Source organism: Periplaneta americana, chromosome 14 (genome assembly GCF_040183065.1).
Source record: "Periplaneta americana isolate PAMFEO1 chromosome 14, P.americana_PAMFEO1_priV1, whole genome shotgun sequence".
Lineage (NCBI taxonomy): Eukaryota > Metazoa > Arthropoda > Insecta > Blattodea > Blattidae > Periplaneta > Periplaneta americana.
Window position 1 is genome coordinate 75,860,536 of NC_091130.1, and position 72,089 is coordinate 75,932,624.

At 35.4% G+C, this 72,089-nt stretch overlaps 1 protein-coding gene across 2 annotated transcripts; it reads right to left on the bottom strand.

Moving 5' to 3' along the window:
- Positions 1-9,895: 9,895 nt before the first annotated feature.
- LOC138713464 (chymotrypsin-1-like) lies at positions 9,896-52,396 on the bottom strand. 2 transcript variants are annotated; one of them, XM_069845589.1, is made up of 7 exons: positions 52,209-52,396; positions 49,482-49,549; positions 49,145-49,234; positions 34,365-34,505; positions 26,831-26,944; positions 23,415-23,558; positions 9,896-14,478 (listed from the first exon to the last, which is right to left on the bottom strand). In XM_069845589.1, the coding sequence occupies exons 1-7, from the start codon at positions 52,255-52,257 to the stop codon at positions 14,314-14,316; spliced, it is 771 nt and encodes a 256-aa protein (XP_069701690.1). In that variant the 5' UTR covers positions 52,258-52,396; the 3' UTR covers positions 9,896-14,313. The 2 variants fall into 2 exon arrangements, with proteins under 2 accessions (XP_069701690.1, XP_069701689.1); XM_069845588.1 differs by having other exon boundaries at positions 34,365-34,512; positions 49,146-49,234; positions 52,209-52,394.
- Positions 52,397-72,089: the final 19,693 nt, after the last annotated feature.

Below are 72,089 nucleotides of genomic sequence, written 5' to 3' on the forward strand. Positions count from 1 at the left end.
AGTGAAATTTTAAGATTTCTGCGATTTGACGAGAAAGCCACACGATCTCAAAGATTACAAACAGACCGCTTTGCAGCTGCCACTCCCATATGGAATACCTTCATTGCCAATTGCTTACTATGTTACAAACCAAGTGAAAACATCACTATGGATGAATAGTTGTTTCCTTTCAAGGCTCGCTGCCCATTCATACAGTACATGAATAGCAAACCAGACAAGTTTGGAATAAAGTTTTGGCTGGCTCTTGATACAAGCTCTAAATACTTGGTGAACGGTTTTTCTTACCTTGGTAGAGATAAGGAGCGTCCTGCAGGTGTACCGTTAGCAGAGCATGTTGTAATGCGTGTGGCAGAGCCCTACCTTTCTAAGGGAAGAAATATTACATGCGACAATTTCTTCACGGCCAAATCTCTTGGAGAAAATTTGAAACGCAAGAGTACTAGCATAGTCGGTACACTGAAAAAGTCTAGACGGGAAGTTCCTCCATCAGCAAAATCACCTACAGTGCCCTTGCACAGTATCACTATTTACAAGTCGGGTGACATGACCCCAACCTCCTATCAGTGTAAAAAGAACAAGAATGTGCTCCTGTTGAGCACAATACACAACACAGTTACCATCAACAAGCAGCATCAAAAAAAGCTACCTGAAACAGTGATGTTCTATAATGAAACTAAGTGTGGTGTTGACATCATAGATCAAATGGCTCGACTTTACACTGTGAAATACGGATGCCGTAGATGGCCTATGCATGTGTTTTTCAATGTGTTGGACCTGGCCGCAATCAACGCATGGATTCTGTACAAGGAGGTAACAGGTGACAATGTTTCCCGGCGCCAGTTCATATTCAAGTTGGGAGAAGAACTAGCAGCCAGATATGTAACCACTAGACCACCAGCCCCTCTTCCTGAAATAATTCCTCAGCAGCGGAACGTCCGCAAGACATGTCAGATTGGAGGATGCAGAGGGAAGAACAGAAGTAAAAATCAGTGTGAAAAGTGCTTCAAGTACGTGTGTGGACCATGCTTAGCAAGTTCCGAGTATACCTGTGTAAGGTGTTATGATGCAGCCGGTGGCTTTGAATAAACAATCATGAAAGTATGCTTATTTTTGTGTTTCTTGTTAATAGTTTTTTTTTGTTTATAGTGTAATGCATAGTGTTTAAATATGGAAATTATTCCTTTCATTTTTGTACTTAGATTTCTTAAGATAAACTCAATAGTTATTGAAATTTAAAAAATATCATATTCTAGAGAAAATCATACATATTCATTAAAACATTATATAAATAAACATTCCTATTCAAAAGTATTAAATATTTGGAAAGAAAGCCTATTAAACCTGCACCCGTCAAAATGACGGGTCCGGTCCTTGTAGGTAGACAGAATCTCTGGTCCTCCTAGTGTTAAAATCTAACCGTTGCAATGAACGAAAACATATATTCTGAGGTTATGAAATGCAGACCTTTTTACGAACATCACATCATATTTCTTTAAACTAAGAGAATGTTCTTTCTACGTTATATGACTTACAGGGTCATATTTATAATAGACTTATAATAATTATTACATCATTATTATTTAATGGCCCCAAGCGTATCTGCTTGCAGTTCGACCTTGCTTACGTATCCACGTGACGTAACAGATGTAGCTACCAGACGAAACTACTCGATCCTCTGTATGTTTGGGAACGAAAATGCGCTGCCTACTGATCATGTCAGTCAGTAGCAAAGATTACAACGTGTTCGTAATTCTTATGTTCGCTTCGTCTGAGATGTCCGTCGCGCTGACCACATTATCCCATTCTTCGAAACTCTAAACTGGCCACGACTTAATAAACGTAGAAATTTTCATTCCCCTATCTCCTTTTCCAAGTCCTTCACAACTCTACACCAACTATCTTGCTTCCCTGTAATCGCATCACAATCTCGACATACGCACGCAAAATAGCCGCTTACTAGCCATACCAACACATAAGACACAGATCTGAATGAAGGGGAGGCGAGCAACGGTGAATAGTTTAATGGTTGAGTTGTTTGGACTTTTTCCATTGCTAATTTTCAAAAATTGTAGCAGAACGTTTCGAAGAGTGGAGTCAGGTTTTCACCTGACCACGAAGAGAGATCCACTCTTCGAAACGTTGTGCTACATTTTTTTTTTAAATTAGCAACTCAACCAATAAACATAAAATATCATCGTATTCATTATCATTCATCACACACAATCTCGCTAATTGCGCTTGTGGAATACCCTAATCCAAAGACATCAGAGATTGTCGGAATTTAACAATATTCAAAAATAAACTTATTAAGCATTTTCTTATTACGTAGAGTGACATAGTAAACTGAGTAGTCTTACTTGTTGCAAATGTTACGGTTTTGTTTCTCTTGATATTTGCACAGTCAGTTACTTATTTCTAGATATTTGATATTTAATCATTTTCATTAATCACTAAGGGCCATATTCATAGACATATTTAGCGCGGGTTTCCGGTGGATGATTAGCGAACTAACGTTTTTCTTATTCATAAACCAGTGTTAGCGATATGTTATGATATGAATCCTGTACAAGTAATCACTCGATAACCGGGGCTAGTTTAGCACTCTCGTAGCCTGGGCTAGCGAAATGTCTATGCATAGCACCCTACTATATTAGGCAGCCAGTATATTGTATTAGTAATTTTTGTACCCATTGTGATTTTATCATTCTACTTGTCTATACATACATATTTTATATATATAGAGTCTACATACATATTTTATATATATATATCATTATTCCCCTATTTTTTTTTTCATTTTTGCACTTGCGCTTTTTGTATTAGTATTTGTAATTTTATTTCTATTTCTTATTTGCTTCTTCTCTCTGCATTTGTTTTTCGTATATGTCTATTTGTATTCTGATGATGTCGTAGATAATGCCTGATGACCTTAACTCCGCCAGATGAAATAAATATATAAAATAGATTCTCCATATTCTCTTAAGAGAACAGATAATGTTGTAGCTGCAGAGCCATTCAATGAAAACGTTAATTGGAAATACTGTATTCATTTACAGGGTAACTGCAAGAATTGTTGCCATCATCGTAAAATTTATAAAAATCTAGTGCAACTACATCCAATTTAGTATAATATTATTCAAAATATAAGTAATTTCAGCAATATTAAAGCTTTCCGAAATTAGATTTATCTTTTAGGAAATGATTTTCCTTTTCTAAAATTAACTTTACATTTTCAGAACTTTTCTTATTACTATTTATGAAACTGAAATTACTAGCCTATTTACGAAATTATATACACTTTTTCCGAATAGGCCTGTGATTGAACATTTCCAGAAATTGAGATTGAAAAGGTATAGTTATGGTTCAAACTATCCAGTCTCCTTAAAAAATTCAAAATGAAATTAAAGGAGAATGATTACTAAAAAAAAAAATATATATATATATGTAATACACCGTACTTATATACTTATACGTTTTTTCTTTTCTTCTTTTTTTTTTCGCAAAATTCTTTCTAAGCCATCGACGTACTTTAGGCGACAGCGCGTTTACCTGCTGATCAGGAACTGCGTGAGTTCGATTCGAGCTTGGTATAGTTACCTGGTTGGGTTTTTAAGAGGTTTTCCCCTACTATAAGGCTTATGACAGGTGAATCCGCGGCCTCATGTCGCCAAATATCATTTCGCTGTCACCAATTCCATCGACAGTAAATGTCAGTAGTTGATACAGCACCGTTAAATAAGAACTTAAAAAGGCTTTCTACTCCTTTGATCACTCTAGCCCAGCTGTGGCGAAAATGCGATCATACGCCGAGCCAATGTGTGACCTGCAACGTGCATAGCATCTATGGAGGGAGGCGGACACCCGAAGGAGAAGTGAAGCAACTGTCTGACTTATTAACGGATTTTCATTTTCCTTACATCAAGCACTTAAATGTAATTTTATACACTACAAGGTTACAAACTAATGTTTAGTTCGTATAACGAAGAAAGAAATAAACAAGAAAACATAGGACACATTATTACAACCTGAAATTAATTGTCTTTAGAATGTCTCTGCGACAGAGTTTCAAAATCAGGAATTATGTCACTTAGTGCCAGTCGTAGTTGATCACGAATGTATTTTTCTGTTAGTCGTGATCTAAATTTGGTTTTTACTATTTTCATTGTTGAAAATATTTTTTCACAAACGTAAGTTGTAGCGAACATGGCTTCAACAGAGAAAGCGAAAGAACGAAGCTTCGGATATTCATTTTTTGGCAAAGGTTTGAAAGTTCAACATTTGTCAAGTCCTTACATCTAGCTTTCATTTAACAACACATTGTAAATCTGTGAGTTTAAATTGAAAATCTAACCGCATTATTCGTACATCTGCTGAAAAAGGATCGACGTACGGAGATGATGATGATGATGATGATGATGATGATGATGATGATGATGATGATGATGATGATGATACTTAAGCTTTTAATGTTTCATGAGTCACATGTAGTATAATGCTGTTTTATGTTATACAACCGTTTTCCTCGTAATACTTGTGAAGAAATCATACATTTAATATTCTCATCATATCGGCAGCAAAAAAATGCGTCCTCCTATCCTATTTGAAACTTTTGTTTTTGTAGACGTACATGGTTTCGTGAGAGACATTGCGACGATACGCCACTCGCAGGTCAGAGATAAATACAAATGGAACAGAGTTTGACTTCGGTGAGTGAGGGGATGGATGTTGGGGGAGGTAGGAAGCAAGAGAAACGCATAGCTATCAATGCGAGCCACAATGTGCTCATGAGTCACATTTTCGCCACGGCTGCGTCTAGCCAAAGTCAAATATTCTGTTCGGGACGTTATTGTTAATAAAAAGAACAGGGTTGATATACCAGAGCCTGGCTTATCAATTCTCTTGGGCCAGTTTTTAATTCACCTGTAATTAATCAGATTATACCAAGGCCCAAACATTAGCATATGGTATCTACTGTATATACTGGATAAATGATCTTTTCACTCCTTGTTTTTGACGTGATAAGAGCCCTTAGTAACATTAACCTACTATGATAATATGACAGTAGGGGATCGATATTGTAGGCCTATACTGCTTTATATCTACAGAAGAAACAGAACTGGTGTTTCATTTTGCACTCCACAAAACTCAGAGACTTTGTTACGAAACCCTTTTTTATATCTGTGAGAAGCGAGTCCTAGCGTGTCTAAATAGAAGAGTAGGGGACGGAAGTGAACCAATCAGAAACAATTATTTTGTCTAGTGAGGTGATCTCTGCCTGGTTTTGTAGTCCAGTGTTCTCGTTACGTGTTCGCGTTGTGTTGTGATTTTATTAGCGCTTGAAATTATAATAATTCCGCCTTCATTGAATGACTGCAAATTTACCGGTGAGTTAATTAATACAAACGCTTCTTTTACAGTATTACGTAGTAGTAGGCAACGCTCAGATTTTGTTGGAGATGAAAGACGGTGCGTAATTTGTTCTTAATTGAAATGTTTCATTACGCCAATATACGTATTACTCTAAATGGCGGACATTTTTGTTTTACAATAAATAGATGCTTATCTTTATTTTGCAAAGGAATAATGAAGAACTCGATTATTTTTTAATTTGCAGTCGCACTATTGTTTTCTTTGCTAACGCTACGTAGTGTATGCTTAACCTACAAATATAGAGACGTATTAAATATATTTCTAGAGATATTCTTTTAACGTTTATGATTTGTCATTAAAAATTAATTGTTAAATTGAGTTCATATTTTGTACGAAGTATGGAATTGTCAAAGAGTTGAAAACTGTAAGAGAACAGCAGACTTGAGAATTGTAAATTTATTGACAGTTTTCCATTCAACTGAACCAAACCTTTCTGTTACGTATGGTTATTTTTAATCTACTTCGATTCGTAAGGTGATGTTTTATCAAGCGCATATTTATGTAGCCTATTAGTAAAGTAGATTTAGGACAATATTTTATTGATATATTGATCTAATTAAATTTCTGTTTAAAATGTCTTAAATTTCTGACGTTAGTTACTTTAAGGAAAGAGACTAGGTTTATTAAACTTTAAGCGATTTCATAACCACAATATGTACAATATAAACCATTTGATTAGCATTGCCCACTTACCAGCAATGGAGAATTCCGATCATTCAGTAGGACCTATATTTTTATGGCTATAAGCTCTGTTCTAAACTATAAACAGGATTTGACATATTCTGAATAACTTTTTTTTGACAATTTGATTCATATTTAAATTTGCAAATTTTATACAGAATAGCAAAAAAGGTCAAGGTAGAGTATACACCGGAAACTGAACGAATATTTCACACTTTTATCACTGCCAATGTGACGCTGTAAATCAAATTTCAACACTTTTATCACAACCACAACACATTTAAATTTTTACTGCACTTGTATATGGAATTATCACTGCATTAACGCATTGATTCATTTACACGCTTAACGAACTAAATGTAATTATGAAGAATGGAGACGAAAGACGTTCGCCATCACGTTCCACTTCTTCCACTAGGTTTCGACATGTACACCAAGGCGAGCAACATTTGCAAACGAAATTATACTATTATAGTAGTATAGGTGTAGTATTATGTGTCAGGTTATGTTGGTTTGATTAGATGTGTTTATGTGACAGGTTAGGTTGGGTTTGATGAGATGTATAGTATTATTACTATGTTGACGACACATTAAGGGAATATGGCCGTATTCTTCATTCACGGACGACGTTGTTTGTATATAAGTAAGGTACGTATTTAGGGCAGGTTCAGTAGGCATATAGCTCTCCCAGTAATCACATCAATTTCTAATAATCAATAGTATCAATCCAAGGCATTTTCAGGGTATTTTAGGAAGTTTCCTATAGTGGCCGGGACATAAGTAACCTTCACCAAAGTGATTCCATACAAATGATTTCTGAAAATTGCACACAAAGTGTTGAAATCCTGACACTTATTGTTTGTTTATTTATATATTTTTGTTTGTCTGTTATTTATTTATTTATTTACTAAATTAATAATAATTCAGATATTCATTCATATATTATGTTTCCCGTTAAAACACGTATTAATGTTCTTCTTTAATTTTCTACACATTTTCCTCGTTAAAATATATTCGTTTCGGTAATTACAGTATCTATAAGTATTGCTTTTGTTTTTTTTAACGAAATTACTATTTTAATACCACTGATTATAATTCTTAATGTGAAAACACTTAGAAATCGTAGTTTATATTTCAAATATTCATTATGTATAAGGTCTCGCCCACCTCACATATTTATGTATTTACGGATATCGGCCAATTGGAAGTGGTCCTCAGCCATGTTGCGGAGTTTGATGTGTAACTGAATTTATTTCCGCGTGTACATTCCAGATCAAATCAAGAAGTTCGCTTCGTGCTCCGGTTACACGTCTTGCATATTATACGAAGGTTAGGTTTGGTTAGTTTAACTTTTTATTAACCAAGTCCGCGCATGCGCAGACAGCCAAGATAATCCTGTCGCGAATCGCACGTGTTTAAGTCGTTGTTTGATGAAGTGACCTTAATTCGATATTAGATTTTGTCTTTATCACTTTGACATTAGTTCTGGTGATGGAAGAAGCGTGTAGTTATGCGTCTCGTGATGATGTGTATAAGTCGTACTTACGTATTTACGGATGTCGGATATTTAACAGGGTTGATGTTCAAGAAGACATATCCAGATCATCATGACCGCATGCATTATTTTTTCATGGAAGTGGGAGAAATGTATCCCCCTCTTCATTCATTACTGTATGGCAAGTGATCGTAGTTATTTAATGAAGTGTTTCGTTGTTGACATAGGTTAGGTTATGTTAGACTATATTAACTTAGGAATGTCGAGTTGATCGTTATTATAAATGGAAATATAATTTTCAAGTTGTCTGTATCTAAACTTTTTTCATTTTTGATTTTACGAATTTTTTGAGTTTTCAATTTACTTGCGAAAGTTTGGAGTTTTTGGATATTTTTTCAAACTTACTCCAAATTTTAACGTTTTCCGCTTATTTATTCATAGTGTTTTCATTTTTTTGACAAGCATGGGGGGTTTTTAGAAAATATTTTCCTCGAAAGGACAGAAGCAGTTGTTCTGAATATTTACATAATCGACACGAAAACCATATTTTTTCTGTTTCTTTGCTGAATAATCTGTATATTTTTGTCGTTAAAACCATATTTTTTTCTATTTCTTTATTGTACTCGTATGATCTATAAATTTTTGTCCATAAACCATATTTGTGTTCTGTTTGTTTATATAATTTATTATTCGTTTATTCATAATGTTCTGCCCAAGGGCAGGTTTTTCATTGCAAACCCAACATTCTCCAGTCTTTCCAATTTGCTGCCTTCCCCTTAGTCTCCGCATATGATCCACATATCTTAATGTCATCTATCGTCTGGTTTCTTCTTCTGCCCCGAATTTTTCCCTTTCACCATTCTTTCCAGTGCATCATTCAGAAGGCGTTTCTTCTCAACCAGTGACCCAGACAATTCCTTTTCCTCTTCCTGATCAGTTTCACCATCATTCTTTTTTCACCCACTCCTTTCAACACAGCTTCGTTTCTTATTCTGTCTGTTCATTTCACACGCTCCGTCCTTCCCCTTATCCACATTTCAAATACTTCTAGTCGCTTCTCTTCATTTCGTCGCAAAGTCCATGTTTCTGTACCATACAAAGCCACACTTTACACAAAGCACTTCACTAGTCTCTTCCTTAGTTCTTTCTCCAGAGATCCGCAGAAAATGCTACATTTTCTATTAAAAGCTTCCTTTGCCATTTCTAAACTCCTTTTGACTCCTTGGCTGCAGCTCATGTTGCTGCATATAGTACAACCCAAGTATTTGAAGCTGTCCACTTGCTCTACTGCCTCATTTAGAATTCGGAAGTTTACATTGTTTACTTTTCTTCCTATGACTATTATTATTATTATTATTATTATTATTATTATTATTATTATTACAAGAACTACTACTTCGAATATAAATTATTATTATTATTATTATTATTATTATTATTATTATTATTATTATTATTATTATTATTATGTTCTTCGTCTTCTTTGCATTTATCTTCATTTCATACTGCTCACAGTTGTCATTTACCTTCACTAGCATATTCCTTAGTATCATCTCCTCTTCTTCTAACAACGCCATATCATCAGCAAATCTTATTCTTCCTCCTACTATCACTCCTCGCGTATTCTGAAAATAGTTCTTCACTATATCCTCCAAGTAGATATTGAAAAGAGTAGGTGATTAAGGGCTTCCTTGTTGTACTCCTCTCCCTATTTGTCTTCCTCTGACATTTCGTCGGCCTGGATAGCGGAGTCTGCATAACGCTGGCCTTCTGTGCTCGGGGTTGCGGGTTCGATCTCGTCCCAGGTCGATGGCATTTAACTGTGATGGCATTTAAGTGTTCTTAAATGCGACAGGCTCCTGTCAGTAGATTTACTGGCATGTAAAAGAACTCCTGCAGGACAAAATTCCGGTAGACCGGCGACGCTGATACAACCTCGGCAGTTGCGAGCGTCGTTAAATAAAGCATAAATTAATTTCTTCTGACATTTCTTTTCCTATCCTGACTTTGACTCGTTTGATGTAAAGGTTACTGAACAGTCATGGTCGACACTGCTGTTCGTTCACATTTCAGAATCTTCGGATGTACTCTGTCATCTATTACAGTAGAGAGGGGAGCGATTGGTAGGATTTTTACTACTTATATATAGAATTGTTTATTTTAGGCCATTTTTTCAGCATTTCAAGTCATTTTCTAACATGGGTTATTTATAAGGTTTTTTAGGTCATCAAGATCAGCGCTCTATTTGTCATAGTTCAATACTAACGGCTCTCCAGCAAACCAATTCAGTGAAACACAGTAATTCATTCTATTGAAAATATTTGCACAAATACATATACAATACAATAAAGATATAAAGCGAAAATAATTTCTAATAGTGCAACATATTAATTGCATTCAGTTTATTTCTCTGTCAATCTTGCACACAATCCTTTTACATAGGCTAAGGACAAATTCCTTAAAATTCTAAGTATCACAAGAACATTCAACCTAGATCATAAACATTTCATGCAATTGCAGGAAATCTATGAATTCCCCATCACTTTCTTTGCAACACTGTACAGTAACATACATTTTTAATCTTCGAGCGTAAGTAAAATTGAAATATAACAATAAATTCCTTAATCAAAAATTCCAAAGTTACTAGAAAATTTCGGAACTATTGGTAAATGAAATTTTTATGAACTTGCAGTAGCAGTGTATAGAAAACGCTTCATTTCAATTACTATATTGTGTTGAGAAGTGAGAAACCATGGAGCTTTACTGGGTTTGTTACTAGGAAGAATGTGACGTGGAAGTTGTGGAGAATTTAGAAATTAAGACATACATTAATGTATAAGAAATTATTCAACGAACTATCAGCAACTGCTAGCTTTACGTTCAGCGCTGCAATCTGAAAATTAACGGCGTTCTAGGTTCATAGGTCCAAACTCAACTGAAGGCGATATACAGAGTGAATCTTCTCATCCTGCGGATTGGTAATTAGGCAAATCTTCATTTTACAAACGATGCGAAATGCAGGTGCTCACAAGTGACCCACCACATTCACCAGCCAATCCGATAAGGCTACGATGCTATCTTCTGTTAATATGATCATTCAATGCCTTATGTCTGTCATTTCATGTAGGCTACTGTAATGTTATTCGCATTTATTTGTTATGTTCAATAAAGGAATTCTAATAGCGACTTGTGGTTTAATTGAACTTACATAATTAATACCAACTTGTGATTTAATTGAAATTGACATAATTAATCGTTTTACATTAACCCATATCAGAGAAATATTATTATTTATCTCTTCCGTGCCAAACTATCAGCTTCCGTTACATGACCCTACAAAAAATATCTTCAGATGCCAGGAACCTCAGACCTTCACCTCTAAAGCCCAGCGCGTACACAGCTGCGCTAGTGGAATATGAGTCGTGCCACACCGGGGCACATAGTAGCTAAATTGGCCGAAATCGATACGACGCAGGGGACGGTGTTTACGGCATAGACAGTAAAATCGCGGGATTGTATAACTTACAAATCCGCAGAATAAAATGATTCACCCTGTATTTTTAACAGCGATAAACTTTTTATGGTTTCCTTTAGAAATAAAATGACGCTGTTCTATCCCTGAAGTAGATTACTGTAATCTTACATGTTTATTAAAATTTGATTTTGATTTTATTTCGATAAGTTGTTACAAATTTTTACAAATTTTAGGAAACTGTACTTTAAATCCCCAAATAATACAGAAACATAACAGACTAAAATTATGTTGTACTCTTGCTGTTCCAACTCTTATGTACCGAAGTGAAATTTGGGTCCTTAAACGAAGAAACATCAGCAGATTACGAGGTACAGAAATTATATACATATGATGCGAACTGTCGGATTTACTATGCTCGACGACCGGAGAAACGAAGATATTTTAGAAGAACTCCATATGCAGCCACTGGAAGACAAACTATCTTAAGGGGTTAGGTACAGTTTATAGCAGTAAAAATTTGGAAATATTCAACATGTTTTTCCTCCATTACTGTATCTTCTACAATAATGAAAATTGGTATGTGTAAAACACAGTCCTTCTGCTATATGAAAAAAAAAATATTTTCACTATTTAAAAAAAAATTTACATTTTTTTTCCTTTCAAAATTCAGTTCACTGTGCAGTGATGAAACGTTTCCCACATAACTAAAAAACTATCCAACATTCTGTGATTAAATTTTTTGTGTGCATTTATGTATGTCATATCTACAATATGATGCAAGATCACTTCTCTACCTTTGATAGATTGTCTGATAAAAATAAATTAATTTAAAAAAATGGTCAAATATCAGCATTTTCTTCTAACACAAAATAAAAAAAAATATTATTTATTAACGAATGTAGTTGAAAGATCACGACATTGTAAACATGAGTTTCAGCAATAAAATAAAAGAGAGAGAACATGAAAAAGTTAACAAGTTTATGAGTTATGAGGAAACGCTTCATCACTGCACAGTAAACTGCGACAATTTTGAATTTTGAAAAAAAAAATAAAATAAAATAAACGTCAAACTATATTTTTTTCATATAGCAGAAGGACAAGTGTTTTACGCCTCCCAATTTTCATTATTGTAGAAGATACGGTATTGGAGGAAAAAAAATGTTGAATATTTCCAAACATTTTACTGCTGTAAGCTGTACCTAACCCCTTAATATCGAGAAAGATGGCTTCAGCATGTATCCAGAATGTCACCAAATAGGATACCAAAATACTCTTACAGTATAAGCCACAAGGACTGCGAAGACCAGGACATTCAAAGAAAATACTTCTAGTCCCTGTATAACTGGAAGAGGTCAAACTGGCCTAATTTTACGAATGGTGTAGATTGATGATGATATAGAAATTTTATTTTAAGTAGTCATTTGTTGTTTTTAATTATGCTGTTTGCGAGGGTTCTTTGCTATATTTCTCGGCAACGTAAAAATTAAATTCACGAGGTTGCTCATTGTGACCTGAAAACACTTGGATTTGACCAACCCTCCACTTGTAAGAAGTGAAGAACTCAATGTGATTGGAGTTGAACAGGAAAGTGAATACTTAATATTTGGAAAAATGTTTCATGGAGGACTGTATCTATATTAGGGTGAAGTGAAAACATGAAGTTTATGGAATCAAAATGTAATACCACGGAAAAGTTGTGGGGTGATAGAAAGAACAATGCAAAATATATTTTCTTTAGATTAATATTTAGATGTGCCCTAAGAGCATCATATTTTGAAATTTTCACAAAATTTTGAGGTTCAGACTTTTAAGCGAGAGAACATTCTACAGAGATTTAATGTGCACAGGATACCAGGAACATGTAAAAAAATAACATGTTACAAGACTCTGCATATTTTTGGTCGCCTGTTGTTTCATCTTGAAGTGTCACAAAAATCTCAATTTATAAGAAAATTGGGAATAATTTCACAACTCTTAGGTATGATATAATTAATATAATAAAATTAATGGAAATTCATTCTTATGTCGCAGGGTATTTAAATCGGAATATCTCTAATATTACTACAAGAAATCAAACCTTCTACCCTGTATTCGAAATGCCAGAGGGGCTGAACCCATCACAATTACCTATCTACCATGACGTAATGAAATATTATCTATGGGTCAAAAATGAGTTATAATCTAACTTCAAATCAAAAGAATCTACTGTTGGAGAGATTTCAGGAAACTGTCAAAACTAAGGAAATTCTGGTAAAGGCATACATTCCGAAAGTTAATCATACAAGAATATTACAACTGATTCGTGCTTACCATGATCAATGCACAAACTTAATGAAGTATTTTAAGAAACGACATAGTGACGACAACTAAAATGACAACATTATATAATTCAAAGAAGAAAAACAAACAAACTATTTGATATATGCAGTTGCAAATGCAAAAAACATTAATACTGTAGGCCTAATTTTGATAAAGACCGCCTTGTCCCAAAATAAGAAAATGTTCTACTAGAGCAAAGAACAGGCAGAAGGATGATAATTGGACCCGTTGATTTAGTTACCACTCAGAAAGAAATGAAAAGGAAATCAAGAATAAATTCTAACTAAAAAAAATGAATTGAGTGAAATGGAATTTTTTAAATATTTTATGTAAAATATTGTATACTTTGTTGCATTGGATTTCCTAAAAAATACCGTTTACTGAAACTCCAATTTAGTCTTCCAAATAAAGTTTAAATATGCGATTTTACAGCAATTAATTAGCTATGTAATGAAAAACAAAATAATAGAACAAATATACAAAGAGGAAAAAAAATTGTAATTTTAAGAAACTTCAAAGCCCTCGGGTCACCTCAAAAATTAAATATAGAAATTCCATATTTTTCACATTCCTAAGTTAAGTGAAAATACAGATTTTTGCAATTATTACATTTAGAAAGCAGATAAACAACTTCATGTATAGATTCACTCCACCCTAATTTATATGTTCTATTTGATGTATCCTGGTATTGAAGACTCGATGAAACCAAGGAACAGCGCTCGACGACACCACGCTTGCAATTTGACAGATATAATGAGTCTTCTTTCACAGAAACAAGCATTCGATAGGTCAGTAAAGGCATGTTGTCTGTTTTTCCATGTCTAACTATCCGTACATAACTTAACCTAATCTCTGTGTGTTTACGATGAGTAAATTCATGGTGATAGGCTAGATAACTGTTGCGTATGCATTCTTAACTCTCCACGCATGTTCCATTGGATTTCTCGCTGATCCAGTCGACATAATACGAGACTTCTGTAAATACTCCAGGATACGGAGCAGCTGCGCAGGGCTTCATGGACCAGGAAGCTATTCCCACCTGCGTGCCGTTAACAAGGAGTGGGCCGCCAGCATCTCCCTAGAAATAAGCATTGCAATGTACTTTAAGGCCATGAAACTTTCCCATTTATAAACTTTAAAGTGCTAAATGTAAATCTTTTCAACAATCTAATATTTAGCCTTCCATGATATAATAAATATCATTATGAAAAAGTATATTTGATGACTAGCAATTTCTTAAAACCGACATTTCGAAACTGTCCTCAGGATCCTACTACTGTACTTACGAACTGCCGGTCATCCAGTCACTCTAGTCTGTGTCATTCATTTTATCTCACTTGACAGTATGTGTAATATCAGTATCATAACAGTCGGATCTGGATGAAGTGAAGTAGCTTATAATGAACATTCGACTGTGTTTCAGTGAGCTCTCATGCTCGGCTTACAAGGAGAGGACACGATCTGTATATCACCGAATTAAATCAGATTTTGTGACATGAAAATACAAGAGGTACTGTTTAAAGTCATGCCTGGTATGGGTGGCCAATGACCCCTCGTTTTTGGTGTTTGTGACATACTTCCGTTAGGTGAATAATAGGAAAATGTTAGACTGTGTAAGGCGTAGCTCATGTGGTTGGATGCAGAGTTGTCATCCAGGCAACCCGACTTCGAATCCTAATGCCTTCTCATTTTTGAAGCTTGATATTATTATTATTATTATTATTATTATTATTATTATTATTATTACTATTACTATTATTATTATTACTATTATCATTATTTATTTATAATTATTATTTATTATTATTATTATTATTATTATTATTATTATTATTATTTTGGGCGACCGGGTAGCTCAGTTGGTAGAGCAGCTGGCTACGGACTGAAAGGTCCGGGGTTCGATCCCAGGTGGTGACAGGATTTTTTTCTCGTTGCCAAACTTTCAGAACGGCCCCAAGGTTCACTTAGCCTTCTATAAAATTGAGTACTGGGTCTTTCCCGGGGGTAAAAGGCGGTCAGAGCGTGGTGCCGACCACACCACCTCATTCTAGTGCCGAGGTCATGGAAAGCATGGGGCTCTACCTCCATGCCCCCCAAGTGCCTTCATGGCATTTGACGGGGATACCTTTACCTTTTACCTTTTATTATTATTTTAATTCACTTTCAGTTGTCAGTTCCTATATTCAAAGCCATGTTGAAATATGCGTGGTATGCATCAAAATTAATAAACGAACTAGAAGTGTTTGTGAATGTGAAGGATGTCTGTTTCGCAGTAGAAGTGCGCAAAAATGTGTGTGTCTGTGGACAACCTTCTTTCATTTGCTGTGCATGGTGCAGGAAATATGTATGTTTGTGTGTTTTTATGACATCATAATGAATCGGGTACAAAATGAAATGGAATAGCTGCTACAGAAATAGAACAAACACCAGTGACGCATCTTACCTTCCTACGTGAGGAGTATTTCATTGTTTATCTATCCTTAATAATACAATGTTAGTTAATTAGTAATTTTTTTAATCATGATGAAGCATTCAATACATTGAGAAATGTGATATAGGTATTTAAATAGGTAACTGTGATCACAATGTTAATCATTATTAAAAGAAAAAAACATAGGATCAGTTGAGATTCGAACTCAGGTTGCCTGGATAACAACTCAGCATCCATCCATATGGGCTACACTGTTACACAGTCTAATGCTTCCCTATTGAGCACCTAACGGGAGTATATCACAAACAATAGCCAATATTTTCAAAACGAGGGGTCATTGGCCACCCATACCAGGTATGACTTTAAACAGTACCTCTTGTACTTTCAGGTCACAAAATCTGATTTAATTCGGTAATATACAAAGCGTGTTCTCTCTTTGTTAGTGAACCTAAGAAGAATAACTTTAGGAAAAAAAAAATTAACGCTAACGTCACAAAAATATTTTCAAACAACCCCTTCTGCATGAGCGTCACGATACTGGTTCTGTAACCGAGCGAGGTGGCTAATGCGTTAAACACGGAACTCGCATTCGGGAGATCCGCGGTTCAAATCCCCGGACAGATCAACTTGATAGTCCACACCTGTGGAGCAACGATCAGCGAGTCTGGCTGCGAAACCAGGTGGCCCGGGTTCGAATACCGGTTGGGGCAAGTTACCTGGGTGAGGTTTTTTCCTGAATTTTCCCTCAATCCCATACGAGCAAATGCTGGGTAACTGGATCCTGGGCTCATTTCACCGACATTATCACCTTCATTTCATTCAGACGCTAAATAACCTGAGAAGTTGGTACAGCGTCGTCAAATAACCCAATAAAAATCAACTTGACTGTGGTTTTTCTGTGGTTTTTAACGGTTACTTAGGGAAATGCCGGGTTGGAAATTTAATTGCGATGGTCCACTTGCCTTCCTCTTCCCTGTAGAAAAATAATTTAGATTTTATATCATATCATTCATCATCGTCTCATTCCATAAGCATATTCAGGTCATGATGCATGTCTTCGTCCGCTTACAGGAGGGGCGTCCTCTCCGAAACTCTCTCTGGGTTCCGAGCCTTTCGCAATATCTCCGCCAGGATTCATTCCTTAAGAGTATTTCCGAGGGCGCTTCAACACCTTAGAAGGGATGTCGGAATGGATCCTGTGCTGTTTGGTCACCTTGGCGGTATGAAATTAAGGCGAGAGGTATAGGGTGCCCATTGGGTGTGCGAGTGAGTGTTTTCATGAGGCCGGTGGGTTGGTACACCTCATTCTCATTCATCCCATAATTCTAGGTGCACACTAGGCCACTGTCGAGCCGATGTGCTGAAGGGTCGTCCCTAACTCGCCTCTAGCGCTGAATACTACTACTACTACTACTACTACTAGTTCTGTAACAGTTATTTTGGTCGCATTTACGCCTTGGTAAAGGTGAATGAGTATCCAGGGAAAGTCATTGACCAAGCCCAGCCCAGCCCAGCCCACAACAACTTCCAACTCGCATATTAAGGGGGAGGGGGGAATAGAAAGAGAGCACAAGGAAAGTCCTTGGACTTCAGCAACCTCTGCTGCGAACCCATAAGATAAATGAGAGGGGAAATGTTGGGAAGGGGAATAACAGATGAGTAGCAGTGCTATAATTGTCAGTTTAGTTAAAAGATTTAAACCGCTAACATTATGTCGAAAAAAGTCCAACTCAACCATTGAATTATTCACCGTTGCATTCAGTCAAAGCTTAAAGTGTTTTCTTTGCAAGATAAGGCAAACATTATAGGTGACATTAAACTAGCACGCCTTTCTCAAGCGGACATGTGGGAACACAGACTCTGAAAATATATCTAGAAACATTGCAATTGCATATCACTGATTATTTTAGTGTAAATGGAATATAAAATTGAAAAGAAAATGTGTTTATATTTATTGTTTATCAATAGATTCCACAACAATAAAATCAGTTCTATTTTAGATATTCTATTTTGTCTGTTATCAGTAGAGATCAAACAATTCCTTCGTGAACACGAAACCAGCGTATATTTGACTCGAGTATTGTACATGGCGTCAGAGGGAAGGGCGTTAGAATTATTTTTTTGGTTACAGCAACAGTGCTGAACTGTGGTGCTACGTGTCCAGTGCGTTAGTAAGTGAGCGAGTCGATTTCTAACCTGTAGCACTATATTAACCTTCCTATTATGTTCGAAACTTTGTCACACATGTTGTGAATGGGTCAATTTGACCCAGGATTTGAAAAATGGATATAATAGTAAAACATCTTCTTTTATTTAAGCCTTGGTTCAAAAACAGCATATAATATCCTATTTTCCAATGTGTGAACACAAAATAATTACCAGTTTATTCTATGCATATGTTGCAATAGGCCTAAAATGTTTGCATGATCTTGGCTTTGCACCTATCTTTCTTCGGTCTACATTTATTTTTGTTGCACTTTCTTCCGAACTCGTTCCTGGAACATTTTCCAAACTTAGTTTAATCTTCTGAGGCAGGCTTCTTGTCATCTTTTTTTTTTCTCGCATTACTTGTGTTAATTGTAGGCCTAGTCCATTTCCTTCAGGAACAATCTTCATCTGTACAATTTATTTGGATTTTACTCTCATGAACATATAATACATAAGCATTTATTCCTGCAATATCGAGTAGACTACATTATAAAACACACAATCAGACCATCTTTTGGTACTCCTTTTGCAAGAGTAGGTACTGGCACGTTTATCCTTGGTGTCAATTCCTTCCTTCGTTTTGTTGTAATGTAGTATGATTTCAGGCTTTCTGTGTTCTTCTGAAGATAGACTGCAGTCGTGATGCACTGTGGACAGCAAAATCACTGATTTATTCTTCTAAGACACATACGACACCATAGTTACGTCGGACTGAAACCCGAAAATGGTTGGACACCCTGGTCTCGTGCAGTTCAGCTGCATATCTTATGGTTTGTTTTTTCTCAGAGTTCTGACTAACGTTAGATTCCTCTTGAGAAGTTTCTCGGCCAAAATATAATGATCTGTGATGCTACAGCCCACGAAGAGCCAAAACCGACCAGCCGGCTGCTGGCCTCACGCCCACATGCCGAAGCAGAGGTGAACGATCATCCAACCGGAATGGAGGTATCGTGTGGTTAGCATGATGAGCCCCCCAGCCGTTATAGCTGGTTTGCGTAACCGGATTTCGCTGCCTATCATAGCTCCCCAACTGCATCACGATGCTGAGTGGGCACCAGTCCCATATATTGGCCGAAATTTCATGAGAAAATTTCTTCCCTCAAGAGGACTCGAACCAGCGCGCATTCCGTAACGCGAGTCCTAGGCAGGATGCCTTAGACCACGATGCCACGGCGTGGGACCGGCCAAAATACATCCGGTAAAAAAATTGTTCGTGGTGATGTTTTGATCAGTCTTTTCAATTCTACCAACATTTCTGCCTTGGTTTGTTTCTCGTGGTCCACTTTCTGGCTTTGCTTTGCACACTTCTGCTGCGCAAACATATTATGCTGTTTTTATATCACAATTTTATACCATACTTCCCTATGGATTTTGAAAGTGTGTACTGGCGGAAGGGACATTTGTCTCGAAATGGCACCAACTGCTCTTATACTGCGACATCTTGGTAGGGTAAGAACATTTTTGATATGTAGAAAAAATATATAATAGCAGCCAATTTATCATGAAGTCACCTATCTGGTCGGACTGATTTGTTGTCAAACCTGAGAAACCTGCTAGTAGTATGAAAAAATTGAAGTGATAATGTTGCACAGAAAACAGGTCTACTATACATACTGTCCCATAGTTCTTGAAGTGATTATCCAGCAGATCTGTACACACCGGCTAATATCAGTGTGAGTGAGTGAGTGAGTGAGTGAGTGAGAGAGATTGTGAGAGTGTGTAAGAGTGTGAGAGTGTGTGTGTAAGAGTGAGTGTGTGAGACTGAGTATGTGTGAGAATGAGTGTGTGTGAGAGTGAGTGTGAGAGAGTGTGAGTGTGTGTGAGTGTGTATCGGAACACAACAACAGTACGTAACTCATAATTAAAATCAAAATCTGTGACTGGGTCTAAATGACCCAAACACAATAAATGTGTCAAATTGAAAAATATGACGAAGTACTATATTTTTGTGGCTAAAAGTAATAGCAAGTATTCCTAATGATGTTTTTTTAGGATTACTCAAAGTCCTGTGATATTACCGCTGTTTTTGTAGGTTTTGTGTTAATTTTGGTAAATGCAATGGGTCATTTAGACCCATTCACAATAGGAAGGTTAAGTCATTCTAAAATATTTAGGCTTTAATTAAATTTTACACGCCATAGAGGACTACCAAGAGTAAGTTAACAATATTACAATGGTTATATTTCACTCCAAATGTTTCGAACAGGAAGTGTGCAACATTTATATTCCACCGAACTATATTTTGTATTTGTGTCTAAAACCTGCTCTTGTTTACATCTGACCGCTGTGCAGAATTCAGACACACCCACACTGTATGGTTGAAGCGTAGGCAACCGCGTGCCCATGGAAGGAGAGGTTTCAACATTAGTTATCACTATCCTCAATTCAAACTAAGGGAAGACATTTCGGTTAAAGTGAACTTCGGATATGATGAGCCAAATAGCAAAGTCCCTCCCTAAAGATTCGCTATAAACGGAGTTGACTGTAATATCATAATAGTACATTATGCAACGAGCCTATAATGATAGTAATTAAGAAGCGAGTATGGATGTTTTCATACGAGCTTCTTAATTACCATTATAGGCGAGTTTCATACGACTTTTTATGCCCGACCATATTTCTAACTTGAAATTATTCAGATGTATACATTTTATTTGTATCTGACAAGATCGGAAGTGACTTGTTCTAGGTAGTGAATTGTGAGATGTGCGCAGACGCGAAAGTAATGATTTTTTTTCCGAGGAACAATAATGTCATTGACCTTGATGTAATCCCGTTAAACTTGGTATAACCTTGATTATTGAATTCGACATTGAAAAACGAGATGACAAATTGAATTTATTTGAATATTATTCACAATTAACGCTAATTATTATAGTAACAGAACATAACCTTCTGCGACAGTATTGGATTTCCAGCTTCCGTGATTTTTCGCTAATTCTCTTTCGATTGCATATCCGAGAATAATCGATACTTGCGGTTTTATAACGGTACAAAGCTGACTTGTCATTGGCTGAACACCTGTAAGCTGAGTTGTCATTGGCTGAAAACATCTGTACTTTAATGAGTAGGTGTACTTTAAATGACATGCATTAAAGGACTGCTACCAGGTGTATAATTACTACATTTCGGCATGGTCGAGCATAAAATAAAATACTTGCCTTGTCGTTGGTATTATCATCTAGATTATAGCTGTTACATTCGAGGGTAGCTGGTTCAAATCTTGCAGAGGGTGCTGTATTTTAGAGGACTTTCTTTTGGAGGGAAGTCAAGTGTGTATTTTTGTCGATTCTCTTAGGCGGAACGAATTCGAGTCCCGGTCTGGCCTGCAATTTTTCATTGTGGCACACAAGGTCGCAGTTGGGATTTTTCCGAGTTCCTCCGATTTCCCATATTAGACATTACAAAATTTCCTTCTGATCTGTTGCTGCCTTCGAGCGTGGGTTCGATTCCCACTTGAGTTGATTAGCTGGTTGGGATTTTTCCGAGGTTTCCTCCAGCTATAAGGTGAATGTATCTATGGCAAAACTCGCACTCATGTCGCCAAATAGTATCTCGCGATCACAAATTGAATTGAATTTATGTAACGTAATATTTGACACAGCATCGTCAGATAATCTAGTAAAAATAAACATTGTCACTTTTGAATGCCGATATTTGTATGCGTATAATTTGTGCGTAATTATTTTTATGTTCGACCATGCCGAAATGTAGTAATTATACACCTGGTAGCAATCCTTTAATGCATTTCATTAAAGTACACCTATTCATTAAAGTTCAGGTTTTCGATTATTCTCGGATATGCAATCGAAAGACAACGAGGGAAACGTCACGGAGGCTGGAAATCCAATACTGTCGCAGAAGGTCATGTTCTGTTACTATAATAATTAGCATTAATTGTAAATAATATTCAAATCAATTCAATTTGTCATCTCGTTCTTCAATTCTAAATCAATTTCCAGCTTATATCAAAATTAGTTCATGTTATTCTCAGATTATATCAAGGTCAATGACATTATTGTTCCTCGGAAAAAATCAATACTTTCGCGTCTGCGCACATCTCACAATTTACGACCTATGCACAAGGTCACTTCCTCTCTTCAATTAGATACGAATGAAATGAATACTTCTGAATAATTTCAAGTTAGAAATATGGTCGAGCATAAAAAGTCGTATGAAACTTGCCTATAATGGTAATTAAGACGCTCGTATGAAAATGATGGAACGAGCGCAAGCGAGTTTCATAAACAAACATACTCGCGTCTTAATTACTGTCATTATAGGCTCGTTGCATAATGTACTATTGATTGTCTATATCCACTAAAACGAACAGTTTATAAACGAAGTCAAATCTTAATTGTGGGATTGTTGAGAATGCATTTTGTATGTGAATGGGTTATTTATGAAAGGGCCTAAGCCTTGAATACTAAATTGTTAGCAGTTTAAAAAAACTGCTTACTGGCCGAAATTTTGAAATTAAGGCTGAAATAAAAATTGCATCATAAATTCTACTAAGAATTATAGAGTGTGAAACTTAGTCCTCTTCATATTTAAATCAATGTATCTACACCCAAAGAGCAGTATTACATTACAAACTCATTTTCACAAAATTAGCGACTTAGGCCCTTTCATAAATAACCCATTCATGTAATCCAGAAAAGTGTATGTTTTTAGTTGGATCGATATTACATCATTTCACTTCTTTTCGTTAATTTAAACTACAATATCATTATCAACATGCCAAAAAATTAATTAGTTTGTTGCAAATGCATTAAACGTAACCTACATTGGAAAACTACGTGTCACATGCCTGATATTTACTTTTATTTAGATTGTATGTTTTTGACGTAACTACATCTTTATGCCTGGTTAACGTAACCTTTCTTTCTCGTTAGCCACTGTCTTTATGGAGGATAGGCCTACAAGTGCAGAAAAAAATTATGTTTAAGGGAAAGCAGTGACGTTGTGTAATGACAACGGACCGTCGACAAAACACCATCTTAAATGTTACACTTAAAGCATAGAACGAGTCCATTTATATTATTTGGAAGGTGGATATTGTAAAAATGAAATAGATTTCAACCAGTATTGCGACGAAATCAAAGGAATGTAAAAATCACTTTTTGTCACAATTTTAAATGGTTGTATTGAGTTGTATATTAATAGTTTACGTGGTGGTGGTGGTGGTGGTGTTGTAGTAGTAGTCCCATAGATACAGGCCTAAGTTGCGTAAGTATATATTGAGTTTAGAACTTTTGTGTGAATAACTAATTTGATGATTTTATACGAATATGCGTTGTTCAAACCGAAATAGTTCACCAAATCTTGTTTCGTATCACCTATAACGACAGTCCATAATTCTAACGTGTACTCACAGTGCATTGTCCTTTGCCTCCTTCGGATACGCCTGCGCAAATGTTGGTCTCGTGAATAGTGTTGGTATGGAGGTTCTGACACATCTCGTCGCTGTACACCATCAATTCAACCTGCTGTAGTGTGTCTAGTAAATCGCCCCCTGTCTGACAACACATGGAAATAATAATAATAATAATAATAATAATAATAATAATAATAATAATAATAATAATAATAATAACAAAAGTTTTTCCAAAAGATCTAAACAAAATGATGGCTTATTTCTTGTCCACGAAAATATAAGTTTTTTTTTTTTTTTTGTATTTTGTTTTATGTTTTTTTTTTTTTATAAATTTGATTTTTGACATAAAAACCAATGTAAACTAGCTATTCATTAAGAATTAGATACAGCAGTCTTTTCTTGAATACGAAGTTGCAGTAAGGAAGGACAGAAGAAGTGTCTTGAAGAACACAAAAAGCTCTACTCGGAGGGACACAATTTGTCTCATTTCATATTTATTACTAGGGACCGCATTTTTATGTAATATGAAGGTGTGAAATATGTACATATTTATGTAAGAAAAATAGGCTGAATATGTACCAAAATATGTAAAATCATGAACATAATTAATATCAATACCTGGTAGGTATAGAATAGGTAAGAATCTCCAGTTGTGATTTCATAGAAGTACCCGACTTTTTTACCGCACACTTGACACATTACTATTTTTCCATAATTATGTAGTGAAAGCTTCGTCCATCGCAATCCATGATTTTATTTTTGTTGTTAGGTTTGAAGATACAGGGGCCATTTCAGTTAGTTAAAGGCAGGAGATAAACTCACTTGCACTTCATACTGTAAGTACTAAAACTAGAGAACTGAGTGAAATGAATGACACAACAGTACTGCAAGAACTGTTTCGCTTTACTGGATTAGAAGAAAATAAGAGGAGATGTGAGACATATGCATTTTAGCTGCTCCCTGTTAGAAACAAAGTACCTACTAAAACCTAAAACTATAGGCATTTACAAACTCTTCTCGTCGCACTCCACCTCATGAAGGCAACGCTACTTTCCGAGTGATTTTTACAGTACAAGAAAGTTGTATGAGAAAGGTTATCTTTTGTTCACTCATATTTACAGTGGGCGGTATGGGGTGAGTGCCTCTATTACTTCCTGGAACTAAGGACGTTATGTTTCTTCCCGAAATATATCCTTTCTTGGGTAGGTAAAACGGCTTTTTAAATCTGTGTATTTCAAATTGTAACCTTCCCCACCAGAATTTTTTCCCCCTTTTAGAGAAGTAAAAATGAATAAAATCCCTAAATATGTAGATTTATGTAATACCAAGCCGTAATATGTAATGTGGGGTAAATATGTAAAAATATGTAGTATAAAATTTTAATATATTAATGGTAATTACAAGATTCGCAAAGATTTGTTATTTATATACGGTTAGGTTGAAAGGAATATAATATGTAATTACATACAAGTCCGATCCCTATTTACTACCCACTCTTTCACAAATTCCTTTTTCTTTTTTTCAAAGAGAATCTTCAAGAAAAGAAAATACTGTAGTACACACGGTACGTATGCCGGGCTTTGTTACACATTTACGCATGAAAGAAATGCTGCTAATTAACAGAACTATGGACTTAAATTCATAAATTATCTGAAATATGATATATCAGTTGTCTTTTTACTTCTGATATTGCAGTTATATGCAGCACACATAGCAGGCATGATTTTTGTTTGTTTTTTTTTTTTTTCGTAGCTCTTACCTCCGCATACACAACGTTGTAAGCAGACGAATTTCTACAACGGTAGACGCTTATTTCATACCTGCCTTGTTTCGCGGTGGCACCGCAAAGAGAGCTGTACAGGACAACATGCCACTCTATAATCTCTTTCTAACTCGTTGAGTGAAATAGACAGAGCGACGGAGAGAGGTAGTGATTGTGTGGCAGCACAGTCTAGTAATACAGTCACGAAGCTTGAGTTGTGAGGGTGCTAGAAACAATAGACTGTGCCGGTACTATTTCGCTTTGTCTGTAATGAGGTGATATTAGCGATCCTAGTGGTTAGTAACTATCTAAGGATGCATATTTACTACGTATTGAGCTTCGTAACTGTATATACTAGACCAGTGATGTCAAAGCAAGCGCATTTTTCTGACCTTGACGTCGTGCGGGGGCAGCAAGCGCTAAGTATGGAAGGAGGAAGGGTTGTGTATATGAATAAGCAACCTGTTGGATTAAGAAAACAGTGGTGCACAAACTTCAAACGGAACCTGAAATTTTATGTCGTTATTTTTATATGGCTTCTTTCCGTTTAATATTATCTATATTGTCTGTAAAACGAAAGTACTAACACTGATTTCTTAATATTGCACTTATGTAACATAATAGAGAGTTAGGAAGGAATATTCACTTAAATTCCATAGTAGTATAATATTATACTGTATTAAGTGAATGAAACACATCATTCATAAAGAAAGTGATATTCCAAAGAAAGAGATTGAGTATGACATGGTAAGTTAGAATTTACATTGATGGTATCTTTAGCCTTAAAAAGTAATCAATAAACTAATCAAAACAATATTACAGTACAAAGCAAAGTTACCTAGACACTGTATCTGTTTTAAGTATAACTAATATTCGAAAGCAAAACTCTTATCGCATTATGCTTTTAAGGTGATATTAGTGAGCAACATCCTATCATCAGAATATTAAATTATTTTCTCGAAATCTGCTGAAGCTATAGAGCTGACATTTTTACAACACATGGGCACGTAACTTTTGCTTATGATGTAACAGTAGTTGCTTCGTTACTTCATTTCCTTATAAACAATTTCCATGCGAATATTTTTAAAATTTTCAATACACTATCTTCAGTAATACGTATATACGGTATATTAGATTTACGAAAACATTCTGTAAGGCTACTACATAAATAGGCCTATACCTGAAAATTTCACTTTTCTATACCAAAAGTTGAGAAAATATTTCTTTTGAATAAAAAAATCAAACTTTTGAAAAATGAGCATTAAAATTAAACCTTACATTCTTATAATGCACTTATACTTCTCAGGCAAATCTAAAAATTAACATGGATACAGTTTTAATAAGTTCTCTTCCCTTTATCTATTGAATCAGTGCTAGCCATACCTAAATATAGCTCGACTAAGTGGCATATACCACCTCTTTCGTCTGTCTCTTTCCTTTCCGCTGTAAAGCGCTCAGGCTCTCCTGGGCTCTAAAGCGCGCGCTTGCTCCTGTGGGCATCAATTGACATGCCTGTACTAGACTGTGGTGGCAGTTTAAGCTGTGGTGGGAGGTGTATTTCCTACGGAGCGGCTTTGCACTGTGAACTGTGTATTGCAGAACAGCCCTAAAATTTAATGTAAAATGAGTAAACACAGTTTGCTGTTACTTACGACGGGATAGCCCCAGCCGAGCAGGATGGCAGTGGGGTGATTTGCCGTGGTTTCGTTCTGTTCCGGAAGGGTGACGAGCTGAACGGCATCATCGAGACTAATGGGGGAGGAGAGCTGAAAGAAATATGACTTACACTGAATTAGTCTGTGCAAACTTCTTAATTCTAACATTCGTTTACTGTAGCCTACGTATACAGGTCGGGCCGTAAGTCACATTACCCTTGTAATGTTTCAATATTTTTAATATTATAAAGTCATTAAGCAGCGTTACCAAACGACGGCCCAACTACGGGTTGCTGTGGTAGGAGCATTCAGGAATATAGCAGAAGACTTTATTCGCAAAATCTTTCGTTTAACAAGACGTCGATTCAGTTATGTCATGATAATGACGGTGCATACACAGATCTTTTAGATGAATAATGTATGTATATGGTTACGGGTTGTTAGTTAGTTAGATGTAAAATATACAAATTAGAGGAGGGTAAATCTGGGTCCACACTATACTGTATAACAAAACATGTTGGGTATATAAAAAACTTTATACGCAACATGCTTCTTTAACTTGCTATATTATGTTATATTTGTGTTCGTATAAAAATAATATTTTTTGTAACAAATTATATAACTCGATAAATTAAATTTCACGTTTGAAAACGGCGTCTAGTGCAGAGGATGTAGTTCTTGCTCCTGCCGCTTGTGTGATTCTGGCAAGAAGTAGTAGGCCTTGTAAACCGAAAGTGTTGGGTGCGACCATCATTACAAGCTAGAAAACAATACAGTGGGAATAACCTTTAAGCAGATCTTAACCTTCTGAGGACTGGATACATTTTGTTACATAGACGACTATGTGGGATGTTTCTTCACTCCAACTGATTATTTGAGATAAGTATTTCTGTTCCCTTTTTAAGTATATTTATTCACAAAAGGATAACAGGACAGTAAATGAGCCTCAATAATGAACATTGTTGTAAAACCGAGACCACCAACAATGGTAACTAGCAACATTGTTTACAAACAGTGTTATTTCTTATTACATAAAATAAGGAGAAAAAACTTCTTACAATTTATTCTTTGTATGCACTCTCAGTAACTGAGGCACATCAATGAACCAATTTCTTTTAGTGTTCTACCCAAGGGCAGGTCTTTCACTGCAAACCCAGCATTCTCCAGTCTTTCCTATTTTCTGTCTTCCTTTTTGTTTCCTCATATGATCCATATATTTTAATGTCGTTTATCATCAGATATCTTCTTCTACCCCGAACCCTTTTCCCATTTACCATTCCTTCCAGTGCATCAATCATTAGGCAGTTTCTTCTCAGCCAGTGACTCAACAATTCCTTTTCCTCTTCCTGATCAGTTTTAGCATCATTCTTTCTTCACCCACTCTTTCCAATGGAGCTTCACTTCTCATTCTATCTGTCCACTTCACACATTACATTCTTATCTATATCCACATTTCAAATGTTTCTATTCGCTTCTCTTCACTTCGTCGTAATGTCCATGTTTCTGTCCCATACAATTCCACACTCCATACAAAGCACTTCACTAGTCTCTTCGACTCATCTCTAATAGAAAAAAATAATCTGTTGACCTACCCCTTTCAAACGATTAGATTTTCTAAAAGAAAGCAATACTGCAAAAGAAGAAAACAACTGAACTCCTTCCGCTGCTGCTGAAAACAAAGCAACACTTCCTGCAATTTCCTCCTTATTATACTTTCCATGATTACTATTCCTAGCATCCATCAAATATTTCAATTTATTCATGGGAAAGATAAATGTGGTAGCTTTCCGTTGCTTTCTGCACACCATTCTCTCTTTCGCATCCTAAGAAGATCCCAGAGGGCCCCAGCATTGAGGTAAGGAGAGTGGATTTGACTAATTAGGCCCTCCGGACTTCACCGAAATTCACCGCAAGGGTTACATATCAGTTCTATCAGGGTTTTTGATCCGATCAGAGACCGGGAAATCCCAATTAGCCTTCGCCCCAATGTGAACATATAAATAACATATCTTGACTCCATACATTGCTGGCTTTGACTTCACATAAACCCTAAAGGGATATCGTTCCCTAGATGGAACCAACTGTTCATCAGTTGTGAAGTGTGAACAAGGATTATAGTTTTCTTGGCAGTGCCGAACGAAGATAGTGAAAATTTCTCAGAAAGCAGCCATTTTGTCTGTGGATATCCTTTCTGTCCTAGTATCGTAATAGTCAAATCTTAAATCTCTAATCAAGTGTTTCAACCTATCCCTGACCATAGATCCTGAGAAGAAAGACCTTTGAAAAAGGGGGTCATTGGTTTAGATGATACTTACTGGTTCCTGGTTAGCAATCAGTGCACCAACTACAAGCACAATTCCGAAGAATGTATATATTTCCTCACGAAACGTAGGAACCCATGTCTTTTTCCATTATTCGGATTTTCAAGGTTCCATTTTCCGGACAGTAGCCCAATTCTCCTTTTTTGATTTGAATATAAGACTATTATGTCCACCATTTTATTGTCAAGGAATAGCTTGAAAATAGTTTCAATATTTTCTGTACATTTGTAGGTGGGCAACTTTTTACATTCACAATATTCGCGCGGTTTCTTCATATTGGTGGGTAGGGAAATTTTTTTCCACATTTTTCCACTTCTACTAAAAACTTACGAAGAATCGTCTCCTCCAGAATCTCCTGTAGATATATCCACTTCATCATCAGGTACAGGTTCACGTGTGATTACGTCAAATTCCTCTATAATTTCTAAATTATCATCTAATTCTGAATCAGAAGAAGAAGACGAAGCAGAACTATCATTCACCAACCTTCCTAGGTCTACATTACCAGTTATAATTCTTCTATGTTTAGTACATTTCGACATGTTGCAGAAAACAAACCATACTTCAAGACAGTAAGACAGTAAGTGATCCTCAGAAATGAACAAATAAGTTAAAATGTGGAACATATTTAAATATTATGTTGTAAAACCAGTAGCCTACTACTAACATAAATAATCTACAAAACATAAAGAAAAAATAAGACAATTAGAAAGTGACAGTAAAGATTATGTGGGGTGTTTCAACATCCCAACTACTAGTTATGTTTTTTCTAAGAAAATTAATTAACTGTCTTACTTTTAACAGTTGGCATATGAAAACATAAAGCAACTCTGACACAATAAAAATTATCATTACATAAGACGCGTTTTCAATGTGTTTTTAATTAAAAAAAACTGCAACTGGGGTGTCAAAACACCCCACCCAGTCCTTAGAAGGTTAAGAGAGTGATGGTCATTTCTTGGCAGGGGGAAATTCGATGTGATGGAAGTTTCAAAAAGTTTGTTTCCGACCTCTGATAACGAATTTGAATGACATTTGCGTCAGGAGTCACACGACAGCTGAACTGTGGCACGAGGTGACAGACTAGTAGTGAGTGATCTCATTGTCAGAGTGCACGGCGACTCACAGCAGAAATTTCCAAGAAAATGGAGCCATTTTTTGAAGGGTACATTACGACCCTTTCCAATGCCAAGTACAGTTAAGTGAAAATAAAAGAAGCCTGCAATAAACGAGGTTTCGTTATTTTCGAGAAAGGCATCTTCTGTGTACTTAATAAGATTGTTAAACCTCGAATCGAATTTGTATTATCTCGTGGGGTGCGGCGACTTGTGACGAGAGGTAGATTTGCTTGCTTTTTCCACTCTAGAATTAATCCCATCCGAGCTTTGCCAGTCTTATTTGGTACACATACTGTAAGATGCCTTTTTTGGAACTAACGAAACCACGTTTTTTGCGGGCTCCTATGGTTTTCACGTAACTGTACTTGGCATCGGAAAGAGTTAATGTACCCCTCCCAAAAAGGCTCGATTTCCTGGGCATTGCTACTGTGATACACAGTGCACTCTGATTATGAAATCACTCACTACTGGTCTGTCACCTCTCGCCGCAATTCAGCTATCAGTGTGATTCCTGATGCATATGATGTTATTCAAATTCGTTATCAAAGGTCGACAACAACCCTGTAGTCCACATCAGTCGGATCCTATAAAGCCCGTTTCTCTCTGAACAGCTAATTAACTCACAAGTTGCAGCCTTATTCCACTTCATTATGCCAAGTTGACTTCAAAACACAGTTGAATAATCGCGCCAAGCGCACAGAGAATGCGTACTAGATACTACGCAACAATGCAACACATGACGTGATGATGTGGAATCAAGACTCAGCTCGTACCGCTTTATGCAGCTGGTGTGTTTTATAACAAGTTACATGATGCGCAATCATGTTATATAACGATGTTTTATAACATCCTTTGATCTATATCGACACCCGATGGATAACATATAACTTGGTATATAACACAAAAAATCTCATGTTAAATAACATTTTCTTCCCGTTTCTACAAGTTATGTAACTTTGTTATATAACGTGTTTTGTTATATAGTGTAGACCCAGCTTTACGTGACTTGTGGCCCATTGAAAGCTTCATTATTTTTAAAAACAAAAAGTGACAGGAGATGTGAGGAAGACTTTATTTACTACAAGATTTAAGTGTGTACGGAATGAATTACTGTATATTATAATAATAACAATAGTAATAATAATAATAATAATGTATGTATGTATTTATTTATTCACACTGCAAATGGGTATATACCCGGTGGCAGTAGTAACTAATTACACTCAATAATGATAATTAATAAAAAATACAATTAATAATAATAATAATAATAATAATAATAATAATAATAATAATAATAATAATAATAATGAGTATCCTAAATTAAATGAAGCACGATCACTTAAAATAACATTTAAAGTAAATCTAATTTGTAACTTAACCTTAAGTTCGTACTAAAACCCACGAATATATGTTCATAACTGCACAAGTACTTTTCAGCACTACACTTATTTCGCTGTCAACTCACTCACTGCATTGGAACTACGACATATTTCACTGATTCTATCCTGATTTCACTAACACTTCAAAAACATGTTACTGTTCAAATACTTTGCACTTCACTTACACAACACACTTCACTGACACAACACACATCTTCACTATACAACATTTCAGATAACAAAATATCAATTACACCCTTTAAATAGTGTGTATTATATACTACCGTCTATTAGTAAAGTCCTTCTTAAGGCTATTTTTAAATAATTTTTGGTTAATGGTAAAGCCTTTAGCAAGTCTGCAGGTAAAGCATTCCAGTCCCTGATAGGACGATTGAGAAAAGATAACTTTCCATTGTCAGTCCTGTCTTCTTTCCCTAAATTTACATGAGTGGTCGTTCCTTGAAGAGTAATTCGGCAGCTTCAATCTATTTTTTATTTCTCTATAATAATAATAATAATAATAATAATAATAATAATAATAATAATAATAATAATAGTAAAGAGTGTGTCGGCCTGGTTGGCGCAGTTGGTATAGCTCTGGCCTTCTATGCCCGAGCACAGGTTGCGGGTTCGATCCTGGGCCAGACGGTGGTATTTAAGTGTGCTTAAATGCGACAGGCTCATGTCAGTAGAGTTACTGGCATGTAAAAGAACTCCTGCGGGACAAAATTCCGGCAAACTGGCGACGTTGATATAACCTCGGTAGTTGCGCGCGTCGTTAAATAAAACATAACTTCACATTTATTTATTATTTAGTAAAGAGTAGAGATAAAAAATGATACTCGAGAGGAAATGAAACCCAGAATAAATATGAGAAATGCCTCCTATTATTCGGTTGAGCTTGTTATCTAGAATTTATAAAGCAGTTATATTATCGATTGTTCTATATGGTTGTGAAAGTTGAACTCTGATTTTAAGAGAGGAACAAAGGTTAAGGGTGTTAGAGAATAAGCTGCACACATTATAGCATATTATTCACCTAACATAATTAGGAACATTAAATCCAGATGTTTCAGATGGGCAGAGCATGTAGCAGGTATGGGTGAATTCATTAAATAGTATAGAGTATTAGTTGGGAGACATGTAGAAAAAAACCTTTGGGGAGGCCGAGACGTAGATGGGAAGATAATATTGAAAAGGATTTGAGGGAGGTGGGATATGATAGGGACTGGATTAATCTTAATTAGGATGGGGAACGATGACGGGCTTTTGTGATGGCGGCAATGAACCTCCGGATTCTCTAAAAGCCATTTTTAAGTATTTTACAACGCTTTACCAACTGCTATGTTTACCTAGCTTCTGAATGAGATGAAGGTCATAATGCTAGCGAGATGAGCCCAGGATTCAGCGCCGAAAGTTACCCAGTATTTGCTCTTAATGAGTTGAGAGAAAGTCCAGAAACCATCTTAACCAGCTAACTTTTCCCAACCAGGATTTGAACTCGGGCTCACTAGTTTCACGGTCCACAGCGGTGGACGATAAGACCTTACCTGCAGCGCGCAAGAAGGATGGCCCGCGTCATGCCATCCGTGATATCCGCCAGATTTAGACAATTATCGCATATTTAAGACATGCAAGGATACTTCCTGGATCGAACCCTGGATAGAAGGCGAGCACTCTAGCACTCTCCACAGAGGCGGCTTTTTAGGACCTGGATGGTATAACATCACCTTTAACAGTGTCGTACAAAGCGAAATTTCTTCATGAACCTAAGTAAATATTTTGAAATAGAAAACAGGCGTTCCACACATTCCGACTTTTACAAGCTTGAGGCTTGCCTTTGTTCTATTAGATTGAAAACTAAATGGAATGAAATCATTCCTATTATATGTAGATACTGGAGGAAAATTGTGCATTGTTATTTTATGATCAGTTTTATTGAAGACAATTTTTAATTAAAATCCATCATACCAGATATTCTAAATAGTACATTATGCAACGAGCCTATAATGGTAGTAATTAAGATGCGAGTATGTTTATGAAACGAGCGCAAGCGAGTTTAATAATTTTCATACGAGCGTCTTAATTACCATTATAGCCAAGTTTCATGCGATTTTTTATGCTCGACCATATTTCTAACTTGAAATTATTCATAAGTATTCATGTTATTCTTATCTAACTGGACAGCGGAACTGACCTTGTGCAATATCTCATAAATTTTGAGATGTGCGCAGATGCGAAAGTATTGATTTTTTCCGAGAAAAAATATCATTGACCTTGATATAATCTAGAGAGTAAAATAAACATTAATCTTGATATAACCTGGAAATTGATATGGACATTGAAAAACGAGATGACAAATTGAATTTATTTGAATATTATTTACAATTAACACTAATTATTATAGTAACAGAACAAAACCTTCTGCAACAGTATTGGATTTCCAGCCTCCGTGACGTTTCGCTAGTTGTCTGTCGATTGCATATCCGAGAATAATCGATACTTGCGCTTTCATATTGCTACAATGGTGTTTTCTGATTGGTGGAACACCTGAAATTTAATGAATAGGTGTACTTTAATGATGTCCATTAAAGGGCTGCTACCAGGTGTATAATGATTATATTTCGGCATGGTCGAGCATAAAGTTTGTTTCTTAATTTTTGTGTTGATTATAAGCGATGAAATTGGACAGCAATAAAAGATGACACACCTTCACAATAGCGATGTCATTGATGTACATGTCAAATGGGTTGTAATTCTCATGTACGGTGATTTCTGCTGCGTCCACCTTTGTGCCACCACTTGACCACGTGATCGTGCCAAACACTGCTGTGTAGTTTTCCGGGGCATTCGAATTCCTGCAAGAAAGTTGTTTTTACAGTCATTTATAAATCGTGACTGAGTAACTAATAGTTTTTGGTCCATTCATGGCCGTCTGCTATATGTTTTAGAGAGTGCAGAGTTCGATCCATGGAAATTTATTTTATATTAATTTTGATTTGTCCTTCCTTTACATTAATTTTGGCTTGAGTATTTCTCGCACATAATTATTTACGCCTGCTCACTATTTATAGAATGGATAAAGAGGCAGATTCCACCATTCCCTTATACAGTGTGAATACTAAATGCCCTCTTCGAAGGCCAGAGCACAATTGACCACATCAAAACATGCATAAATGAGATGGGAAGCAATATTCTATCTTGCAATTTTTACCAAATGTCTAATGGTGCAAGTATTATCTCCGTGGGAATCGCGTCTGTATGTATGGATTTAAGCTTAGACTAAACTCCCACATGTCTTTGTTGAACATCCCGCATTTCCAAATTGCACTTTTGTCACTCAAAACATCACGTACACATGTTTCCTAAGATTTAGTTCGTGCTAGAGCTGGGGACGGAGCGAGTAGAACTGTTGAGTTACTCTGTTCTATAGGTTTATGTGCTTGGCAGCGGAGCACCGAAGTTACTCGGTTAACCGTAGCCATTACCGGTAAGTTCAAACGTTCAAGCAGTGTTTTACTTAATTCTAGCAGACAACGACGTAGGTACGTTGTATTTAAATATTTTCTGCTGCAGGGCAAATTATTTCCTTATCCCCAAGGCGGGCTGAAAGGCCTCTAGTATTGAAGAGGAGTTCATCCTATTGTATGATCTGTCAAGTGGGCCTGATGAACACTGACAGTCTCAACATATTACTGTACATAGTAATAATAATAATAATAATAATAATAATAATAATAATAATAATAATAATATTATTATTATTATTATTATTATTATTATTACTAATATTAAAGTCCAGGATAACAGAGAAAGTATGGAATTGAATGGGTTACATCAGCTCCTTGCTTATGCGGATGACGTGACTATATTAGGGGAAAATAAAAAAATAAATAAGGGAAAACACGGGAATTTTACTTGAAACAAGTAAAGAGAGAGGTGTGAAAGTAAATCCCGAAAAGACAAAGTATGTGATTATGTCTCGTGACCAGAATATTGTACGAAATGGAAATATAAAAGCTGGAAATTTATCCTTTGAAGAGCTGGAAAAATTCAAATATCTTGGAACAATAGTAACAAATATAAATGACTCTCGGGAGGAAATTAAACACAGAATAAATATGGGAAATGCGTTTTATTATTCGGTTGAGAAGCTTTTATCATCCAGTCGACTCTCAGAAAAGCTGAAAGTTAGAATTTATAAAACAATTATATTACCGGTTCTTCTGTATGGTTGTGAAACTTGGACTCACACTTTGAGAGAAGAACAGAGGTTAAGGGTATTTGAGAATAAGATGCTTAGGAAAATATTTGGGGCTAAGAGGGATGAAGTTACAGGAGAATGGAGAAAATTACATAACGCAGAACTGCATGCATTTTATTCTTCACCTGATATAATTAGGAAAATTAAATCCAGACGTTTGAGATGGCCAGGGCATGTAGCACGTTTGGGCGAATCCAGAAATGCATATAGAGTGTTAGTTGAGAGGTTGGAGGAAATAAGATATTTTGGGAGGCCGAGACGTAAATGGGAGGATACTATTGAAGTGTATTTGAGGACGGTGGGATATGATTATAGATACTGTATTAACCTTCCTCAGGATAGAGACCTATGGCGGGTTTATGTGAGGGCGGCAATGAACCTCCGGGTTCCTTAAAAGCCGTAAGTAGTATTATAATTATTATTGTTATTGTTATTATATTATTATTATTATTATAATTATTATTATTACTATTATTATTATTATTATTATTATTATTATTATTATTATTATTAGTGTCTTTGATTAATATTAAAATGTTAAAAAAGGAAGTGCATTATATTTTTCTTCTATTTGTGTTTATTGGATTTGTCTTACCTCATCAGTCATCATTTTATTTGTATTTATTTCTACGAATTATGTTACCTAATTACTTTAATTTATCAATAATATTACTCTTCACCAAGGAGAACATGGTTGTATGAAAGGCTAGTAATGTTGTAAAATAAATAATCTTTATGTTCTTCAGTTTAAGATTCCACGTTTTAATGGTTATTTTATCCACTTTCCGTAATAGTAAATAATTCTGTGTGTTATTTTTAAGTGTTTTAGGCAGCGCTTCATGGAGACCGTTTCTTTCTATCTTTTTTTTTACTTAACTGCACGCTTAACGTTTACCTCACATGTTAATTTATTAGCTGTTAATGTTATAAATTATTTTATCAATTTTATTTCGTCTGTCATACATAACAACACTGAAAGTTAATACGCCTTTCATATAAAATAATTTCGCAAATAGTTGTAATCACAAAAATGAAATTTTGCAATGAAGAGAAGCACTTTTTCCTCGTCAAATGACAAAGCGAAAGCGCTTTACTACAATGGTTTTAAAACACGCTTGGTTTCACTTTCAAAGTACGTTCTAAAATCGACTCAATATCTCTAAATTTTAAATCTGCCACCACAAATTTGTACTCGGTTCAACCGAGTAACGACGTCACAGTAACTGCTCCGAACCGAACCGCTCCGTCCCCAGTCCTAGTTCGTGCCGAACAAGAGTGGATCGCTCAGCACGTTTTTAAAACCGTCGCCTGCTTGACGTACGTAGTGTAAACATCATGTAGGCTACTTACCTTACTTCACAATGCGAAAAAGATACGTATTGTAACATCAGTTTAAACCAACGGTGACCAAAGGGGGTGTCGTGATTACATCGTGTAATCACAGTGGCGGTATCATGTCGCTCTATAAACTCTGTCTCTGCAAGCAGTAAGAAGTGGTTTCGTAAAGAACGAGGAGAACTTTTTTGTTGTTCTTTCGGACAAAATGTATGTTTACTTTGCTCACCGGTTCAATTAAGAATATATAGAAAGATTAATTGCCACGTTTAATAATGTATTATTATTAGACTTATTATTATTATTATTATTATTATTATTATTATTATTATTATTATTATTATTATTGCTGACCACTAAGTATGTGTTTCTATAATACTTCTGTACGTGCATGAATATTGATATTTTTAGATCTTCTCCCTAGAAGGATAAAATTATTAGGTTTTATCTCAATTTTAATGTTCTTAATCTTTAGATGAGGGTAACTATTTATTAGTTATTCATTTAATAATAATATTGTAGAAAAACTGATTCAATATTATGTGACAACGAACTGTTAAACGCCAGGAATTGACACGTCTTAAATCATAACCAGGAAGAAAAAGATGAGATAAATCAATGTAAGGAAGTCAGCTACCTAATGAGGTTTGAAATATCTCGTGCTGTGAAGCCTTTTAATAGAGCAGAATTTCCCAAAAGAATACTGATTAGAATAGCTTAAATAACTTGTCCATAAGAAGTTTTTAGTTTTGAAAAACTACGAATTTGTCGACCAAGTATCGAGAGAAGAATCTAGAAAATTCCTAATTATATTTAAGAGGAAGGTTAAAAAAAGAAGCAAGAAAAATTGTATATTCTTCACTGGCTCTTGATGACAGCAGTGACATTACTGATACAGCAAAGCTTGAGATTTTTATCCGCGGTATTGATCAAGATGTTAGTACAGGAACGACCACTGGTTGTAATTTCCATGCCAAGTACCTTTCCTCCGTCTCCTTACTTCATTGGCTGTCTGTCGCATGTAATCACTCCAGTTCGAGATTTGGTCACGCCTTGTTTTATACTGTAACATTGCACAGAGAACTCACAGTACAGTACTTGAAGACAAATCAGCTACAGTTAGTTTCTTTGCAGTTCTTGCGCTAAAACCAAGAAATCCTACCATTTCAGGGACAGGTAAGTTACATTCGCACCGTTGCGTTGTTGTGTTCCTGATATGTAAATCCAATTACTACGTGCTACGGATAAAACAATTACCTCGTTTTTCACTTAAGCTTATGAGTAATACCTCTAATATCTCCATAACTAATATTCGTACCATGACGGTTCATATCTCGAATTTCGTTGCCACAATATCCACTATCTCACTTAGGTCTTCGAAGTAGGGCTGGGAACGGAGCAGTTCGGTTCAGATCATTTACTGTGACGTCATTACTCGGTTGAACCGAGTACAGTACAGAGCGTACAGAGTACAAATTTATGGCGGCAGATTTAAAATTTAGATAGATTGAGTCGATTTTAGAACGTACTTTGAAAGTGAAACCAAGGGTGTTTTAAAAGCGTTGTAGTAAAGATCTTTCACTTTGCCAATTGACGAGAAAAAAGTGCTTCTCTTCATTGCAAAATGGCGGTTGCAAATTTCATTTGCGTGATTACAACTATTTGCGGAGTTATTTTGTGTGAAAGGCCTATTTAACTTTCAGTGTTGTTATATATGACAGACGAAATAAAATTGGTAAAATAATTTACAATACTAATAGCTAATAAATTACCATGCCATCTAAACGTTAAAAGCTGCACCTAATTAAAAAAAAATAGAAATAAACGGGCTCCATGAAGCGCTGCCTAAAACACTTAAAAATGTAACACAGAATTATTTACTATTATGGAAAGTGGATAAAATAATCAATAAAACGTGGAATCTTAAACTGAAGAACATAATGTTTATTTATTTTATAACATTACTAGCCTTCAATACAACCATATTCTCTTTGATGAAGAGTAATATTATTGATAAATTAAAGTAATTAGGTAACATAATTCGTAGAAATAAATACAAATAAAATGATGACTGATGAGGTAACGCAAATCCAATAAACACAAATAGAAGAAAAATATAATACACTTCTTTTTTAACATATTTCAATATTAATCAAACACTCTAATATGATGATGATAATGATGATGATGATAATAATAATAATAGTAATATTATTATATTATAATATATTATTATTATTATCATTATTAGTGGTGGTAGGAGTAGTAGTAGTATGTTCAGGCTGTCAATGTTCATTGGGCCCACTTGACAGGTCATATAATAGGATGAACTCCTCTTCAATACTAGAGGCCTATCAGCCCGCCTTGGGGATAAGGAAATAATTTGTCGAGCAGCGGAAATATTTAAATACAACAGTACCTACGTTGTTGTCTGCTAGAATTAAGTAAACCACGTGAACTCTGTTTGAACGTTTGAGCTGACTGGTAACGGCTACGGTTAACCGAGTAACTTCGGTGCTCCGCGGCCAAGCACATAAACCGATAGAACCGAGTAACTCAACAGTTCTACTCGCTCCGTCCCCAGCTCTACTTCGAAGACGGCATTTAATATCGTCGTTGTTCCTGCAATAACTCCTATGTGATATATTCATCGATTTTCAGATTTTTGCAATATAAAATAACTTAAATAGTGATAGAGCAAATAATAAAATCTCCTATATGTAATTATATTTCTTTGTTTCGAAAATTAAGAATTCACAGTCTCCTATGTACGGCTGCCATAGGATGAATAAATGTTTTTTCTCCTTACTGAGAAATTTTATATTTTGCACATAAGAGTTACTGCAGGAACAACGATGATATACATCCTGCCCTGTAGTTCCTTCACTAACCGTCAATAATAATTAGGTCTATTAAGATGACATGATTCAGAACATTTTTGCGCAAAATCGGTTACATGGTAGTATGCGAGTAATTTGTTTCAGTCAATTAATAGATCCTGAATTAGAGAGCGTCCCATTCGGTTCCCGGACTGGAATACGCATGCGAACGATACATGCCCTATGGTCTAGGCTGCACTGTTATCGATCCATAACCTCCCGCGTATTTCTAGTTATTATAATTTTGATTAATTATAGCATGGACACAATTACACTATATACTTATTTATTTTTATTTTATAATCAAGGATGTCCTTTATCACCTACCCTGTTCAACATCTACTTCAAGAATTTAGTGAAGAACTGCTTTCAAAACATGGGAGGAGTGATAGAAGGAGGAAAAAGAATAAAGTATATAAGATTTGTTGATGATATGGCGTTGTTAGCAGAAGAGGAGATGGTACTATGGGATATCCTACTGGAGTTGAGTGACAGCTGTGAGGAGTGTGGAATGAAGATAAATGCCAACAAGACGAAGATCATGATCATAGGAAGAAAAGTAAAGGAGGTAAACTTGCGAATTCTAAATGATGCAGTAGAGCAAGTGGACAGCTTCAAATACTTGGGGTGTATTGTAAGCAATAACATGAGCTGCTGCAAAGAAGTCAAAAGAAGAATAGAAATGGCAAAGGAAGCTTTTAATAGAAAAAGAAGCATCTTCTGCGGACCTCTGTAAAAATACTAAGGAAGAGATTAGTGAAGTGCTTTGTGTGGAATATGGCTTTGTATGTTACAGAAACATTGACATTACGACGAAGTGAAAAGAAGCGACTAGAAGTATTTGAAATGTAGATACGGAGAAGGATGGAGCGTGTGAAGTGGATAGACAGAATAAGAAACGAAGCTGTGTTGGAAAGAGTGAAAAAAGAATGATACTGAATCTGAACAGAAAGGGGAAAAGGAATTGGCTCAGTCACTGGTTGAGAAGAAACTGCCTTCTGAAGGGAGAAGAATTCGGGGCAGAAGAAGATATCAGATGGTAGATGACATTAAGATATATGGATCATATGAGGAGACAAAGAGGAAGGCAGAAAATAGGAAATACTGGAGAATGCTGGGTTTGCATTGAAAGACCTTCCCTTGGGCAGAACACTATGATTTAAATGAATAAGTACTAACCTGTATTGCAGAAATTATTCTTATATGAAAGGAAAAGGGATCCCTACACGTTAGAAATCCATAGGGAAAAGGAAGTATTCTAAGGAAAAAAATCGATGAAATTGGAGTAACAACATACTCGAACGAAATTTATATGGTGTTTCACAAGAAATGGGCGATTCAGATAGTTTGGCTATAGAGCTACTACACCAGGCGTCGTCAACCGATCGCACAGTGGTGATGGCTGGAGCTGCACAGTGCACAAGTCTACACGTGAATCAGTCGCTATGTAGGAGAGGGGAGGGATGATAGTTGAAACCGGCTCAATGGCGGTCTACCAGTACTGTACAGTTATTCAAGTGTTGTCCGTATCCCTTATACTCTTATAGCCTATTGGTTATGCACCATTCCGTGTGTTTACATTAGAAATATAAATAATAAAATTTATCCTATAACTTAAAGAATTTGAAGCATGCATTCATTAATTTCTTCTGGCAAATTAGTAAACAGACAGAGCACATTAAATATGCTGAAATCAGTCAAATAATATACTGAGTTTAACAACTCATTTTGTTCCCAAAGCTAGAAACAGTTTCTCCAATTTCATGTCTAACATACGAGTAAATTATTCCTTCTTTCAACAACTGTAAACTAAATTATTACATGAAAATAAAGGCCACAAATATGTACAACTAATAAAAATTAATAAACTATATTCAATACTTATTCTCCATCAAACTACAGCCTATATAAGAGAATTGTTTTCCTGTGCAGTATATCTAACAAACATTTTTCCTTTCTAGAAACTTAGTAAATGCCAAATGAGATTATTAAACGTACATTAAGATAACGAATTGCAAAAATTAGTTACTCTTGTGCCGATAGAGTTAGGGAAAGAATATGTATGTTTAGATTATTATTATTATTATTATTATTATTATTATTATTATTATTATTATTATTATTATTATTATTATTATTATTATACCAAAAAGTTTTGGAAATACGTTGAATCATTTCGGAAGACAGATAATTATCCCTCTGAATTAATTCTTAACGACAAACACATCACAGATCAATTAGATATTGTCAATGCTTTTGCTGATCACTTCAAATCTGTTCAGAACTAAACACAGTCATACATATGAAAACATTATTACGAATATAACAGACTCATTACCTATACCTAAAGTAACACATGATGACGTTCGTAAAGCAATTAAAAAACTGAAACCCACAAAAACAATTGGCACTGACGGTATTCCAAATTTTATAATTAAAGGATGCTCTGATATATTTATTCCTCTTTTAGCCCACATATCTAATATTAGTTTGAAAAATGGTTAATTTCTCTCACTATGGAAACAAGCTGTAATTATTCTTATATTTAAAAATGGAAAAAGAAACGATGTCAGAAACTACAGACCTATTTCGATCCTAAATAACTTTACAAAAATTTTTGAAACCATTATTCACAGACATATATCTTTTTATGTGAAAAACAAGCTCAATTCTTCTCAACATGGATTTACTAAAACTAAATCCACTGTCACTAACCTGGTCACATATCTAAATCAAATTGTACCAATAATTGAAACGAAGGGACAAACTGATTCAAAGTATTTCGATTTCAGTGAAGCTTTTGATGTAGTTCCGCACTATATCCTTCTTCATAAGTTAGGAAATATTGGCCTTTCTGTAAGCTACGTAAACTGGTTCGAAAATTATTTAAGTAATAGAGTTTCATGTGTAACACTGTTTAATATATACTCTTATTCTTATACTATAAATTGTGGAGTCCCGCAGGGATCTAATTTAGGACCTCTCCTATTTATTATATTCATAGATGATATAGTAAAAGAATAACTTCTGACTGTTTATTAATTGCAGACGATTTAAAAATTTTTCGTACAATCAAAAGTAGTACTGACTGTCAGTCACTTCAATGTGATATTAATTCAGTCGCTAAATGGTCGGAAGACAATGGTATGAAAATTAACGTATCAAAAACTGATGTAATAACCTTTTCTAGAAAAACTTCTTCACTGAAATTTAATTATTATCTAAATAATGTTCTAACTGACAGAACGGATTGCGTAAAAGATTTGGGAATATTCTTTGACAGTAAATTGTATTTTCATAGTCACGTTGATTACATTTACAATCACGCAATCAGAATAATACGGTCAATAACTTATTCTTTTTCCACGCCCGATTCTCTTTTAATGCTTTACTATACATTGGTGCGATCGAAACTCGAATATGCGTCTGTAGTTTGGAACTCGATTACAACTACGGACTCGGATAAATTAGAAAATATACAAAGAAAATTTATATCTTTATGTTCATTCAGATTTCTGCCCATTAATTACGGGTACAGTTGTGAGAGAAAATGTGAATATTTTAATTGTCAAAATCTATATGTTAGACGCCATGAGCTAGATTATCTGTTCTTTTGTAAAGTCCTCAAAGGTGATATATCCTGTAACTTTTTCTTAAACAATATTACCTTACGTACACCAACAAAAGATATGAGAGCCCACAAACTTTTCTATATTAGAAATTCGAAATTTCTTTCACCAGTCTCCAGATGCATTAAAAATGCCAACATGCATGGCTGCGAATTCGATCCCTTCAATGTATAGACTTAGTTTGCTCTTGGCAACGATTTATCATTTATGTATTCTTTTAGGCATTATACTCAATTATCATTGTCTCACAGTATTCTTAGTTATGTATTTTAAAGTCATCCATTATTTATCCATTTATCGTCATTATTGTAATTAATTGTAATTGTATTTATGTGTAATAATTATTTTTGTATTATGTTTTTGTTATATGTGTGCTGAACTGTAATTGGCCACTGGCTGTTGCACAGCACATTAAATATAAATAAATAAATAAATAAATAAATAAATAAATAAATAAATAAATAAATAAATAAATAAATAAATAAAATTATTATTATTAATATAATACACATTAATTATTAGTAATTTTTGGATAAGAGTGGTCCGTTCTTCTCCCTTACATTTTCCATTATCATTTAAGTGATAGGACGAACAATATTGTTGTAGGTTGAAATTCCTTCCGTTATTCAGAACTTTACCACAAACCAAACACGTGAGCACTCCCGACTTTTCAGCAAATAGAAATGACTCTTTGACTCTTCCCATAATAAATTCAATGGCGTAGATAATCTATCGGACATCCCTTCTTCTGACATTTCTGTTTCGCCACTGTGTAGAACACAGAACGAACTATGTCCGTGCGCCTGCACAGACATCGCTACAAAGCAGGCTAGGCACTGCACTTAACTAGCGCCACGGTCAGTTGAGGACGCCTGTACTATACTTTAAAAATTGAAACCTTACAAAGTGACTATAGGCCTAATCCATGAATTACGGCAGAGTACATTTATACAGGGACATCATTTTATTTTTACTAACATTTTCAATATTAACTTGCCTATACCTCTGGATCAACGCCGTTTGCTACCCCGTTCCACGACTGAACTTCGATGATACTGGCGTAATATACAAACAAATCACTTTACTAGATATAGGAGGGTAGAAAAGTAGTTCATCCATTTACGTAAACTAGGAAATATTGCGCTTTTGAGTTTGATAATTTTCATTAGGTTTTTGTTTAATCAAAATACAGTACAGTATTAACAATAAATGATTTTACTCACGAATTGAGCTATCCATGTGGACGTATTCATTATGTAGTGTATATTATACTGTCTACAGCACATTAGCGTACAATATACAGAATGAAGTTCAATCGAAAAATAATCATAATATGGATATTTAAACACATTTTTTAAAATGGTGGCCGTTCATTTCGATACAGGCTTCAGTTCTATTGTGCATATTATCACACTATAGACTATTGTACCTAATCCCAATTACTAGTCTCGTTCTTCGTACTAGTAAATCATGTTGAAATAATTCCGTACCTACTCTATAAAAGGGTACTTTAGGTACTGTAGATTCAATCTTCATTTCCGCCCGATCCGAAAAGATAAAATTACTCAGACATACTATCTACTCTCCGTCCAAGTGGTTATGTCGTAGGCTCGTAGAAAGGGAGGAAATCACGTGACAGTTAATTACTTAACAAGGTCCTTTTATTCAAGTTATTTTAAACAGTTGTATAATATTACGTAGACGTCCAATTCTTAACAGAAATTAATATTCTGAGAAAGGAGCTAAGACAGCCCAGCCACTAGCTGGCGAATAAAAGCTGGTGGGGGAAACCGGGATACGACGTAAGCAAATGGACGACAGTACCTGTGCGAAAATGATTCAATATTGAAAGCTCTTTTGTCACTGGAAAACGCGAACATATTTTTGGAACGTACTGTATCGTAAGGCTACTACGACTGTATATGCAATCTTGGATCTGTGTGGAAGACGGTTGAACTTCATTAGTAGAAGGGGTGGGAGTGAAGTACATTAAAAAACTCAGGTACAATAAAAATTGAAGTAAAAATAAAATGATGTCCCTGTATAATTTGGTTAGTACAGAATATTATTGACCATATGTTCGATCCACATTCAATAATTTTCTCCGATACGCCATTGTTTATTTACGTGTTCATGTTACTTCACAGACAGTATAATATACTGCAAACAGATAATCTCCGAATAATATACAAATTTCCGTTGCATGGTGAAAAATATTGATATATAATAATAATAATAATAATAATAATAATGGTTTATTTTAACTGGCAGAGTTAAGGCCATTCGGCCTTCTCTTCCACTCAACCAGTATGACAGAAAATTACTACAATGCTATGAATATAACGTAATTAATGCAATACAATACTACAATACAAGACAATATAATACATAATATAATACAATGACAATTATTTTAATCTTCACAACACCAATAAAATAATTATGTAATAATAATAATAATAATAGTAATAATAATAATAATAATAGTAATAATAATAATAATAATAATAATAATAATAATAATATATGGGTCATTCTCACTCACAAAGTGCTGTAATTTCAGAAACCATACTTTGTGAAAGCAAACTTCGACTAATCATATACATTTTTCTTTTAAAAATGTTCAGTCATTATTTTTACTGTAAGTGGGCGACCCGAAGTTTCACTCTGTTTTTGTAATTACGAGAACTTAATTGAATCAGGATCAAGTATTTCATCATTTCGGTCAAGTTTTTTGAAAATAAGCTAACAAAGGTATAAAAATGATAATAAAAGTCCAAGTAATACCTGAATCTGATGCTATTGTATTTCAGTTTAACAAACAACGCTAAGATATAAAGTAGATCATGATTGTTAAATAAAATGCTAATCTCTTTGAATAAATGGATTTGAATGGAAAGTAGTTGTATAAAGTTTATGTTCTGTTTGAGAGAGATGGTTGTGGAAGATATATACCGTTTAACATTTTAAGAGAGTATAGACCTACTCTGTTATTATTGTATTATTTACATAATGTCAATATTATGCATGATTCCAAAAAAGTAAATTAATCTTTTTTTAAATAATTATGCAAACAGGAGTGTGTAACACGTTCATTTTTTCCCGAATTATTCTTCGTTAAATTTTGACGTCTCGTGCTGCCATGCATTCGGTTGCGTTACAGTCCAAGTTCAACATCGGAATTACGATACGAACTTCCTAGCTGTCATTACAATAGAAACGAAAAATTTTCTTGAAAACAATTATGAGTTTAATACTATGTGCTACATACGAAGTACACTATTAGATTCACAAAGCAGTTGTTCACATAATAATAGTAATAAATACTGTATCATATTTCAGATTTGCTCCAGTAACGTCTTGTGACGTACAACGAACATTTTCAGAGTATAAGTATTGTTTTTATTTCTGAACCTAAAAGAAGTATTTCTTTTGATAAAATGAAAATGTTCATTGTTATTTGTTATAATGAGGCTAGTATCATAATTGTATACGTTGTATGTTATTTTTATATGTATGGGCATAAGTGGGCAACTCGTGCTCTCAATGTGCCTACACAACTTCTATGCAGGTAGAACGGACTCTGTACTAGCTGTAGTGTCTGTATGCGGTTCTTGCAAGATACAAGTGCGCTCGCGTCTGCAGTAAGTGGCGGCCATAATACCCAGATCATTTCCTTTTAGTGATGAGTCGAAAGAGAGATTTTTTTTATTAAAAAGGGAGGTAAAGCTTGTATTATGTTCTATTACACTTTCTTACGCATGCCATTTTATGTTACAAATAAACACAGTGAAGGTATTAGTAAAGAAATACTGTCTAGATCTGCTTTAGAACAGTTGCAGGTAAAAATGGGATATCAACAATGTGAGACTGATAAAAAATATCGTAAGCACGTTGTGCGTGGGAGTTACAGAATTGCACGACATATGATCGACTAGCTAAGAGCATTTATGGATAAATTTGAAATGTGGCAGTATCATGTAGAACATAGACAACTTCACTTTCTTTAACTATAAAGTATCTTGAAGAGTGATAAGAAAATCTTCTTATCAAATATAAGACCCTACTTCAAGACCTACAGCAGAATTCACTAATAAGTTTGGAGAAACAGTGACAATTGACAAGGAATCGAGATTTTTCTGAAATATTTTTGGGTTAGAGCCGATAAAAGATCCTGAACGTTTATAGCTTGAATTGATAAATGTATAGAACAGCACGCCACTCAGATTCCAGCGAAATCAGGAACCGAACTGTTCGTAATGCTGCCTAAGTCAGATTTCCAAATAAACTCTTTGCTTTCATATACGAGTATCCTGTATGTGCTTGAGGCAGAGTTTAATGCAAGAAAGAAGTGTAAAAGCTCTAATGTACAGAAAGAGCTCAGACGTAAGTTTATTTCATTTGTCATGACATGTAAAAATACTTCCTTAAATTTGTGATTGTTTGCGAATACAGGCTATTACATTTCTGAGAACAGAAGAACACTCTTTACTGTATAAAGTCTTGTAAATTCTCGCGTTCTATGTTTTCAAATAAGACATATAATAAGAAATATTAACAAACAGTGTAATAATAAATAAGTGTTGTAGCTATATTTGTTGTCTCTTGAAAAGGTTGTATTCAGTTTGTGTTTCCGTACTGAACTGATTTACAAAGCTAGGAAATAATATAATTTTGTTATGTGTGTTTAGATACAGTCTGTCTAAAATTACTATAATTATTGTACCATGCTTCATTCTGAAATTAAAATCATGGAGTAGATATCATGATCACCTGCATGAGCCGCCAGAGCGCACTGTGGCAGTGAACTGCTTTCACAGCGAAACTACAAACAACTTTAACTGCTGCGGCTGGAGCCAGTCTATCTTTCGCTCTTTCTTTAGTCTCTTTTGGGAGCACGAGTTAGCCATCCATGTGTATGGGTAAATTAATTTAGATTGGGCGTTACAAATTTTATAATTACAAATTATTATTATTTTTTTTACATTATTTTCTTTTTCTAAGGCTGTGGACTATCGGAGCACATGTTTGGTTACCACCCGGCTGTGCATGTTAGTCGTTCTGTTTTACTTACACCGTCTATTACTTTTCACTCGGTAGAGATATAGTTCAAGCTCACACAACTTAGTTTTGGTACCAAATTTCTAGCTCTACTAATAAGAGCGACATATTACCATAGCGTATTAACACTTCACATTCTTCTTCGTTTTCCCTATTTTTACGACTTGTACTTCACTTCTCTTTATTCTTTTCCCATTTCATTTTTTCTCTTTATCTCTGCTTTCTCCTTTTATCTTATTTTACTATATCTTTCTTTCTTATACTTCTTTTCCTCAGATTATTACAAAGGGTTATTGGCCTATATGATTAAATTTATGACTCACCCTGCAACACAGTTGGCAGCAGTGAGAATGTAGCACTCGTTTACGACTGTCGCTCCACACGCGTGCCTTCCGTTATACTGCAGCGAAACCTATGGAAAGATGATATCAAAACAGCTGTCACATTATAGGCCTATAAAACTGATAGAAACACAGAAGAGCAGTATTCACTTCTGACTTCAAATTCTAAAAAATAAGTAAGAAATAAAAACTCCTGACGCTTTCGTTCTATCATTGCTTGCTCCCATATCCTTTCTGAACTCTTTTCCGTTCGGAAGTAATATTACACTAAATACATTTTTTTTTAATTATTACTTGAGGTCACAAAAATCCACTTACCATAAAAGGATATTCTCCGGGTTCGACATCAGTCCCGTCGACAATTCTTACGTTTGGCCATTGGGAGCCTGGCAAACATGAATGAGGGTTAATGATAACTTCACTAGTATTAGAATTTATAAAAATTTAGAGGAGGGAGAAAATTTCTCGCTGATGTACTAATTTGTTACTGTTTTTTTTTATTATGTACATCAATTACAACATATTCAGTTTTAAAGTTTATTATTATTATTATTATTATTATTATTATTATCATTATTATTATTATTATTATTATTTTTTTTTTTTATTATTTTAATGTCCATTTTACGACGGCCATTTCATAAATAATGCACACGTTGGTAGAACTGCGAAATGAATCAAGCAACACCATTGCAAATTACGTCAGTTGTAGTTGAAGGCTTCTGGAACAAACACTTGTGTTCGTTTCGTTCATAGCATACTTTCTCTTTAGCCAAGGGAGAGCTAGAAATGGAGTCTACACGTTTCTCGGGTATTGTGACAATTGAAGATTAAAGACCGAATCTTTACATGACAAAACCCCACAGAAATACACAGTGCTTTTAGTATAGTTTGTAGTGAATTACAGTGGATTGTAGTACAGCTTCTCCTTGGGCTACTCGTTTTAATGATAGTCGCGTTAGCACAGACCAGGAAGGCCGAAAACTTCAAACAGATGAACAAAGTGTGAAACTTGAGGCGGATACTTTTGAAGGAAGATCGTCGAGGGACGTGTGAAGTACTTTCAGAAGCTACAGGGATTTCACGAACTTCAGAATTTAGTATTTTGGCAAATTATTTGAAGAAGAGACAAATTTCTGCACGAATGATCATTCACAAACGCCTGAACATTGCAAACTTGCGGAAAAAAAGATTTGACGTTGAAGGTCAAGCATTTTTTTCAATTGTCGCTATTGATGAAACGTGGACTAGACACTTCGAGCCGGAGTTGAATTCAGTCAAATGAGTTTTTACAACTTGGAGATTCGATCTTAATTTGCGATCTTTGATCTTCAATCTTCATTATGCCGAGTGTGCGTGTTCCAAAACCTTCTCGAGATGAAGTCAACGCTCTCACTCCCATACTTCACAGGTCTTATCTGTGTGCTTCTCACTGCTGGTGACCGTTAGAACTCATGTGAACCGTCTCTATTGAGTATTAAGGGATGAAAATCAACCCGGTTGGCCTTACTCTTCTCTCTCAAGGTGTTATAAGCATAAAACATAAAATAATGCCTAGCGCAGAACAATAACACAAACGCAAATAAAAACAATAAAAAATAGAATACAAAACAATACAGGTGTAGTGAAACTACAATACAGACGTTATTGGCCAGTTTTTCCAAGTAATGTTTAATTTGGCTTAACAAATGTTAAATTAACAGCTGGTTTATTTTTAACGTTTTGTTAAGATATTTTCCATTTTTCCAACATAATTTTGTTTAAAATAACCAAAACTTAACTTTAACTGTCGTTAATACTATTCTAACTACTCAACAGCAGTTGGTAATGATTTTGCATATATAAGACAACTTCTTATTGGCTGATATTATTATTTAAATTCTGTACTATGGAGTAAGTCATGAAACATGTGTAAAATCGTAACCTATTACAGTAGCCATGATTCATACAGTACAGAGAAGTGATAAATGAAAGTTGCATTGACTGCTATTGAATAATAATAATTATTATGTATGGTTACATTTCATAATGCTAAATATGAATTTCTGTTTAGAAAAATCTCAGCATTATGGCCACCAGGTGACAATAATTACACGAATGTGTGTGTAGTCAACTGTACAGAAAACCCCGAGGAGAATTCCATATCATATAAACTTCTCTAATTTAGGTTCATGCATAAATTATATGTAATTTCGTCCTAAAGAAGCAATTGCTGCTGAAACATTTTATTATTTACTCACTGCGTATTTTGAAGCACTATTGACATCGGCTATAGTTGAAGAGCTAGTAACATAGAATCTACAGTTAATAGTAGCTAGTGAATTGAAACAAGTGGCCTATTTCAACTAGGTAACATACAACTGAGTTTTATTTTAAGACATGAAAGTGATTATTATAACTACATACCGGTACCTAAGAAATATTAGTAAATTAATACATAATGTGCATTCAAACATAACAAAACTTAATTGGTATATTAACTTACATTTATTTGAATTATATTATAGCTAGCGATAAGATATGTTTGCACTGCTTTAAAACAGAAGCGAAAGAGCTGGATTCTTGGAATTTATAATCGTTTTCTTTCCGATGGAAATTTAATTTTCCAGCAGGATAATCACCCCGCGCACACCGCCATAAACGTTCAAAGACGGTTCACGGAAAAGCATGAAAAAGAGGATTTACAAATATCGAGACATCCCGCCTCAAAATCCAGATCAGTTCTGGGATCAAGTTCTGGTTACCTGGGAAGATTTCGCTAAGGACCAGAACTATTTCCGCGATCTGGTGGACTCAATGCCCCGAAAATGCCAGGCAGTGATAGACGCCGATGGCCTACCAATCTTAGCTTCTTCGTGAAGCTGTATCTGTCAGTCTTAAGTACAAAAAAAATGAAAGGAAAACGCTGCATAACTTTAAATGTGTTTATATATGTGTATGTGATGGCTAGAGAGCGAAATTTTACAACAGATTTGTGTAAATATATACAATTTTTTTTTTCGAATTGTCGGTTGGTCTATTGTTGCGTAACTCACGTTTACTCACCTGTTGCTCCGAAAACCATTAAACTACACAGAAGAATGGAACACAACATTTCTCAAGTATTCACTGTGTCCAGGCGTTCGTCCTAAGTCATTTTATATGCTGTATGTTGTTATTAATCTTCAGTAATTCGTAAATAGACGAAGGGAAGAAACACGTTGCTGATATTGTCAGTTGTATAACCTCTTCAGTGATAGATAGGGTCCACAGTTAGTGTCGCTGTAGTTTTGATTGGTCTATCTTATCGCAGATAAAGACAGGGATTAATAGGAATTTAAACACATTCCAATATGACAAAACTAGCTGATTATTATTTATCGCTCTAGTCAAAATCCTGTCAGGGATAGAGAACTGGCGAGAGAGTGGTGGAAAGCATGGGGAAAGCGTTGGTTCACCGTCCACAGTCCACTGGCGTTGAATGACGTCACTGTGCTCCGTACGCAATCACGTAACACAGACACTGAATACAAATCCCTTCCGCTATAAAGTCAATGACGCGGGGGTAAAAGAAAAGGAATGAGTGACGTTTCCGATTAGTGACGCAACGCCACAATTGTCGCCCAGTTCTGCAAGCCTGTCCTATGTGTTTATTGATGAAAATGATATATTGTTTTCCGCTAACCCTCATATGCTGTCGAGTGGTAGCGAGTCACATTACAGGGCCTGTGGAGTAGGAAGACGGAGGCACTGGAATTCCATGCGGGATCATTGAAGGCCCAAAAAGAAAACAACGAATTGTATGCGGGGATTTTTGAAGACACAGTTGAATTGTATGCGTGGACAACTGCCATAAGGGAAAGGCCGAATCTCCGAAAGCAGAACAAAATTAATTTAAAATAGACTCTCAAACATAAAGGCCTACCGTACTCTAGGTACACGAACAAGTCAGCTGCGTCTTCTCAGTAATGCAATACTACAGGATGAGTGAAAAAACTACTTCGTAATAGTCTTGAATATTATTTTAGAAGCATATAATCCCAGAGGGAGATTCAGTTATATAGCCAACTGTTAGTACGCAAGACGAGTGAAAAATTATGAGTGCTATTCATAGACATTTATCTAGCCCGCGCTATGAGCGTGCTAAACTAGCCCCGGCTATCGCATTGTTACTTGTACAGGATTCATATCATATATCATATCATATGTCATATCATATCATATATCATATCATATCATATCATATCATATCATATCATATCATATCATATCATATCATATCATATCATATCATATCATATCATATCATATCATATCATATCATACCATACCATACCATACCATATCATATCATATCATATCATATCATATCATATCATATCATATCATATCATATCATATCATATCATATCATATCATATCATATCATATCGCTAACACTAGTTTATGAATACAAAAAACGTTAGTTCGCTGATCATTCACCGGAAGCCCGCGCTAAGAATGTCTATGAATATGGCCCTTAGAAACTATTTCATAGTGATGGTTTAAAACTTTACTTAAAAAAACAGTAAGATGGATTTGTTGAAGAGAATAGAAACTCATTGAAGAGAAATTGCAGTTAATAATAAAACCATAAAATAGCAACATTTCAATTTATCAGAAAAGTATCTATCAAAGTCTGCCCAAAGTTAAACGAAGGAAAGTAAATTAAATTATGTTTTATTTAACGACATTCGCAACTGCCGAGGTTATATCAGTGTCGCCAGGGTGTCAGAATTTTGTCCCTTCACATGCCAGTAACTTTACTGACATGAGGCTGTCTCATTTAAGCACACTTAAATGTCATCGACCTGGACCGGGATCGAACCCGCAACCTCGGGCACAGAAAATCAGTACTCTACCAATTTCATACCCAGGCCGACGAAGCAAAATATATATAGAGTGTTTCCGAGGTGGTGTTACAAACTTTCAGGGATGATGGCGAAGGGCACATGTATCAATTTGAGATCAGGAACCCTGGTGCGGAAATGACCGAGTCGAAAGTTACAAGCAAAAATATTTCGGTAGGAATTAAATAATTTTACTCCTTTGTACACCTTATTTATGTGTATTTATCTGTATATCTTACACATACTGTATTCGTTTGACGTTGTTTACGTTGTCTACTTACAGTATTCCATTCACTGCGCTGTCTGAGGGATAGGGACAGGAAACTACACTAAAGCAAAGCAGATAGCGTAATGTGTAACGGACATGGTCGATCCTGATATGAAAGTCTGTAGACAGCAGTGTATGTGTACAAGTTGCAGTATCCAGTCGATCAGTCCTAGTGAAATGGAGAGTGTACGAGAGCGGAATATGCAGACCTGATTTTCGAATACGGATGAGCCAATGGGAACAGTAGACAAGCTCACAGATTTTATTGGGTCAAGTACCCACGTAGGAGACATCCGGCCCATACCATTTTTCCACGACTGTTCCAAAAGTTAAGGGAAAGAGGGCACGTGGTGCCAAATTACAATTCCATTTCCACACAATTATTTTTGCTTATAACTTTCGACTCAGTCATTTCCGGACCATGGTTCCTTATCTCAAACTGATACATGTGCCCTTCGCCATCATCCCTGAAAGTTTGTAACACCATCTCGGAAACACTCTGTATAGATGTTTTAAACATGGGCCTACCAATCTTAGCTTCTTCGTGAAGCTGTATCTGTCAGTCTTAAGTACAAAAAAATGAAAGGAAAACGCTGCATAACTTTAAATGTGTTTATATATGTGTATGTGATGGCTAGAGAGCGAAATTTTAGGCCCTGAAAAGCGACGTTTTAGGCACCTAAATAGGCTCCTAAACTCCTTTAGTTAGGCTCTGTAGAAAAATAGGATTTTTTAAAAAGACTGTCACTAATATGACATTGAACATTTGTTTAATGCAAAATTCTAGGATTAAAGGAAACTTCCACAGAGTTCACATTTTACAAGGGTATACTACACATGCATACACAAAATGAAGACATTCTGTCTTTAAGTTAGTGTTTTTCATTCACCAATTACATTTCCATAGTTTGCTTCACAGTAGATGATCAGCACCTATTGTGGCTATTGTGTCGCTCACTGCTGTAGTTACAAATGGTGAGAAAAAATGCTTATTCGTGTACAACCCAGCGAGTTTGTGTTAAATTTCTGGCAGACAGAGGAAGATATAATAATAATAATAATAATAATAATAATAATAATAATAATAATAAGCTAACTTAAAAAGTTATCAAGCTTTTTCATATGATTTCTAATCACTTTCTGAAAAGCAGTGTTCGCATGTTTTTAATGTCATTTTTGCATGATAGTGTGTTTTCTCGTCGTTACAGCACGATTGAAGTTGATTTTACTGAATTCAGAATTGTCAAGCTAGATAAGTATGTTAAAATATTACAAATAACTGCTCTAGAGTTGTAATGAAAACCATTGCCTTCTATGCATGCTACAATCCTACAATGTATGTAAAATTCATATGCAAAACGCAATGTTAATTCACTACACAAACAAATCACTGCATTTGAAATGTACTGAACTTTATTTAAACAATTCAAACTTCACTTAACAAAAAGAAATAAAAGTCATTCCAATTGAACACGAAATATTACAAGTACTCATTCATTTTTACTCCTTCACATTGAAGTTGATGGTGAAGTTTGTACGTTGGCCAGACTGTTAACCTTCAGTCATCTGATCATAGTATAGTGTGTTGTATATTAAGATTCTTAAAAATATTATTTTCAAAATATACTATCGTGCAAAAAATACTGTACAATACAAATTTGTGAAATGCATTACAAATCTCGGAAATTGAAAAACTCGCTCTACTCGTTTTTCAAGCATTTTCTCGATTTTTTAAAAAGTACTTCCCAACCTTCCCTATTTCGTCTCCGTATGAGGCAATCAAATACGAATGGCACACTATAATAGTTTTTCCTCTTACTAACCACAAATATACAGAGTGAGTCAGGAAGAAAGGTACTTGATTTGAGGGATGATAATATTGGTGATTGTGAACAAAAAAGTTTATTTGAACATATGTCTTGCACTTAACGGTATCGGAGGAAACTAATGCAAACATTGAGGAACGGGAAAAATCCAGGTGATAGTAAATTAAAACATTCTTGTCTTATGTTCTGTTTAATTGTGTACTTTTCTTTACAGAACATGTTTAAAAAGTCCATCATCAACTTCAATGCACTTTGCAGCTCTTGTAGGCAGCTGCTGTGTTGCTGATCTGAGCTGATTCGGACATTCCTTTAGTTGAGCACAAGCATGTAAAATGAGAGCGGGAGGTTCCTCCCTTGTTTCCACTTTTCCCTTGTAGACTTCGCTCTTAAGGCAACCCCCCGCATAGTAGTCCAATAGAGTAAGGTTGGGTGACCTCTGTGGTCAAGAAATGACTCCACCGTGACCTATCCAACGCCCAGGATGTTTCATTGTTCCTGCTACAACTTAATGTCGTTTTGGTTGTGTGCTCATGTGAGTGCTGATAAAGGACATGGCACTGAACCCCGTGATTTTCAAATAGCTGTATGTCAGATACTGTAAAGGACAGGGCATATTTTCGTATAAACATTTTTGTTGAGAATAACTAATATCATCCCTCACACCATATACCTTTCCTCCTGACTCACCCTGTATTTTAACCAGAAACTGTTAAATTTACTTTGCAACTTTTGTTTCTTTTTCGGATCTGGTACTCTTGTTTCACTATATAACGATGAATCCATGTTTAAAAATAGTTCAGAAACTATGAAACATAAGTAGGCCCTAATAAGTTATATAGTCTAATATGTCATGAGTGTAAAATACGATATCAAAAAGATGCCATTTTTGCTATAGAACGTTCTTAAAATACGCACTGATTGCTAACTGCGAGAGCAGCGGCTAATTACTGAAACGGATTAAACAGCACTATTAGGACTCCGAGGGAAATATCGTCTTGAGAGCAACGTTGCCTTATGGTTATCAGCTGGGTTACCTCTTTCACAATGTTGCCATTTGAGTCAATGCATAAATCAAATTACTGGAGTATTTGAAATAAAGACATAATTTGTTTAAATGTGCTGTAATATCCGAAAAATATTTTTTTTAATCCATTTCCAACTACTTTTAATCGATATTCGGGATTCCCCCAATGAAACCGAGCGAATCCCGCCTTAGGGTACACACACAAAGAAAGCATGTAAAAGCTGATAACCTGCTCGCTGGCTGCCAGCGCCGATTGCCTGCGCCTGTCGATGCTGAATGGTGGACACAGAGAACTCGTGTTAAAGCGGTAAAACCTGCCAGTTGCTTTCACGGTGACTAGCTCGTCTGATGAAGACTTTCTTCTATATTTTGATAGTCTCATATAGATGTATTAAAAGAGACAAGAAAAACAATTTGCATTCATCAATAAATCTTTGTAAAAGTTGTTCTGAATAACACCACTTCTTTAGTGAGCTGAATGCAGACGAAGATACATTTCTTCAGTATACCAGAATCACACTGGACACATTTTATTAAATTTTAAATGCAGTAGAACATCTTTTAACCAAAAACCTGGTGTAATTGATATCTATGGTAGTAGATTTTTTAAAAAGTGTAGATGTTCGTCTCCTCACGTTCTTGACCACGTTTTCTACTTGTTTTCTTTTGTAAATATTGAAGCTTCTACCTTTCAATATGTAGCATAGAATCAGTGAATACATCTGTTGGCCTACGTCTTTTTTTTCTGTAACAGATACACAAGAAGATTCCAAAAACGTTGTGGTAAGCCTAATATCAGGGACTCTGACACAGTAGGCCGTGGGTTATCGTTAGATCTCGGATTTTAGGTTAAATACCTATTTTTATCTGTAGAGATAAATTAAAACTAGTTAAAATATCTCCATATTTTATGTACAATATGAATATTTGAAAGCGGTTTTATGGTTCTTAAAAATGACCTTTTTTAAGGTTTCAGAGCGTAAAATTGTCCATTTCTCTTTGTTACGTAGGCCTATATATTTTTAAATTTTCGTTTAGCATGAAAGAGAAGGTTCTGAATGTAAGGGGGTGCGTATGGTTGAAGTATCCTGTAACAGTTTGGTTGTAGGAAAGAAGAAATTCCTGAAAGGACTGGTTTTGTTGAGCACTTGAACAGACAGTAGAAATGTGAAGAATAGGGAGGGTTAGTTCTCCCTAAAGAAGTCAGCATGGTAAATATTGCTAGATTCAAATAGGTATCCATTGCTTCAATATCATTGAGAAGCATTTTTTCCATTATAAAATAGTTCTGTCTAAGAAAAGGCTAAGCTTGACGATAGAAAATTAGAGAAAAACATAGTTATGTATTGAAATGCCAATTATGAATAATGTATTAGTTGTAAATTCATTGGCAAATTAATCAATTTCATTGTAATATTTATGTATTAGCAGCCTTAGACTCTAATATGAACTGGAATACGCAAATCAGATATATCCTCTATCATGCATTCTTTGAAACGCTTGAAAAATTTCCTTCCTACTAAACTCAAAGAAATCCTAGTACAGACCCTTGTAATGCCTCACTTTGACTATTGTGATGTTTTATATAGTGACCTAAGTGCTGAACTTTCTCAAAAACTTCAATGTGTACATAATGTCTGCGTCCGATTTATTTTCAATATCCGCCGACATGATCATATATCGGAATATTTTCTACGGCTCTTCTGGCTCCGCTTGCAAGATCGACGATTCTCTTTGCCTACTATATCGAATTATACATGATTCCACACCCAACTACCTTGCCTCTCGGTTTACTTTCCTAGCTTCACATCATAATCGTAATACACGTTCACAGCACAATCTATTGCTATCAATACCACGTCATCAGACATCTCTGTACTCAAGTTCATTCTCAATAGCCATGGCCCGCTCATGGAATTCGCTGCCGCTGGAAATCAGGGGTAATCTTAGTCCCCAGTTGTTTAAAATTAGGTTGTTTAGAAATATTTTAAATGCACAGAACTAGTTTTTAGGCATAATTTTTATTTATTATTGTGATTATTATTATTATTATTATTATTATTATTATTATTATTATTATTATTATTATTTAACACAGTCATTACTTTATTTTTGCATTAACACTAATATCTAGGTAATTGTCATTGTCTCAATGTAACACGTGCTGTGCTGATCATACTAATTGTACTATTCCTTTAGTTGTGAGATTATATTCATATGTATTAATTCTTTTTTCTTTTTCTTTTAACTTAATACTTGTATACTAGAATGTATTTTTCTGTTTGTGATTATGTATTCAGTCTCTTTTTTTATTACATATATATTTTTTTATTGTTGTTATTTCAAAGTTAATACTGATTGTGTATATGTATTCAATCTCTCTTTTCTACTTAATTATGTTTATTATTATTTTAAGTTCATATTTGTATACCGGTATGTATTTTTTCTGTATGTGATTTGATCCTGGTTGAGTGGAAGAAAAGGCCTTATGGCCTTAACTCTGCCAGGGAAAATAAAACTATTATTATTATTAAACTATTATTATTAGAGCACTGAGGCCGATGGATTCTTTAAAAATTTTGCACTGGTATTCAGAATTTAAGACTTAACAGAAATCAAGTTTCTAACCGCAATATTTGTCTTATTGTTTTGTCACTGTATACCGTAATATTCAATACTCACTAATTAATTGCATTTTTGTAGTTACTGTAGTTTGTGTGGCTAGAAACTACATTTTAGCTGCATAAAATAGTAATTTTAGCTACTTGAAATTGTATTTTTAGTTGCCTAAATCCATGTTTTTAGTGCCTAATTTGATAAATTGAGAACCTATTTTAGGTGCCTAAAAGTCAGATTTTAAATGCCTAAAAATCCGAGATCTAGTCATCATTCTGTGGGAAAAATTAGGGCTTAATGTTACTAATATCCTCTTTATCCGGTGAGGGTGAGGATGGTATTGCCCTATGATGGTCGTCGAATTCAGTCGCTGTGTCTCGTCTGGATTACCTGGAGCTACAGAAACTTTGCTCAAGTATCCTGGGCTTCACTACATGTTAAGGAACTTCATAGCTTAAAAAATGTGACCATTTTACTGTATGATCGCTGCAGTTACCAGGATCTCCATATCGAGGTGGAATTTTCCCACGTTTGACGGCAAATTGTTTATTGTCCGAAGACAGTATAAACCTCATTAAGTGACACTAATAAGGTATCACTCATGATAGAACTAAGCTAGACGATAAAGGGGTAGGGTGGACAGTTCCTTTTCCCATCCTTTGCATACATAGCTGACTAGAAACATATTGCACTAATGGACTGCAAACTAATCTCTTATAGTAGCCTATACTTCCACATCATCCCCAGCTTTGTTTCTAAAAAGAGTACTATAAGTGAGAATTAATTAGCACTAATGTAGCATTTCGTAAGCAATCAAATCAACAACTGAAGTGTTGGAAGATAAAAGTTATCAAATTAATCGATAAGATTTTTCAGAAAACATTAAAAAAACGTAATCCCATCTTACATATAGAAAAAATGTTTGTAAAATATTTTTAAGAAATTCTCCATTTAAAGCTTTCTAATAGTCTGCTTAGTCTAATTTCCCCATTAGAATCATATAAACCTTTTAAAAATAAATTTTTGTGACGCGATGTTTAATCTGGAAACCAATCAATTATTGTGAACCATTTTCTATTCTTATCTTTAGATATTTTACTTAACGTCCTGCTTCATTTCTGCACTTATCCCTTTCCATCAACTTTATTCTTCACTAATCAGCTATGTATGCAATGGAGGGGAAAAGGAACTGGCAACCCTACCCCATTATCTCCTGGCCTAGTTGCCTCATAAATGATGCTTTTTGTATCACTTGTGAGGTTCAGACCTGCCTTCGGACAGTTGACTAAACAACAACTACATTCCTTTTACGATGAAAGAGTAATGGAACGGAGAAAAATTCTCTCCTGCGCCGGGATTTGAACCCGGGTTTTCAGCTCTACTTGCTGATGCTTTATCCACTAAGCCACACCGGATACCACCCCGGCGTCGGACAGAATCGTCTCAGATTAAGCTCCAACTCTTGGGTTCCCTCTAGTGGCCGCCCTCTGCACTACGTCATAGATGTCTATGAACGTAGGACAGAAGTCCACACATGTGCTGAGGTGCACTCGTTACGAGTGACTAGTTGGCCGGGATCCGACGGAATATAATATGCGTAAATCACTTCGTGATTTAAGACGGCGCTTATTCCGTCGGATCCCGGCCAACTAGTCACTCATAACGAGTGCACCTCAGCACATGTGTGGACTTCGGTCCTACGTTCATAGACATCTATACGTAGTGCAGAGGGCGGCCACTAGAGGGAACCCAAGAGTTGGAGCTTAATCTGAGACGATTCTGTCCAACGCCGGGGTGGTATCCGGTGTGGCTTAGTGGATAAAGCATCAGCACGTAGAGCTGAAAACCCGGGTTCAAATCCCGGCGCCGGAGAGAATTTTTCTCCGTTCCGTTACTCTTTCATCGTATGATGACGCAGAATATCTGCATGGAAATATCATATGTACTTCGGTACATTAAAATTATATATATATATATATATATATATATATATATACACATTCCTTTTGCTATGGTACTTGTATTTTTTTTATCCCATATCGCAGGATTGTTATAAACAGCAGCAATTAATGCATCACTATTCATTTTACTTTCTACTGTGTACCGATAATATAGAATACAGGCGTCAACAACCCGCGAGTAGGAAATAAAGATTCATTCCGGTAACCTTGTAACCGCTTGTTGCACGCGTTGACAAGTACGAACCTGTGCCCTTTCTGTTCGGACTTCATTAGTTAACATGCAGAACTTCTTGGCGCGGGTAAGAACGTGTCGGCGCCGGCAACCTGAAAGCGGGAAACCAGCGTTCTTTGTGTGCGTACCCTTACATCGCTCCCTGACGGGTCGGTACATCATCGGTATATCAAATCAGTAAGCACTCTGCATGCCGAGTCAATATCGCAGACATTTATTTGAATTGGCTGCCTCACACTGGTCGGCGCGGCTCAGTACTGATACACGTTTTTGGCATGCAGCCTTGCTGCACATTTCTCACTTGGCAAGCTGCATTTACTGAGTGAAGTTGTGAATATTTCTATTTGTAATGAAGAACATTTTACCATTATGTCACTGGAAATACAGGTAGTTCATGAGGAAGAGAAATATCCATGTCTTTACAATTTCAAATTGGCGCAATATTCACGAAAAGACACAACAGAAAAGGCGTGTTGAGAAGTTGGCCAAACTCTTGAAATGTCCTCTTTGTCATTATGTACATTGATAGGAATTTTTCGTCATCGTGTCAATTATCGTGCTGCTACAAACAACATAGGCAAGAGGCGAGAGGGCAAGAGAGGAGGAGGGGTGGCTGGTTATATTAGATACGATTTGCGACTTAAAATTATGCATCATTCTCCAAGCCAGTGCTCTGCCAAACCCGAATTTATGTTCATTGAAATTTGCACCTCATTTACGAAATGTCTAGTGTGTGTCGTATATAAACCCCCCCCCACACACACACACACACACACACATATATATATATATATATATATATATATATATATATATATATATATATGACGTAGATGATCTCGAAACCTCCTTACTAAATGTAACGCCGCAATATGAGAACGTTATAATAATGGGGGACTTCAATTCAAATTTACTTGACTCACATTCTAGTATGACTAGAAGACTTCAATCATTCTTCCAGTGCCTTGATATGGTAATCCTACCCTTACCTCCCACACATCATACGGAAGGTACAGACACATTACTGGAGTTAATAATTACAAACAATGCCGACAAAATACTGACGCATGGACAATTGCCTGCACCAGGACTATCAGGGCATGATATCATTTATTTATCCTTTAATCTGCAGTGTCCTAAATCGACTCCTAGAGTAATTACTTACAGGGATATTAAAAGAATAGATGATATTGCACTGAATGAAGACGCTGCACAACTTCCGTGGCACATGATCTGGACATTACGAACTGTAGACGAGAAAGTAGACTTATTCAATAGATTAATACTTCAACTTTATGACAAACACGCACCATTAAAGACCAAACGTACCAGAAAGACCCTAGCCCCTTGGATGACGACTGAAATACGTAGCCTGATGTCCGAACGCGACTTAGCCTATAGGAAATACACCAGCAACAAAAACGACGAATATTTTAACTTATATAAACACCTAAGAAACAGAACGACTCAACTAATAAGAAACGCTAAACTCAAATACTCCTACAAGCTTATAGAGCCCAACACAACCTCTTCCGAATTATGGAAAAATCTGAAGGTTATTGGACTTGGAAGGGCTAGTGAACAAGCAGACATTCCCATCCCACTTGACCGCTTGAACGAACACTTTGTAAAGGACCCGACCTTAAACGACACAACGAAACAAGACACAGTTTTGCCTGACTCAATTCCCCCAACTCGAGACAAATTCTATTTTACCGACGTCACTCCTATTGACGTCATGAAAGCCATCCGACGCATTAAGACGAAAGCTCAAGGGCCAGACAACTTTAGCATATTACTCATACAGAAAATACAAGAGATAGTAATACCTACAATTGCACACATATTCAATAGTTCCTTAATCAGTTCAACTTTCCCTAAAATATGGAAGCAAGCTTTCGTTCTTCCTCTTCCAAAAGTCAAAGTTCCCACCGACCTGAACGACTATAGACCAATCAGTATCCTGCCAGCTATATCAAAAGCACTGGAAAGAATCGTACACAGACAAATTACTAACAACATGAACGAACACAAACTAATCGACAAGTATCAGTCAGGTTTCAGAGCTGGACACAACACAAGCACTGCTCTACTTAAAGTGACCGAAGATATTCGTGAAGCAATCGACTCTAATAAAGTAACAATACTAACACTTCTTGACCTTAGCAAAGCTTTCAACTCAGTAAATTTTGACCTGCTCACCCTTAAATTTAGAAATCTGCATTTGTCAGAGACTGCTGTGAGTTGGTTCGAATCCTACTTAAGGGAAAGACAACAATGTGTTGTATCCGGGAATCGATGCTCTTCCTGGCTTAACATAACATCAGGTATACCACAGGGTTCGGTACTCGGACCATTGTTGTTCACAATATATGTCAATGATATTACATCTCTTGTAAGGCATTGTAACTATCACTTGTATGCTGACGATCTTCAATGCTATATCTCTTCCCGCTTAGATCGAATAAATGACGCTATAGATAAATTGAACGAAGACATTGATTCGATTGTGGCATGGACAAAGAATTCCATATTAATATCAATCCTGGAAAGACACAAGCAATTATATTAGGAAACAAGCGGCAAACCGACGCTGTAAAGCACCTCGACATTTCCCCCGTTAAAGTAAGTACAGTGCATATCCCTTTCAGTTCTTCGGTAAAAAATCTTGGCATTCACATGGATAATAATCTCAACTGGGACATGCAAATCACAGAAACCTGCAGAAAAGTATATCCTATTTCCATGTGCTAAAAAGGATAAATGTTCATCTTCCCTCTTGCTTAAAAAAGTCCCTTGTGCAGACGCTTGTATTTCCCTATTTTGTCTATGACCTTACCAGCGACAACAGAACGAAACTTCAACGTGCTCATAACTTGTGTGTACGTTTTGTAAGCAATGTTCGTAAATATGATCATATTATCCCATCCCTGGAAACAATAGGTTGGCTTAAACTAGATAAGAAAAGAACTTTACATTCACTTCTCCTTCTCTTCGAAATCTTGAACTCTTCTATTCCTTCGTACCTGTCGTCTCGCTTCACTTACCTTTCTTCCCACCACAATCTGAACACACGCTCTCGCCATGAAACAATACTAACAATACCATCCCATCGCATCTCATCATACTCATCCTCTTTCACAATAGCCCTGCCAAGATTCTGGAATTCGTTACCTGCTAGCATCAGGGACTGTCGAAATAAAATTGAATTCAAACGCAAACTTACTAGGCACTTGGCCAGTAATTGAGACTCGTTCAGACATGGTTTCTTGTAAATAGTTCTCTTAATCTATCACAAAATATTTCAATATCCGGTAATTTCATTACTATAGATTTTTGTTATTGTAGGTTTAATTTGTAATTCAGTAAATACAAGAATATTCTTTGTTCTTAATACAAAAATATTCTTTGTTCTTAACTTCTATGATAAAATGTCTAGCTTTCATTAATCAGATAATCTTGTCGTACTTTAATTTTTATTGTAATAGTGATTGTAAATTTAATGTTAATTGTAATATTATTGTTCATATTATAGTTGTAATCCCCTGGTAGAGGTGCAGAGAAGGCCTGACGGCCTTATCTCTACCAGGTTAAATAAATAAATACTAAATACTAAACATATAGTTTATATTCCTTTCAATGTACGGATGCACCCAGTATCGTTTCCCTTTTCTTCGTAACCTTAAATATACATAGAACGCAATATTTTCTTCTTCACCCGACGACATGTCCTTTAGAACAGCGTTTCTCAAACTTCTTTGAAGTGGAGACCACTTTTTAAAGTCAGAACAGTTCCGCGGACCACCTTACTCTTGTTCCCTTCGAAAGCAAATTTATCATTTTCGTAGCATATTTTAATACCAGTATAGCCTACCTATATTTTAAAATCGAATTAAGGTTAGGTACTTTGGTCCTCTGTTATGAATTCGGGTGGTCCCTGGCTGGGTTACAGGCGCGGCGCCAGATGTGCAGGGAAAAGATGTCGAGAAACACCACCTGTATAGTGCTTTAAATCCCTCTTTTGTTGCTGAGAGTAGAGAGGGAAATCGATAGATGGGTAGGATAATAAATTTTATAAAATGTCAGTACTGGGAGAAAAAGTCAAATTCGATTGTTATGTGTCATTTCCAAACTCTGAGATTTTAAGCTATAGTGTGATACGCAGTTCGTTTGAATTTTATTTTTTCTTCTGTCTTTTTTGAAGAACCACAAGGGCAGACCTCGAGGACCACAGGTGGTCCGCGGACCATAGTTTGAGAAACGCTGCTTTATAAGGTTCAATAACTGCTGAGAATTTAGAAAATGTGGAGTGATGCAGAGAAAAACACATGTATGCCGCAGACATGCAGTACCCTCAGGGAGTTCAGTGCGGTACAATATCGTTCAAACAAATGTACCGCTGCTACACCGACCCTTCAGGGAGGGCCCTAAATTGGGGTACCTGGCAACTCTATATTCAAGATGTTAGCCTACTGGTAACTTAAGCAGCGAATGCTTAGTTTTTTCTTCATTGGTTACGATATTCAAGTTCCTTATTTTATGATTATGCTAAGATGATTCTCATCAAGCGGTGATCTACGATTATTTGAAATCACACAACCACCGATCACTTAAAGGTTATAGGTCTTACACAAGTCTCCTGATTTTTTTTCTAGTTTGCTTCCGGGAATCAAAGGCGGGCAATTTTATGTGTAAACATAAACGATATCAGTCACGCCACAATTAAAGTATCTCCTTGTGTACATAGTAGATAAAGGTTTATGTTATCAATGAAAGAACGTTAAAAGGATTGTGGCATGATTAACATAAATGCGTTGACATTCTTAAGATTATCTTATCATTTTCTGATTGAGGTATAAATAGGCTTTCTGCATCGTTGATATTATTAGAGATTAAGACTGATACGATATAATGAACAAACGCATGATACCGACGATAACAGGTTTTGTAGTATCTGTAGGAAAATACACCGATCGAATCGAGATACTTCTTTTCTTGATAAGTCCTGAGTTGCGTCATAAACGTTAAATAATTACTTGCATTTTGTTGGGACCAAAAGACATTCGCGTCTAGATTATTAAACGATTAGAATTTTATTAAATAATACGATTATATCAATTACATTAAATTACTTTAAATTCATTTTAACTTGCATCGTGGCAGCTTTAAAAAAGTATAAAGTATCATGCACCAGTGTAGTTCTCATAAATTCTCACGTAAATGTTCCGAATGATTTTATTATGTTAATATCCTTTCTTACAGTGACATCATTTTTATTTTTACTAACATTTCTAATATTAACCTGGCTATACCTTTGGATTAATGATTGAGAACTGAAAATACCGTTTGCTATTCCCTTCCACGACAGGAATTCGATGATACTGGCATAAAATACAAACAAATCACTTTACTAGATATACGAGAGAAGGAAAGTAGTTCATCCATTTATGTAAACTAGGAAATATCGTAATTTTAGTTTGATAATTTTCATTAGGTTTTTGTTTAATCAGTATACAGTACAGAATTAACAATAACTGTTTTTACTCGAACTGATGCGGACGTATTCATTATGCAGTGTATATTATACTGTCTGCAGCAGCGTACATTATAAAGAAGGAAATTAAATTGAAAAAAAATAATAATATGGATATTTAAACACATTTTTGAAAATTATGGCCGTTCATTTCGATACAGGTTTCAGTTCTTTTGTGCATATTATCACATTATAGGCTATTGTACCTAATTCCAATTACCAGTTTCGTCCTTCGTACTAGTAACTCATGTTAAAATTCTTCTATACCTACTCTATAAAAGAGTACCTTACGAACTGTAAAGTCAACCTTCACTTCTGCCCGATCCGAAAAGATGAAATTAGTCAAACATGCTATCGCCTTTCCGTCCAAATGGTTTTATCGCAGGATCGTAGAAAGGGGGAGGATCATGTGACAGTTAATTATTTAACGAGGCCCTTTTATACAAGTTATTTAAATAGTTGTATAATATTACGTAGATGTCCAATTCCTAACAGAAATTTATGTTTTCAGAAAAGAGCTAAGACATCCCAGTCACTAGCCTTTACAGAGGTGCGAGCAGATCCGGGTGGGGGAAACCGGGATGCGACGTAGGTAAAAAGACGACAGTACCAGTGCTAAAATATGATTCAATATTGAAAGCTCTTTTGTCACTGGAAAACGGGAACATATTTCTGGAACGTACTATACTCACTAACTCAGTACTGTTTACTTTGACCGTAAGGCGACTTTGACTGCATATGCGGTCTTGGTTCTGTGTGGAGGACTTGTGGAAGTTTACCAATAGAAGGGATGGGCGTGAAATACATTAAGCACGTTCCATGTATAAACTGCGAACGAAATATTTTTGCGAGGGGGCGGGGGTCCACATCTTTGGAGAAACGGTTAGCGCGTCTGGCCGCGAAACCAGCTGGCCCGGGTTCGATTCCCAGTGGGGACAAGTTACCTGAATGAGGTTTTTTTCCGGGGTTTTCCCCTCAACCCAATACGAGCAAATGCTGGGTAACTTTCGGTGCTGGACGCCGGACTCATTTCACCGGCATTATCACCTTCATCTCATTCAGACGCTATATAACCTGAGATGTTGATAAAGTGTCGCAACATAACCCACTAAAATAAAAAAGGAGAGGAGGAATGGATAGAGGACCTACAAACAAGCAAAAAAGTTCGTATAAAATACATTATATAGCAAATCTGAATTTGTTTCAACTACACGTACTTTTTATTATACAATGTGTTTCCTTATTACAACTTTATTTTTACATATTTGTTTACAAAGTCCAGCTATAATTCCACAAGTAGTGCTCAAAATGGCGACGTTGAGGTCTTTACAAGCTTAGACTATAAGCATTGCGTCTTGGACTATCTTACTCTTCCGTATCCCATCTGTTTCATTCTTCTACACGCTGGTGAAGAATTTCCTTGTTCTGAATAATTAATTTCTTAATATACAAATTTGTTTTTGAAATTCCCCTTAAGTAAAAGTGCAATTGATTGATGACAAAGGAACAAGCAGATCAGGATTTTGGTGTCCACTATTTGTGTTAGGATGTGGAATGTGGGATTTATTTATTTATTTATTTATTTACTTACTTATTTACTTACTTACTTAAATTACTTATTTATTTACTTATTTCTCTTATTGTTCCCTAAGAGAATATTCCCGTGAGAAGAAATATATTTGGGAATATATCCATATTGGAATTTTTTTTTTCTGTTCTTGGCTGTCTTTACTTTGGCAGATGTTATAAGGAAACATTGAATGTAGTGAGTATTTACAATCCTTATACATGATTATTTCCTTATTCCAACATAAGATTTTTAAACTATTGAAAATTTATCATCACTTACCTACGAATCACATCAATCACATCATTTGACGAGCTGTAGTCGCACGAGATTTACCACACCAAAATATGTTAGTAAAGCATCTTAATCAATAAGCTCATACTTTCGGTGTAACATCTTGTGTAGACTTTTTATATCAATATTTTTACATCACATTGCAAACTCATCTGCAAACTGGACATTAAATCCTAGTGCAATCCGACTGCAGGGAATTTAAAATACGAGTCTATTGAATTAATGAACTCGGAGGTTCATTGTCGCCCTCACATAAGCCCACCATCGATCCCTATCCTGAGCAAGATTAATCCAGTCCCTACCATCATACCCCATCTCCCTAAAAGCCATGTTATATTAACCTCCCATCTACGTTTAGGCCTTCCCAAAGGTCTTTTTCCCTTCGACCTCCCAACTAACACTGTATACGCATTTCTGGATTCGCCCATATGTGCTACATGCCCTGCCCATCTCAAATATCTTCATTTAATATTCCTAATTATGTGAGCATAAGAATATAATGCGTGCAGTTCTATGTTGTGTAACTTTCACCATTCTCCTGTAACTTCATCCCTCTTAGTCCCAAATATTTTTCTAAGCACTTCATTCTCGAACACCCTTAACCTCTGTTCCTCTCTCAAAGTGAGTGCAAGTTTCACAACCATACAGAAGAACCTGTAACATAACCGTTTTATAAATTCTAACTTTCAGCTTTTTTGAGAGCAAACTGGATGACAAAATCTTCTCACCCGAATGATAACAGGCATTAAATTCATTATTATTATTATTATTATTATTATTATTATTATTATTATTATTATTATACGCTTTAAGATCTGTGGTCATATCGCGTGTGAGGATCTGTGGGTATAGCAGTAGACCGTTTTTACTATTATTGGGTTTATGTTTCTGTTATATATTGTAGCTTGTGTCCATGTAACAGATTTTAGATTTTGATTAATATTTATGATATTGGTGATTGAAGCGGTCATGAATCAGTATGTAAATTTTCAATCCAGCATTTGCCTTGTGACTGAGGGAAACCATGAAAAACCCCAGTCAGGTTGGCCGCCCATGAGGTTTCAACGCGAGACCTCCCGAATACGAGTCTCTAACGCTACCGTCTGAGTTTATTATTATTATTATTATTATTATTATTATTAGGCTATTATTATTAGGATATTATTATTATTATTATTATTATTATTATTATTATTATTATTATTATTATTATTATTTTATTTTCTCTTCAATTTTACTATTTGCTTGAATATTGATCAAGTTACCACTTCTTTTATTTTGCAATTTCGATATAATTGTTTCATATAAAACAAAATTTCTATCAACTAAAAATTGTAATTATATGTTTTATGAATATAGCTATAAAAAGGGTTTCAAACCAGACGTCACTAACCCACATGAAATAGTTTCGAAAATGTTAAAGGCGTAAGTTTCGCTGTGAAGGTTAAATCCATATCTGCCAAATTTTGGCAAATGTAGTACACTTACAAATTGCACTAGACTTCTCAAACCTCACCCTCTGGTTCACCTGTACCGGCAAGGTTTGTTGACATGCTTCAATGTACTCACTCGCGTAGTTACCAGCGATGGCTTATTAAGGGAGAATGTCCCTTTCGGAGGAAGTGAGTCGAAGAAGGCAAGGAAGTATTATTTCCATAAGGAATTGGAAGAACAATAAGTATTATCTTTGTGAGAAGGGGAGAACATTAGATGAATCCTATGCCAAAAGGTGTTACTGCCTTACTAAATATAAGAAATGTGTAGCGATATCGTGAGCATACCTGTATTAAACGTGGGAGTTTTAAATTTTTAAGGTTCAATTAATTAAAATTTAATGTCTAATTTTTTCTTAAACATGCAGCTTTTTCTTTTTAATATACAGAGTGATTCACGAGGATTTACCGTCCCTTACGCAGCTTATTTTCGAAAACATTCTGAGCAAAAAAGTCATATAAACATGTGTCGTAATCTCAATATTATCAGAGTTACACTATTTTGAAATTGTTTGTAAAATACTACTGTTCTTGATTTTTAAGGGTAAAAGAATATTACAGATAAAGAATGAACTATTCAGGAGTATCATTTCTTTATTTAGCCAATATTCACAAGCTAAAAATGTGTTGTGAATTCCATAGTTGCTTCGTACAGAATTATTGTGTCGATTTTTAACTACTAAAATTACATTTTCTTACTCATTTATCACAACAATTGTTACAAATTACGCCACTCTTGTAAATTCTTTAAGAGTGTACATTAGGATGCAGTATTAAACTGTAAAGAATCAAGTCCCTAATGTCGTATGATTTGTAACAATTTTTGTAAGAATGATGTCATTTTTAGTTAAAAATTGAAAAACAAAATCTGTACAAAGCAACTGACAACACATTTTTAGCTGCAGAACACTAACCAATTAAAGAAGTGATACTTCTTAATAGTTCATTCTCTATTTGTAATATTCTTTTACCTTTTAAACTAAAGAAAAAAAGTAATTTACAAACAACTTCAAAGTTGAAAATAATGAGATTAGGGCACATGTTTATATGACATTTTTTGCTCAGAATGTCTTCGGAAATAAGTTCCGTAAGTCACGGTAAATCCTCGTGAATCGCCCTGTATATAAGAATAAGAATAAGAACAGCCCATAATATTCCATTAGGGAAAGGGTCTTCTGTAATGCTTCTCAATTGGAGAGTTATTTATAGGCCTGCATACTAATTTCGACATAAAATGACATTGT

What these genes read in the sequence shown, in the direction of transcription:
- LOC138713464 (XM_069845588.1), bottom strand. Translation starts at nt 52,257, where the DNA reads ATGTTGTGTTCCATTCTTCTGTGTAGTTTAATGGTTTTCGGAGCAACA. An exon ending in CCGGAGAATATCCTTTTATG is followed by an intron (nt 49,235 to 49,481) that starts GTAAGTGGATTT and finishes ATCTTTCCATAG; the next exon opens with GTTTCGCTGCAGTATAACGG. An exon ending in ATGACATCGCTATTGTGAAG is followed by an intron (nt 26,945 to 34,364) that starts GTGTGTCATCTT and finishes TATTTCTTTCAG; the next exon opens with CTCTCCTCCCCCATTAGTCT.